Source organism: Phaseolus vulgaris, chromosome 6, assembly GCF_051622355.1.
Source record: "Phaseolus vulgaris cultivar YP4 chromosome 6, ASM5162235v1, whole genome shotgun sequence".
Taxonomy (NCBI): Eukaryota; Viridiplantae; Streptophyta; class Magnoliopsida; order Fabales; family Fabaceae; genus Phaseolus; species Phaseolus vulgaris.
The window spans coordinates 14,007,054-14,079,142 of record NC_143503.1 but is presented as its reverse complement, the minus strand read 5'-3'; the positions used below and the strand labels follow the sequence as shown (position 1 = coordinate 14,079,142).

The 72,089-nt window shown below is 43.1% G+C and overlaps 2 protein-coding genes across 2 annotated transcripts; one reads left to right on the top strand and one right to left on the bottom strand.

The window, feature by feature from the left end:
• The first annotated feature begins 34,166 nt into the window (after positions 1-34,166).
• Positions 34,167-53,794, top strand: LOC150027170 (uncharacterized). Its single transcript, XM_090303841.1, has 3 exons — positions 34,167-34,453; positions 36,554-36,881; positions 53,168-53,794. The coding sequence occupies exons 1-3, from the start codon at positions 34,167-34,169 to the stop codon at positions 53,792-53,794; spliced, it is 1,242 nt and encodes a 413-aa protein (XP_090159967.1).
• A 9,868-nt stretch (positions 53,795-63,662) lies between these two features.
• On the bottom strand, positions 63,663-64,316 carry LOC150027169 (putative E3 ubiquitin-protein ligase RHC2A). Its single transcript, XM_090303839.1, has one exon. It carries the CDS (start codon positions 64,314-64,316, stop codon positions 63,663-63,665), a length of 654 nt encoding a protein of 217 aa, XP_090159965.1.
• Positions 64,317-72,089: the final 7,773 nt, after the last annotated feature.

Here is a 72,089-nt window from a genome sequence, read left to right as displayed (position 1 = left end):
CCCTCATGATTAAGATTTGGCAGGGATTAGCAAGATATGGAGCCAATCTTTGACTTTGAAACTTCAAAAAGCCAAAGATTAAAATATTGAAGCCAAAAGGAATGCTTAAGAAGAAAGCTAATTTGTTGGGTTGTGCTGAGCGAAGCACTAGCCTCCTCAGAAATCCTTGAATCCCAATTCTAAAATCTATAAATAGGACATTGGGGTAACGTCCAAAGCATCAAGAGGCAATTAGGTATTAAGAGGATGTGAAAGAAAGTAAAAGGCCTCAGAACATTAAGAGGTACTAAGAGATTTAAGTTAGAAGGAATAAGTGAGATCCTTAAAGAGGCTTAGATAGAGAAATTATGTTGATTTAGGCTCAGAGAGTCTAAACTTCAAAATCCAATCAAGTCAAGAAGGCCAAAACCTTAGAAGAAGTGAGGAATAATCTCTGGACAAGAGAGTACAGAAGCCAAGCTGGCCACAACATTCAAGGATATGTGTTTGTTGTAAATTAGCTTCTTATCATGCATTGTACTTTAAGACTTTATTATGAGGTGTTAAATCTATTTTGTTGGGATTGGATGACACTGTGATATTTCTAGAGTTATATTGTTGTTTATAGATGCATGTTTCTCTTTTATATTAAATTTCCTTGGGTTTGGTAGGTGTTTGATGCTCAATGATGAGGAACGACCACTGATTATTCATACACTACTGTAAAAATGTCTTTATACAACTGTTTTTACAGCCATTAGATGGTGATTTTAGAGCCCTGGTTTATGCGAATATTATCTATAATTTTGAATTATAGAGACAACACAATCGTAGTCTATTTATACTGCTATATGCGACGATTCCTGATGTGAGTTGATTTTAAATTGGCACATTTTAAAGGTTTCACTTTTGTTTAAGCTTTTAGAATTAGCAGAAAATGACGAGAAGCTCAAAGAATATTGTCACTGGACACGAACTTAACCAAGTGGTTAAGTGTGAATGTTTTCTTCTAGAGAACAAAAGAGAAAAAACACAATAATAAAGTGAAAATGATGATTGCAAGAAATGGAAACAAAGCAAGATAACAAATATCCAAAGGATGATGGAATGGAAAATGAATATAAAGAACACAATTGAAAGGAATTATGGAAGGAATAATGGAAGGCATAATGGAAGAAAACAAACGAGAGAGATGAGAAAAGCTTATGGAGGAATGATGGTGGTCACGACACTTGGAATGAGAGATGATCCTGAACCACTCAAGAACACACATCACTCCTTGGCAAACACCACACCACTCCAAGAATGTTGATCTTGATCCCCTCAAGAACACACAACACTTCTTGGCAACACCAGTACAAAAATACAATTATTAAGAAGGGAATAGAATACACCTAGATGAATCACAAGATTAAAGATCAGAATACAAGACCTAATCATATTCCACACACTTGAGATGATCCAAAAGCTCTTTGAAAACTTCAAAACTCTCTTTGATTAATCTCTCTCACTTAGTTAATGCATAGGAGCATAAAACCACCTTTTTATCTTTCAATCAAAATGGTTAAAACAGTTACAACAAAAGCTCAAAAGTAGTTGGAATCATTTAAAACAGAAAAACCACTTAACAAAATTATGTTAAGGTTTTCAGCAAAACAATCGATTGATTTTTCGAAATAACCGATTGATTTTTATTTGACAGCATTAAAATCCACTAAGTGTCAAATAACCTGTAGTTTTGAAATTTCAACCTGTTGAAATTTGTTTGACAGCAAAGGCAAAGACAAAGCTTTTACAAATCATTTTAAAATCTACTAAGTGTCAAACAACCTGTTGTTTCAAAATTTCAACCTGTTAAAATTTGTTTGACAGCAAAGGAAAAGACAAAGCTTTTTCAAATCATTTTAAAATCTAGTAAGTGTCAAAACAACCTGTTGATTCGAAATTTTAACCTGTTGTAATTTCACTTCTTTTAGAAAATCCATCTTTTCAAAATGTTAAAGATTCAATTGAACTTAGATAAACTTAAGGAGTGAATTAACAAGTTTCAAACAACTAGACATACACACACAACAAAAGCAAGATCTTCAAGCTTTCCACTTGGATTTGTAGACATCAAAGCATCTTGTTCAACAGTCGCCACTTGAAGTATGCTCTCACAAGATAATACCCACAATTTAGAAGAAAACACTCACTAAACACTCAAGCAGAGTTTCTTTTCTATTCAAATTCAATATAAAAATACAAGAGGCAAATCATTCTATTTATAACAGAGAGTGCCTTAGAAAACAAGAGAGAGGGAGGGGGAAAAGTAGGCGGGCAGGTCAAGTCCCCTACGTCAATATGGCCCACCATTGGAAGGTTTCTAAAAGGTAGGGTAATGGAGTGTTAACCTAGGTGGCGCATGGAGAGAAAGTGAACTTCAACCAAGCCTAAATTACTAAGTACACTCTACTATAATGAAATTAAAAGTAATGAAAATAACTAGTGCTCAGATCCAATCATGTGGGCTCTGCTCCTGGTAATCCTCTGAGGAATGATAGGCTTAGATGCATTGGCTATGGACAACTCCTAACCTAGCCCTAGGTCTTATGTTACTCCTGGTCATCATTCTGAAGGGTTGGGCTAGCTTAGTGGTTGTTTTATCTCTTAAGGTTCCATCAATTCCTCTTAGAACCTTTGCCTATAGCATACGTAAGATACAAAAACAAATAAGGTCCAAAAAAGGGTATAGGTGACTGTTCTAAGAGGAACCATCGTCTATACCTTTGTCTGACCCCTTTTTCATTGAAATCGTCCAACCACAAACACCCACGGAATAAGAAGGATGAAGACCTAAAGTTTTGTAAGCATTTACTTGCACATATAGGCCTAATTGGCATTTTTTTTTTATCTTTTGTAGGTCCACTAAAGAAGACAATGTTATAATTTCAAGGCTAAAACAAGAGGGGGTGGGTGAATTGTGTATGCAAGATTTTCAAAAAATTTGAAGGTTTAATGAAAGTCACAAGCAGAATAAAAGATATAGAACAAGATCAACCAAAATCAAATATGTTTCTAACTTGATTCCAGAAAATCAATCGGTTGTTTCTTCGATTCAACCGATTGTTTTTATCAGCAATATATAAAAACCAAATTGAAACAGATTTAAATGAGATAAGGGGAAGAGAAATCAACACAAAAGGTTTATACTAGTTCACTCTTAACTAAGAGTTGCATTCAGTCCCCAGAAACCACTGTGTATTCCACTAAGTGATCAGCCACATATTACAAACCACATACACCAAAGAAGTGATATTGAACCTCTCAAGAACACACACTTCCTTTGGCAATTATAACACACCACATATCAGAACACCCTCTGACTCTATGCAAACTCTTTCAAAAGCTTCTGAGTGTAAAACAACCGGTTGAAACGATAAAACAACTGGTTGTTTTTTCACTTCTCTTTGAAAACATATCTTTTTAAAAGGTTTCAAGATTAAATGGCCTTGGATCAATTCTTAAAGAGAATTACAAATTCAAACAATACAAAATACTCAACAAAACAAGCAGCAACATGACTTCACACAATTCTTCAAGATTTGGAGTCATCAAAGTCTTTGTTCAACAAACAATTCTAGGATGAAGAAAGGAATAAAACATATCCAAGAAGACCTCCAAGCCTTCCTAACATCAGTTAGAACATTGGTCATAAGAACACAAGAAGATTGATTCTCAGCTGACTTCAAAGGAAGCAAGTCAACATCATTTTGGGGCCAATCTTTAGTTTCTTTAATTGTATAAAATAGTTTAATATTTCACGGGCCATGTATTAGGCCTGTTAACATAGGATAATTGAGCCTTGTATTTTAGGACAAATAGAGTAGGATTTTGGGCCATGTATTCGGGTTAGGGGTATAATAGGGTTAGAATATGATCAATGTCATAAGACATTTAGGGTTACATTTGGGATTCTTTAAGCCCAATGTAAACCCTATACATCCAAGAAAAGTTGCACACAAAAGAAGGACAAAATTAACATGTGTTACACATAGGAGAAGGCGTGTAGAGTGTGACTAGGCATGAAGAGTGTAACTAGCCACATGACACTTCCTCAATAGAGAAGATTTGCACTAGTGAAGAGGTAACACTTGTTAAACTCTTATTTGAGAGGATGACACTTGTCAACCTTTCATTTGAAAGGGTCAAGGCACATGAAAGCATGAGCTCCACTTAACACACTCTCATTGACTATTCTAAATCTAGGGTTGTAATTTGAATTTGAATTTTTGAATTTTGGCTCTCTTTTGGGCTAATCCTAACACTATAAATAAGTGTGTTAGTCTCTTGTAAAATTAGATTGGAATTGATTAGCGTTATACTGCCAAATTGTAGCCTAAACACTTGCCTAAGCTCTCTTTAGGATACTCTTCCTCTTAGTCTCTCCTAGAACATTTCATAGTGAATTGGCCTAACCTTTCACTATGCTATTTTCATCTCTCCACTATAAATTCTTGGTTCATTGTTTTACTTCCTCCACATTTCCTCAAGCTCCTCTCATCATCTTCCAAAGATAAGCAACAAAATACATAAGTATAGAGAATTTAGTCCATGTGAATTTTTTCTTCCTTTTAAACTTTGTATTTTTGATTCTTATGGCCTCAATTCGCTCAGTACATCTCATTAATGCACAATGATTAGGAAGTTCTTCAATGCTTGTTCTCTGGAACCAATCCACTTAGCCTATCTTTATACGCTGTGTGGATTGATCTTTTTTTATATTTTTGTTTATTTGTTGTTTTTTTTTCTCTAAGATTTCTTAGATTATTCTTCTTCTTTTATGCTCCTCTCCAGTCAAGGCTTTCTTTGTGGGGTTTTGCATGAATTTAGTTAAGGTTATTTTTCTATGTACTTTACACATTATGAATGCTTAACTTACTATGAATTTTACAACAATTTAACTCTTATCAGTTGTTTGATGAGTTTATAAAGCACTGTATAGTTGAGCTTTCTTGGTGCTTATGTATTCGCCCAACTAGTTATGCCTTTGGGATCGTATGATGATATCATTTTAGGTATCCATGAGTAATGGGATCACATGACGAGACCTTCTTATTGAGATCCTCTAATCAACCTTGTGAGATTGTCTTGTGCATTTATTCTCATATGAACTATTTATTTTGACAATATTATTTAAATGTTATCATGTAAACTCTTAGAGATTTGTCCAATCACTGAGACCAAGATAGGATCATTTGAAGGTCTTTAACTAGACTATCTAACAAATTTTTTCATTGTTGTAAGATCATCTAGTGAGTCTTTGTTCATCTTCTATTATTAAGATCACCTAATAATGCACATGAGTGAGATTTCTTATAAAACATAACACACCTTTTAATGTTTGTTATCAAAATGTTTAGACTTTTGTATCAAGAGACTGATAGATCGTCTAGCGTCTTAACAAAGTGAATAGATTGTAATCTTTTTTAAGTGTATAAAACCATGTTGTATTAATGTTGAGTAGAACTTGTAGAACCATTGTCTAAAAGCTTGTATAAGTCCAATATAAACTTCTTTAACTTACAAAATAGTCTTTGTTGTTTTGTAACATGAGAAATATTCATGTATACTTACTCAAATAACTCACAATCTAAGAATAGATTGTTGATATTTACCTACTATAGGTTCCAATTTTTTGTAACAACTATTTTAATAAGATCCGATCCTAACAGAAGTAAGTTTTTTTTTTCATAATTTTGTTCAATTATTTCTAAGTTCAATAAGTCATTTTTTAATCCGCTTATTACAGGCCAGGCCAAATTCTCTCAATGTAGGGAAAATTGACTCAACATTTTCATCTTGGCTTAGCCATTTTTAGCTCATCCCTAAAATTTGTCTTTGAGCTAATCTCTTTAGAACACGGGCAATGCTCTTAGCCAAGTTTTGCTTGTTGAGTGCTTTTTTCCAACCTCACTATATGGAGTGAATTCACCAATGCACGATCTTGAACAATATAACTTATTTGTACTCCTAGGCTAAGAAAATTGCTGCATAATTTGATTTTATTTAGTCTTAAATTTGCACGCACATTCGGATTACATCCCTATTCATGTTCGTTTTTGTCTACATTTGTCTACATTTAAGCAATAAAAAGAGGTTTTGATCATTAATTCATCCACGGATACTACTACATATATAATAATTAGTAACATAAAAAAAATTACTAAATCAAAGAAAATGTTACTAATATAATTTAATAACATTTTATGGAATGTAATGTATATTGAATGTTTCTAAAAGAATTTAGATATCAATAGAAACATTTATAAAAATGTTACTAAATACTTTTAATAACATTTACTTAATAAAAATATTACATTTTAAAAATGTTACTAAATTTGTTAGTAATGGTTTTTTAAGAAAAAATAACATTATAAAAATGTTATTAAAAATATTTGGTAACTTTTTTTTAATAAAGAGGTAACATTTAAAAATATTATTAAATTTTTTAATAATATTTTTAATAAAAAAGTAACATTATGAAAATATAATTAAAAATGTTTAGTAATTTTTTTAATAAAATTGTGACATTTTAAAAATATTACTAAATCTTTTTAATAATTTTTTTAATAAAAAAGTAACATCATAAAAATGTTACTAAATATGTTAAATACTTTTTTTTAATAAAGAGATGATATTTTAAAAATGTTATTAAATTTTTTTAGTAATATTTTTTAATAAAAAATAACATTATTAAAATGTTACTAAACCTTTTTATTTAAAAAGTAATATTTTAACATATTTTTCAAATACTTCAATAACTAAATTAAATTGATTATATTAATGGTGCAAACTAAACTATTAAAAAGATTATTATTATTTTTTTAAAAAAGTGCAATTGTTTTCATGTTGTCAGATATTCTAACTTCATTATTCCTAATCATAAAACTAGATTGGTGGATGATTCTTTTGGTAGCAATTTTTTTTTTATCAATAGACAAATGAATTAAAAGATACACTTTATGAATGTTCCAACCCATATACAAAGATTGGCTTATAAAAACAACAAGCAAGACCTAGACTCTTTGACACTTGTTTTAACAAAACAAAAAAGAGTCTTAAACAAAAGAGAGAACCTACACAACAAAAGGCTAAAACAACACCAAAGAATAAGGCCACAAACTAAAATAATTTATGCTTTACAAACAGCTACTAAACCTGAAAATACCAGTGCCTACTAGGCTTCTTAAAAAAGCATCAAAAGGCACCAAAACTGCAGCTAAAAAACAACGTCTATGCAGCACACAAGCACAAAAACCAGAACAGATACCTTTAGAACCAGCTGCAGCTTAACACACCACCCTCCCCGAAAGAGTTGCACCATCCAAAACTAGCATGAGAGATGACCAGAAGAGGCGAAGTGGGCAGAGATAGCGGAGCGGGGTATAATTATGATTTTGTTACCTTCTTCTTCTCGAACTTCTCACATGGTATGGGTGAAAGGGATATGGTCAATGTATTTCAAAAATGGGCAAGGGTGAAGGAGGTTTTTATCTCAAGTAAACTTAACAAATGGGGAAGGAGGTTCGGATTTGTGAGTTTCTACGACGTAAAAAACGTGGTGCGACTTGAAAGAGAGCTTGACCATATCTACATTGGAAATAGGAAGCTCCATGTGAATATTCTGAAGTATAGGAGGTATCAAGAGGGAACAAAAAGGGAAGAGCGGAGGGCGCAGGGAGTGAAGTATGAGGAGGAAAGGAACAAGTTCTCAAAGGAAACAGAGCACTATGGGAAACAAAGGAGCAAAGAGAAGTGGGTGGAGAAGAATAGGAGCAGATCCTATGTTGACGTTGTAGTAGGTGAACCTAAAAAGGAATGGAAGGGTTTGTCGTTCAGTACTCAACAATGTGCTCCCCTGTGGCTGGCCAAAAGTGTTGTCGGGAAATTAGGAGGTTCCATGGATTTTGAGAAGCTGGAAGAGGAAATAGTGAAGGGGGGAATGTCTATGGTTAGGGTGAGATATCTAGGTGACGACTTGGTCTTGGTATCCCAGTAGAAGGGGTGGTTATGGAGGATGTTAAGCGGTTAAATACAGGCTGGTTCAACAATGTCTTCACTAGCGTTAGGCCTTGGTCGGATGGAAGTGAAGCTAGCCATAGAGTGGTGTGGGTGAGGTGTTATGGGGTGCCTTTACAATTCTGGAACATGGATTGTTTCGCTAAGGTGATTGGAGAATTGTCCAAGTCAGCATCACTGGTGTTTGTTGATGCATCAACGTTATCCTAGGAGGTTGTGGAATACGCCAGACTGAAAGTACGCCTTGTGAATAATGGTAGCGCTAAAATGGCGAGGAAAGTGAAGATTAATAAGCTCATGTGTAATATCCTCATTGAAGAGGAGCTCTCTCGTTTTGAGGGAGGGGGGTACCGTGCTAATCCCTGTTGTGGTGACTCCTCTAAGAGTGTGTCATCCTCGGAAACTTACGTTGAAGAATCGGCTCTTTCTGTGAAGAGTGGTAGGTTGAAGATCTGGTTAAAAGAAGGTGAGGAGTGTCGCTCGGATGGGGATGACGGTGGAGGATCGGATGGGATGTAATGAACAAAATGGCTTTGACCTTGTCAACTTCACTGACCTAGTACAAAAAAAGGCTAGTTATAGTAACCTTGTTTTTTCAGAGACGGCTAAAGTAGTTGTAGATATTGAGTGCTCCATTAACCTTAAAGATGTATCTGACTTATCGAATCGGGCCAGTGGTTTGAAGGCCCATCTTGGTGAAGTAGGGCCCTGCGGCCTAGTCCAGGTGCATGAAGGATCTGAGGAATACATGGGCCAAGTTACTCCACCAACTTTTGGCGATAGGGGTGCAAAAGGAATTGTTAACCAAGAGAGAGGTAATTGCAGAGAAGGGTTGAAGGTGAGTGGGAGCAATGTAGGTCGTAAGGTATCGTCTTCAAACCGAACCGCAGGAAGCAAGATACAAAAAGGAATATTATTGATAATGGACCGGGTGGGTTATAATTTTGGTGTGCGAGGAGGCAGTGTTGATGATATAAGGAATAAGTTTATGATATAATAGGCTGGGAGAAAATTTCAGATAAAAATTCCTCCTTTATCTTGAACCTATCACAATACTGCTTAATAATTAGTTTCCTAATTGCTTCTCTAACATTTGTGCTCATTGGGAATGGAATGAAGCCAGCCATTGTCAACCTTGCGCTCACAAGCCACAATATTTACAATGTCCTTAGCCAAGAATTTCCTTTCAACATTCATCTTGTCCTGGCTCTCCCTTGGTAGAATTGCATCAAGTGTGTCAAGCATAGCAGAGTAGTAATTGTATGCTTCTACAAATCTTTGGAGAAAAGGGGAGGTGTTGGTGTTCTTGTTCATGTTCTGCTCCACAATTGTCACAAGTTTTGGATTGAAACACTTAACCATGCGAAGAAATTGGTCTCTCTCGTTCACTATGGATACAGTTTCATCACGCATGTGATAAAGTTGGAATGCAAAGTTCACCATAACTGCTTCACTCGAACGATAATGGAGCATTGATGGTGAGACCAAGGTTATCAAACTCGTGGGTTCACCCTTGAACCCACTCGAGTTTACGAGTTTGGTACTGTCTGGCAAGTTTCATCACGCATGTGATAAAGTTGGAATGCAAAGTTCACCATAACTGCTTCACTCGAACGATAATGGAGCATTGATGGTGAGACCAAGGTTATCAAACTCGCGGGTTCACCCTTGAACCCATTCGAGTTTACGAGTTTGGTACTGTCTGGCAAGTTACCATAAGGTAAACTTGTTTTTTGGTAGACTTATGGTAGATTCAGACTGACTCGGTGAACTCAGTGCAAATATCAACTTCGAGGTCGAGTCACCGAGTTTTGAAAAAAAAAATGTCCAAAACGATTTAGAGAGGTGTTTTCATAAATGTTAGGTTAGGATTTAGAGTTTCTTTACCTGATTCGCATTCTCGTTCACGTTCTCATCTTCATCACCACCTCACCTCGCAACGCCCCAAATTTTCGTCATCCTCACCTCGTTGCGTCGTGCACCGGCTCCCCTCGTCACGCCTCCTCACCTCGTAGCGCCACACACCGTGCCACGCGACAGGTATGTTGCTGCTATTGTGGGTTTCGTTGGGATCCTTTTTAAGGCATTTTCATATTCAAACATCATTTTGCCAGAACTACAAGAAATAGAAAAGATATTGGATGGAAGCATGAAACTGATGTTTCAAGGAACGAAAAAAAAGAGTAAAATGTAATTATTGCTCAAAGACATTTATTGAAGGCATTTTCAGATTCAAACATCATCTTGCCAAAACTACAAGAAATAGAAAAAATATTGGATGGAAGCGTGAAACTAATGTTTAGGGAACGAAAAAAAGGTAAAATGTAATCACTGCTAAAAAAACATTTAATGAAGGCATTTTCAGATTCAAACATCATCTTGCCAGAACTAGAATGACTCTGAACCTTTTGTATCAATACCATAAGAAATCAAAGTTTTAATGTTGAAAGTTGTATCAAAAGCTAAAGATGCCTCATTAAAAAAATAAAGTTCAATAGCCTTGGACAAATTGATGGTAATTGATGGTGAGGAAGAGAGTGACCAAAGTGCTAGCACTAGCAAAATATTTAACAGTAAATGTACTAATGGTGTTCAATTTACTCTAAATCAAATATACAAGAGAGGTGATAAAGAAAAAGTTGATGCTTAAATTGTTGAATTTTTCTATACAAGTGTCATCATCCCATTCAATGTTATTAGAAATCTAGATTTTGCAAAAATGTGTGACATGATTGATAGATATGGTGTTGGCTATAAATCCCCATCATATCATAATATCACATAGAAGCTTCTGAAACAAGCAATGCACAAAACTGATATACAACTTCAAAAGTATAAAGATGAATGGAAGAGAACAAGTTGTACCATTATGTCTGATCAATGGAACAACAAGAAAATACGTTCAATTTGTAATTTTGTGGTGAACAATATTAATGACTTCAAGAATATTGATTTGCAAAGCTTACCAGCCATCTAGGATATTCGGAAACAACAAGTAGGCCAGGTATCAACAGTGCACATGGTAAAATTCCTACAAGAGTAAAAACATAAAGAAGCTTAGTTTGAATTTTCTACAGAACATACAAAATATTTGTCTACTGTTTGCTATACAAATTGAGGTAAAGAGACTTAATAAATTAAGTATTTGTCTAATGTGTGCCAAAGAGATAACTAATCAAAAGATATGACTTAAGTAAAGCTTATAAAGCTTAGGCAAATGTAAAAGAAAATAATAACAAATTAAAAATTAAGATTATCAGCTAGAAACGAAGTCAGAAAACTCATAGAAGAATGATGGAGTTTACTGTTATATAAGCGGAAAAAAGACTTGTTGAGAAAAACTCTAGGCGCAAATGTTGCGAAATTGGAATGACAATTCCTCACAAGATAGCAAGAGAATCTCCTTCTTTCACTGACAGGGAAACACGAATTAGCTACTGTTGTGCAGCAGGGGCGCGCCACGGTTGTTTCGCAGTGCTTCACGGGCACCTATGGAGGAACAACAGTAACGGAGAATGGAAGTGTGGCACAAAGAAGAAGGGCGCACAAAAAGAAGAAAGAAATGCGAAAACAGTATGGCAAGAACGAGAATGTGAAAGAGGCACGCGGTGTTGCGCAGCAGGTGCATGCGATGGTGACACAACAGTGGCGGAAGCGGCACAAAGTAGGGCGCAATGCGGAAATGTAGGGAGAAGAAAAAAAACACGAAATGTAGGGCGCGAACGAGAAGTGCAAAATAGCTGAATATTAGTGTTTTAAGTCCTATTTCTTAGCCTTTGCGATTTGGTGTCAATGGATGCATAGTTTAAAAAGTATTTCTAATGGAATATTTTTAAATTTTTAAATTACTATATATATTAATAAAAAATTTAATAGAACAATAATTCTGGAAAATAAAAACAAATTCATTTTTTATTTAATTAGAAAAATAATCTTTTCGTAACATTTGAAAAAGATACTATATATTAGTTTAATAATCACGGCGTTAAAGTTACTTTTTTTGTTAGTAACATTTATATGAAAAAATATACTATAGTGGTGTAATGAGAAACACTAACCAAGTTTATATTTAAGCAGAAATTTTACCTTCATCAGTAAATTTGGGGTTTCTCGTGATTTTAACAAAGTGCGCGGTTTTTTTTTCTTTTGAAAGATCCAAAGTTGCTAACTGATTACCGGCAGTTTCTATTAAATCCTAGAAAATAATCACTTTCCAGCGGTTTTGAAACCACGTTATTCTCGACGGTTTTGAATCCCCTTTATTTTCGACGGTTTTGAATCCATGTTATTTCCGGCGGTTTGAAAACCCTCGTTACTTTTAGGAGGTGCATATATAAAAAACTAGGACACAAATAATAAAAATGTTGAACCAAAATAGCCTAATGGTTTTTTGAGACCCTGTGTTCTTCTTCTACCATCAATACACTACTACCCTTCAACTTTTTTGTATTTACTTTTCAGTGTTTCGTAATACTATAAAAGTATAATTTTTTCATAATAAAAATATAGACACTGAATTATTAATTTAAAAAATGTGTGTAATATGTGATTAACAAAATTTCATATTGATATCAATTAATTATATTGATATAAGAAATACATATTAGTTACTGATTCATTTATCTTATAACCACTGCATTTACATAATACATAAATTTGGGTATGTTATTATGTAGCAACTTCAGGACTCTAATTAAAGATTGAAAGTAACCTTTCTATTATTAAATATATTATTAATGTATTTCGATATAATTTCTAATCCAATTTTAATCAATGATAAAGAAAATCGGTTTCATTAACTCCATGACTAGGATTATTTTTTTTATAAAATATAATGTTTAAGAAATTATATTGTTTAAGTTAGTTGAAGATATAAAAGTTAGTTGAAATGGAAGAAATGATACAAACCAAAGACAAATTGCCTCCACCCAGATACAAGTCTCCAATAACATGGAAATACACTAATACACTAGCTGTATCAAAAACAAAAATACATAACTATCAGCAATTATTTGAGTTCTAATGCAGAACTGATTTCTAAAGCAGTTTCCATCAGTATACCTCAGAAGTAGAGTCACCTTTTACGGGCTTTGCTTCATCATTTTTATCAATAACTGCTCTTCTGCGAGTAGCTTCCTAGTTTGAGGTCATCTTGACTCCTTTTGCGCAAACTTTAATACAACTTTTCCCTTACCTTTAGAAAAGTTAGTGTTTTTATCTCGAAGTATTTCGTTTGAAGATGTGTCACCTATATTAACATATCATCTAGATCTAGTAGAATGACGAAAAATAATAGAATGACACAAAACTACTCCAATCACACTACAAGAAAAAAGGTTAAAAAATCGTCAAGAAACCAACAAAGTGTGATATAAAAGAAAATATGAAATTTACCTATACTTGTTACCCTTTTCAATTTATCCATACCCTAAAGATCACCATAGTGCAAACTGTTAATAGAACAAATATCGTAATTCAATCTAGTGGTCATGATCACCTGCTAAAAGTGGACATTCTTTGGCCTTCCGTTATTGTTCTTATCGATTGACTTTCTTGTCGGTTGACTTGGGTGGAAAGCTCTGCTCCTAACCTGTCTCTTCTAGATTTTGTTTTTTGTCTTCTTGTTGCACTGGAACATGGCTCTGTTGCAATAGAGGAGACTCTACTTGTTGATCACACTCTGACGATCAAGTCAGTGAGAGCATACAAAATAAGACAAGTATTCAGTTTCAGTATAGTATTCAAAAACAGTGTACCTTTACCTGGGTTCTCAAGCCCTTTTATAGCTTACTCGTTTAACAACACTCACGAGAATATAATCTCAACCGAAAGCATACGTAACAAAAAAACATTATGTTCGTGGGCACCTTCACTCACAGTGCTACAACAGAAGAGAATCTTATGCACCTTTATTCTCGGGTGTTCTCTACTTATTAACAACTTTATGCATATGTTTATTCATTTAACAACTACAAATATATTGACACATACACTTGTATATTAACTAACACACACACACATATATATATATATATATATAAAATTAACAACCAATATATGACAAAACTTATTATTCTCCATCGGGCTTACCAATATAATTGGGCCAAACTCATGACCCACCCTTTGGGCCCAACAACTGAGTTGACCTACCCACATGCTCAAGCCGAGGTCCCGAGATGCCGAACACTCCTGTCCGATACAATTATAAATTTGGTTATTCCTAAAAAGAAAAAAAAAAAAATATAACCGACAAGTTCATCCGATCACAAAATAATGCAAAAGAAAAAAAATTAATGTAAGAATAAAATATCAACTAATGCTTCACATTGCAAGTATGACAAACAAATCACAAATTGTATTTATATATAATACAATTCCTTTCTAAAGTAAAGATAAAGAAATAGCAAGAGAGAATGAATGAAGTTTTTTAAATAAGTTAATTAATACTATAAAATATGGTAGAAGAATTACCTAGAAATGACATTAGTTCTAAGCAAATAAGAACCACTAGTCATCCATTCTTAAAGTTCCTAGTCTCTTTGGTTTTTCAAGTTAGTTTTTACTTCATTTTTTTTACACCTACCATTAAACACCTTTACAACACATTAAAAGGTGCAAGTAGATGTACAAAGAAAATGTAAACTACACATTAGTCTAATTTGCAGTCTTAGAATGAGAGATTAATAATTTCTTTTAAGAAAAAAATAATCCACAATCACATGATGACTCACTAATATATTCTTAATATGTGTGAAACATTTTGGTTGTAAATCTAAAAGCCTTACCTTAATCAAAAGTTTTCCAATCTATGGTCACCACAACAGAGTTAGAATGTTGCATTGGTTGTTGCTTCTTAGGATTTCCCCGCCTCCTCTGAAAGTCATCATGATAATGCATCTAAATTGTGTTTTCATCATTTTTAAGGGGAATTAAATTTTGCCTTGTCATCCTAAACATATCAAGAGTTTCTAAACTCTCTTAACCTTCACATAATTTTTTTCTAGACATATAATGTTTTAGTGACAAATATTTTTTAATATCAATAGACATATATTTTCAGTTTTGAAGATCAAGAGTTAATACATGCTCTCTTATTTGTAGTTTCAGTTCACCTTCACCATAAATTTCATCAAATGCAATCAATGTTCTCACCAAATTTTCAATCAAATTCTCCACATCTAACTCTGCTATAATCTCACACGTGGAAGCATCATAAATTTCATCCAACGCAATCAATGTTCTCATCAAAATTTTAATGAAATTCTCCACATCTAACTTTGCTATGATCTCACCTGTGGAAGCACCAGTCTCCAAAGCTGCAACCTGTCCAATTTCAATTAATTAAAGACATTAATTAGTAGGAAAAATAGGTACTATAGTCCACACTACATAAATTAATAGTGAAATTGCCCGTATAAAATGAGAAACTAATACCTTCTTGGATAATTTGTCAACCTCCAACTTATTTTTGTCAATGATTTTGAAGTTTTTTCCTTCTTTATAATTTTTAACTTCTCAACTATCCTTCTTTCTATGTTCTCAATGTCCAAAAAAGCACCAACTTTGACAAAATATTAAAGACTCTATGAATGATGTTCTATTTTGTTCTTTGGGTAGTTAACAACGTTTATAAATTTGAAAACATGATGAAAATGTTGTAGGTACTTGTATAAGGGTTGGAACACCCCTAAAGTGTTTTTTTTTAATTAAATTTGTTTATTCTTTGCTAAAAAAAATGTAGGCTCAAATTCTTGTTGTAAAACTTTTTATTTTGTAGTATTATATGATATGCGCGCACATACACTATATTTACACTTAAAAAAAAATTATGAAATAGCACTACAAGAAAATCATGAAATAGAAACCAATTTTTAGAGATCAAAATAATTAGTTACAATAGTAACTAAATTAAAGACCATTTTATAAACTAAAAAAAATTGGTTTCTAAATTAGTTTCTATTTTAAATAGTTTCTAAATTGGTATCTAATTAGCAACCAAGGTTTTAGAGACCAAATTTAGAAACTAAATAATTGGTACATGTATTCCTAATCAACGAATTCTGAACAATCCAAATCAAATCCTTAAATATTTCAATTTTTAATACTTTCAAAATAGATTACATGTTTTACACATGAAAGAGAAGGTGAAAAAGATTACTTGATAATGATAACAGATAACCGAACAAAGCAAATGTATGAAAAATGCTCCTTGAGCTCCACAATAGTTAACAATTGGTTCCTAGACATAACCAAAAAGAGATAGAGAATACATTGCAGGAGCCATTAATTTACAGGCATGCATATGATAGCAGTGAGTAGAAGAAATGAAAATGAAGCGAATCAAACCTAATGCAAAAACCAGAAAAGTTTTCAAGATGGGAATCATAGTGATAGGTTTGTTTTTGTTTTTTTTTTTTTTTTTTTTTATCAGCAATAAATTAATAGAATAATTAGAGACACTTAAGGGGTGTCCCAACCCTTTTACAGAACCACTCTAAGGTTAAGCGAGCAACAATATAAACTACAGTTACAAATAATTCACTTAACACTAGAGGGGTTACAGGGGAAAGCTATGTGCTTCTTAGAACATCCTACACACCAACTAGCCAGCCCCACCTCTATTACTGGACAGGTTCCATACCCTCTTATTTCTTCCCTCTTCGTACGTGACATGGTCACTACTACAGTAATATAAAGCTTTCACTTACTCTCTAAATTAACACCTGCCAAGAAGGGAAATTATAGCAGCAACAACTACTAGACAAATAGTAGCAGTAGCACTTCAAAAAGTATCACCCTTTATCCCTTCAATTTGCTGCCAGGCATATACTTCCCACCATAACCAACCAACTCTCTGTAAAACATTGCACACCTTCATGATCTTACATCAGCCTCCGTCTTCCCAACATGGCCGCTCCTAATACAAGCCAATCACCCAACTCCATCTACTACAACAACAAACCATTCTTTTTCACTACTTCCCAAACCAGGTTCCTTGTTGAGACAACCTCATATTCGTACTTAATGCCATGAAACTCTTCATATTTGTCTCTCAACCCTTCCAATATCTCTATGATCTCATCAACAGTTGGTTCAGACACAACCACCGGTTGGAGACGCCTCTGCACTGCTGGATCCTTCGTTATGTACTTCTGGTACTCATGAACAATTGTTGCTCCAGCACTTGATCTCTGCTCTTAAAAGAACTGATTTCAAATCAATGAAGAGAATTATTTCCCCATCACTTTCTTTCACTTTTTCAATCACCTTTACCAGCCTCTGCTCAAAATCCCCGCGATATTTGGTTCCAGCTACAAGACGTCCCATTTATAGAGTAATCACCATTTTCTTTGGAATTTCAGTGGAACAGTTTCATCAACAATGCCCTGAGCAAGCCCTTCATCAGATGCGGTCTTCCCTACACCTAAATCACCTACAAGACAAGGGCTATTTTCCTCATTTGCCATAGTATATATTGAACCCTCTCTATTTCTTTACTCCTTCCTATAACTGGATCTAACTTTCCCTACTGCAGCACAACACTTTTGATTCACTTTCCACTCCAGCATCATACCAACTCCTTGAAGGCTCATTACTTTGATAAAACAACCAGCAGATCCGATGCATCATCATCAGAACAGGGACTGCACAGATGCATTACCGGCCTAAGCATAACTTCATCTCTACTTTATAGCAGCCCTTCAGCGTTTATCGCCCTGCACCCCTTCAAAATGGTTATGTTATACCTGCATAAACTTCAACAAACGTTAATTAACATAATTCTGGCAGCTACTACTTGTTGTCTTAAGTTTGTTCCGGCATAAACTTTCCTTCAAGATTGTCCCAACATAAGATTTAATTTTCTTAACATCATCACCAACAGTTAAGACATCTTTGGCACCAAACCGTTGGGTAAATCTTTCTTTAATTGGTAAGGGCAGCATCCTTAGTTCCATAAACGTATGCCATCAAAACACCATCCAGAAATCAGTCCAGCCAATAAACCTGCCAAACTACACCCGCTCTGCCATCCAAATCACTTCCATGGATTCACAGTGAAGTGGTCCCCATACGTGACACTGGCATAATTCAACACCAGCTGCAACCAAACTGGATCTGCACCAAACCATGCCACAGAATAACCAGTTCCAGAAACCAGCGTCAACATATGGGTCGAGCCTTGGCCTTCAACCTCTACCTCCAGCAGGTATGACTAGGTCCATATATTTCTACAGGCACTCCCTACACTCCTGCAGTCCACCACCTAGCAGAGAATCAGGCGTGACATTGGAGGTCATCTACTTCAGAATTTGCCTCCAAGAAACACGTTCACAAACCAGCAACCATCCAAGGATTATAATACTACAAATGTGTTAACCATACCTCACCATAATCCACCACCAGTCACCCCTTACCACTACCTTCTTCTCACTCCTTTTAGGGATCATTTCTCCGGCCTTGGACCTTCGGGTCTGCTAAGACAACCTCAAGAGACACTCATCATAAGCATCTGCACACACTAGACAATACACCACACCCACCAGTGATGCCTTGGGACATCTCCAGTACAACGGAAACAAATAACACCATCACCTCCATCAGCAACACAACAAGCTCAACCCCTATTAACATTCCCCCAACTACCACACCAAGCCCAGAAACTCCCACCTCCACTACAGATCATCGTCTTATACTACGTTCTTCCCCCACCTGGACTACTCGAGGGTTATACCTCCTTGGAACCGAATCAGCGGTAACATGACCAGGCTCACATTATAGCAGACTAAATTCAATTCCTTGCTCTTCCAAAGGTATCCTCACTTTCTGAAAGTCCACATTAAGCTCAAGGGGCCCTTCTTCCACACCTCTACTTTACTTATAACTACAGATGCAGGACCAAGGATTTAAAATCCAATCGGAGAATGAGTAGGGGAACTTGTGACCCTTGTGCTTCAACCACAACCACGATTTGAGTTGGGCTTTCTGCAGCACTTCTTCAGCATCACCTACTCCTTCTCTAAACACCACTTCATTTCTATGCTCCCACAGGCTCCAAATTATAGTTGTCCATACTCCTTTCCAGACCAAATTCTGTACTCGACTACCATTTACCAGATGGAAGCTCTCAAAGTGTACCGTAATGTCATTGTGTTGAGCAGACAGAATACCTATTCATTTATAGCACATGGACCACACCCGCCATGCATGTTTACATTCCAAGAAAAGATGTTGGCTGGACTCCTCCACGGATAGACATAGCGCACACATTGTAGAGTTCATTACAACCCCCCTACTTCTCAAACTCAGTCTTGTAGGGATTCTCCCCAGCAGTACCCTCCAGACCAAGAGCATAACATTAGGAAAAGTTTTCACCTTCCAGAGGAGGGTATACACCTCTTTCTTTGGAACCCTTTCAGGCTTTGACAAGCACTCATACGCTGCACTTACCGAAAACATGCCATCTTTACTGCTCTTCCACAGCAGGGTATCCTCCACATCCTTCCTAACTCTGACCCCGGAGATGAGGTTTCCAAGTTCATATTCCAAATCCGATTCCCATTCAAATCTACTTCTCCTCCAGTTTAGGGTCCACCTCCACTCCAAATCATCCCATACTCCTACCTCTTCCACCTTCTGACCTTGATTTAGAGAAAGAGAATACAACCTTGGATACAAAGTCTTCAACGTTGAATTACCAACCCACACATCCTCCCAAAATCTAACTTTATCACCACTTCCTAGATTCCATCCAACTTGTTCAAGGAACCACCCTTCACCTCCTCCTTCTTTACACACATTCACCAGATCTCTCCACCACCAAGATTGCAGTTTCACAGGTACATGACCAAAGCTTGCATCCAATCCATACTTTGAGTTTAACACTTCATTCCACCTCCCTTCATGACCAGAGATAGTCCTCCACTTCCACTTTGCCAACAACGCATAATTAAACTTTCTTATGTCTCTGATACCAAACCCTCCATCCTCTTTTTGTTTGCAAATATCTTTCCAACTAATCCAAGAGATAGATTTATTTCCCTTCCCCCAACCCCACAAGAATCTCCTTTGTATGCTAGTAATACTCTTGCATACCACCTCAGGTGCTTTAAACAGGGACAGGTAGTATAGTGGAACCGCCGACAGGACTGACTTGACCAGGCACAATCTTCCTGCCATACACAGAAATCTCCCTTTCCATATGCTAAGCCTGGATTTAAGCTTGCTCAACACAGGCTCCCAGAATTTCTTCTTTCTCAGATTACCCTCCACTTCTATACCCAAGTAGATAAAGGGTACCTCCATCTGAGAGCAATTTAGGGTCTTTGTATAACAATCCATATTGCTTTTCCTAACATTTACACCTGCCAACTTTGACTTATGGAAGTTGATCTTCAGCCCAGACGCTAGCACAAAACCCCTGAGAATGGCCTTCAGTATAAACACATTAGAGTAAGAGTCCTTGCATAAAAATAATGTGTCATCAGCGAACTGTAGTATATTTATCTCCACCTCTTTCCTTCCAATATTAAGGCCTTTGTAAAGATTAGCCTTCGCAGCTTGCCTTACTAACCCTGCAAGCCCTTCAGCTACCACTATAAAGAGAAAAGGAGCGAGGGGGTATCCCTGCCTAAGCCCCCGTGACGGACAAAATTCCTCCGTTGGACTTCCATTTACCAACACCGATACCGTTGCACTAGCTAGACATCCTTTGATCCACGTAATCCATTTACAATGGAAACCCAGCCTCTGGAGCATGTCAAACAGGAACTCCCATCGAACGGAATCGTAAGCTTTTTCAAAGTCCACCTTAAGGCACAGCCCACTCATTCGTCGCCTCCTAAGGTCTTCTAGCACCTCATTGGCCGTTAAAAAACTATCAAGAATCCCTCTGTCCTTAAGGAAAGCTGATTGGCACTCATCAATGACTACTGGTAATACTTTCTTCATCCGTTCTGCTAGCACCTTAGAGATGATTTTATACATTACACCCACCAAGGAGATTGGTCTATATTGTTCCAGATTAGACGGGTCTCTTACTTTTGGAACTAGAGCGACAAACGAGGCATTGCACCCCTTTGGAATACTCCCTGATCCATGAAAGAGGGACATCGCTTGTACTACCTCATCTTTAAGGGCTTCCCAACTCTCCTTAATAAAGTTCATGTTAAAGCCATCAGGTCCAAGACTCTTTGTCCCATCACAAAGCCAAACTATGTCCCTTATTTCTTCCTCTGTGAACGCCATAATCAGGCTCTCATTGTCCTCTTGTGATAAAGACTTGAACTCTACCTCATCGAGTCTTACCCCAAAGTCTTTCGTGGTTGTGAATCTAGAATAAAAAAGCTTCTTGGCTTCAGATCGCACAGTACAAGGTTCCTCACACCACTGACCCCCTACCTCCACCCCCTTAACTTCATTTCCGAGTCTTCTCCATATTAAGGATGAGTGGTAGAATCTAGTACAGGAGTCACCATACTTAAACCACCTTGCTCTAACCTTCTGACAAGTGAGGGACTCTATCTTTTTGTCATTTTCCTTCAATCGACTTACCAACGCAGCCCTTTTCAACCTATCACCTTCGTTCAGATCATTCAAGCAGTCCATACAATCCCATTCTTCAATTTCCTGGAAGATCTCCTTTTTGCGTGTGTAGACATTTCCAAACACTTCCTTGTTCCAAATCTTTAGGTCGCCCAGACTCTTCAACTTCTCCTTCATATTTACAATGGCATTCCCCTTCTTAGGGTAAGATAACCATTTTTCCTTTATCATCTCATTGAACCCCCTTTCCAGGAACCAAGCATCAATAGTACGAAACGGTTTTGGTCCCCAATCCTTCTCCACTGACTTCACCACTATAGCACAATGGTCAGAGACGCCCTGGTGGACAGTGCATCGGTGTGCAAGCTGCTCAGCTTTCTAGACGCCTTCTCGGGGTACAACCAAACTAAAATGCACCCCATGGACGAGGAGAAGACCGCCTTCATGACGGAAAGGTAATGCTATTGCTACAGGATAATGCCCTTCGGGTTGAAGAATGCAGGGGCCACGTACCAAAGGCTGATGGACAAGGTGCTCGCACCTATGCTCGGAAGGAATGTACAGGCATACGTCGACGACATGGTCGTGACGTCCCTGGAGAAAGACAAGCACGTCGCCGACTTGGAAGAGTTGTTCATCACGATAGCCAGGTACAAGCTGAAACTGAATCCTGAAAAGTATGTTTTTGGTGTAGAAGTAGGGAAATTTCTGGGGTTTCTCCTGTCGAAGAGGGGAATCGAGGCTAACCCCGAGAAGTGCGCCGCCATTTTGGCAATGAGGAGCCCCGCCACTGTGAAGAAGGTGCAGCAACTCACAAGGCGGATGGCCGCCCTGTCCCGATTTGTATCGGCAAGCGGAGAGAAGGGCCACCCATATTTCCAGTGTTTGAAGAGGAACAACAGGTTTGTATGGACGAAGGAGTGTGAGGAGGCCTTCGTAAAGCTCAAGGAATATTTGGCGAGCCCACCAGTTCTGTGCAAGCCCCAAGCCGCAACACCACTCAGGCTGTACTTTGCCATAACTGAGAGGGCAATCAGCGCAGTTCTCGTCCAGGATCAAGATCAGATCCAAAGGCCCATCTATTTTGTTAGCAAGGTGCTGCAAGACCTAGAGGTGAGGTACCAGGCCCTAGAAAAGGCAGCATTAGCGGTTGTATTCTCGGCGAGGAGACTGCGCCATTACTTCCACAGCTTTACGGTGTTGGTGATGACTGATTTGCCTATCCAGAAGGTTCTGAAGAAACCAGATGTGGCCGAAAAGATGGTGAAGTGGGCGGTTGAGCTGTCGGAATTCGACATCAAATATGAACCCCGGGGATCGATCAAGGGGCAAGTCTTCGCCGATTTTGTGGTCGAGCTGTCCTCCGAAATAGCACAGAACGCCAAGGACGACTTTCGTTGGGTACTCTTGGTTGATGGGTCGTCCAACCAGCTGGGCAGCGGGGCTGGGGTCATTTTGGAAGGGCCCAACGGCGTGTTGATAGAGCAATCACTGAGGTTTGATTTCAAGGGAAGCAACAATCAAGCAGAGTATGAGGCTTTGATCGCCGGAATCCTGTTGGCAAAGGAAATGGGGGCGAGGGTGCTGATGGCCAAGAGCGATTCGCTGTTGGTCACTGGACAGGTAACTGGCGAGTTCCAAGCCAAGGATCCGCAGATGGCAGCCTACCTGGAGTATGTGCAAGAGCTAAGGAGATCTTTCGCCTCGTTTGAAGTGGTGCACCTACCAATAGAGCAGAATGCCCGAGCTGACTTGCTAGCCAAGCTCGCCAGTTCGGGCAAGGGGAGCAGACAGAGGACTGTCATTCAAGAAACCTTGAAAGCGCCTCGAGCATTCGTGGCAGACCCCCAGGTTCTTCATGTTTGCACATCGACGGAAAGAACGGCGAGAAGCCACAGATCCCTAACGCAGGAAACTTTGAGGACGCCGAGGGTCAGAGCGCGCCCAGCGGAAGAGGTGAGATCTATGCAAGTTTGCGCTGTCCACGAGCTAGACACGTGGATAACGCCATACCAACGCTATTTAGCGGATGGCGTGCTCCCAGTTGACTCAACAGAGGCCAGAAAGATAAAGAAGAGCTCCAGCAAGTTTACCCTTATTGACGGCGAGCTGTACAGGTTTGGATTTACACACCCTCTTCTTGTATGTGTAGATGGAGAGAAGTGCACGAGGATTATGGCTGAGCTCCATGAGGGGATTTGCGGGAGCCACATTGGAGGTCGATCGCTGGCAACAAGGACTATCCGCGCAGGCTATTACTGGCCCACGATGAGGGAAGATTGCAAGAGATATGCCCAGCGTTGCAAGCAATGCCAGCAGCACGCCGACTGGCATAAGGCGCCCACGAAAGAGTTAAAATCAATCTACAGCCCTTGGCCGTTCAACACGTGGGGAATCGACATCCTGGGACCCTTCCCATTGGCAATCAGACAAATGAAGTACTTGGTTGTGGCGATCGAATACTTCACGAAATGGATTGAAGCGGAACCAGTGGCCTAGAACACCGCACACAAAATCCAGAGTTTCGTATGGAAGAATATTTTGTGTCGTTTTGGCGTGCCCAAATGTCTAGTATCAGACAATGGGACCCAGTTCGCAAGCCACCTGTTGAAGAAGCTGTGCGAGGACATCGGGACACAACAGATGTTTGCTTCCGTGGAACACCCGCAAACGAATGGGCAAGTGGAGTCCGCTAAACGGGTTCTGCTGAGAGGACTGAAGAGGAGGTTGGAAAAGGCCAAGGGGTCTTAGGCTGAGGAGGTTCCCCGCATAGTGTGAGCATACCATACTACTGAGCAATCGGGAACTCACGAAACCCTGTTTAGCTTAGTGTACGGGTGCGATGCGATGATTCCAGTTGAAATCCAGGAGAGCTCGCCGAGATTTCTGAATTTCGTGTCGGAAGACTCGAACGAAGAAAGGAGGATGAACTTGGATTTGCTGGATGAAGTCAGGGAGGAAGCGCGGGTGAAGGCCGAAGCAGTAAAGAGAACGGTCGAGCGCAAGTACAACTCCAAGATAAGGCCGAGACAATTCAGAGATGGCGACCTGGTGATGAGGAAGGCCCACCAGTACGAGATGGAAAACAAATTGTCACCCAAGTGGACAGGTCCATTCAGAATAACCGAAGCACTAGGGAATGGCGCCTACCGCTTGGAGACGCTGGAGGGAGGGGCGATTCCTCGCACTTGGAACGCCACCCACCTCAAGTTTTACTATAGTTAAGGCATTGTAAGTAGCAATAAACTCCCACAGTTTAAGATGTATCAGTTTAAACAATTTTTCAAGGGGGCACTCTTTTTTCCCTGAGAAGGGTTTTTAATGAGGCCACCCAATAAAGAAGGTTTGGAAGGTTATCGAAGTTTCCCAGTTATTAAGTTTGCATGTTGTTTGTTTTTCAAGATAGTGGGGTAAGATTAAAAATGGAAAATCCAAATCGCATGCATCCAGCACAAAACTTTCGAAACGTGAAGTCTTAAAAACCCCTCATCGCCACCCGGCGACCGAGGGTGCAAGTTCAAGTTTTAAGCCCTCATCGCCACTTAGCGATCGGAGGCACATGAACAAAGTTTTAAAGTCCTCACCGCCACTCGGCGATCGGAGGCACAAGTATTAAAATTTTACTGACCGCCACCAGGCGAGAAAGAGATTTGAAAGACCTCCTCGCCTTGAGCGAGTGTAGGCGAGAAAGAGATTTGGAAGACCTCCTCGCCTTGAGCGAGCGTAGGCGAGAAAAAGATTTAAAAGTCCTCCTCACTTCGAGCGAGCGCAGGCAAGAACAGATTAAAAGACCTCTTTGCGTGAGCAAATTGAGGCAAGATGAAAGCCCTCAGTGCATCCGGGGAGGAGGAGATGTAGCCCCTGGGCAAGTTGAGGCATCAGGGAAAGTCCTTCTCACCCTTGAGTGAGTTCAGGCAAGATGAAACTGTAAAGCCAGGGATGTTAACAATCTCAAGTACGGGAAATGAGGGTTGGAGAAAAAACTCTTTCCCCTTGAGAGAGGCACCAATATTGGCCTAGTAAGACCAGTTAAGTCAGAAGTTAAAAGGTGGTAGGAGAGGTTCGCAGAGGGCACCCCACCACCCAAATCATCGTTCTGAAACTCAGGGAGGTAGAGAAGGATCTGAAAGGCGCCTCTACCCCCCAGATGAGGGGACGGTGATGCGAGTTATTTTAGGGTAAAGGCTCGGGGAAGGCAGAGGGAGATCCGAAAGGCAGCTCTCCCCCCCCGATCAAGCAAAGAGGACATCGGGAGGTGGTCCCATAGGGAACATTCTCAGTTAAGGGGAAGGTGATGTCGCCAGGAGCCCATTGCGCGAAAATGAAACAGAAGAGGATTGTATGGCAAGGGCCCACGCCAGCAAAGTTTTAGGCGACGACGTAGAGATGCCTTTGGCCCTCTGTAGATTGGGCGAGAAAGAGTTCAGATATTAAGGTCGACCTAAGCCCTTTTTACCGGGTAAGTGATGTTGTGTTAAACATTATTGTTTCGAGTTAACCGTTTGTTTAAGTTAAGAAGGGTTGCAGAAAGTTAAGTACCGGTTGGTACAAGGCACGTTGAGTTGAGAAAAAACGATACAGCTAAACAAGTTAATTGCACGACAGATAAGTTAGAAGATTATATATATATATATATATATATATATATATATATATATATATATATATATATATATATATATATATATATATATATATATGCGTGCACATGAGTATCAAACAGTTCAAACAGAATGAAAATTATAGACCAAAGCTAAGTACAAGAGTTTTCAAGGCGATAAATCGATGGGGGGGACGATCTTGCCATCCACAACCTCATTGTACACGGAAAACTCCGAAAGGTCAAGATCGGGGAATTTACAAGCAAACTGCTCCAGAGCTGCTCCAAAGCCGGAAGTAAGAACTTGGGCAGCATCGAGCTGAAGCTCATCGACCTTCGTCTTCAACCCGCGGTTCTCTTCATCGAGCTCGTTGGCTTTCTTCTTGAGCCCGTTGTTTTCTTCACGAGCTCGAGCAAGCTCCGCAGCAGTTTCGGCTAGTTCCTGGGAGGCCTTATCCCGATCTTGCTCGACTCTTCCCAGAAGGGTCTCCCTCTCGATCGATCTCTTCTCTAGGTTGGCCACCTGTTGGGCATCGGCTTTTTTCTCCTCCAGCTTGGCGATTTTCTCCCTCAAGGGGACGAGCTTGCTCTCCAACTCGATGGTCTCCTGAAGCTTGTCGTGCAGTTTTCTACGCAATTCGTTCTTGTCATCGCGCACGCTTCGGAGCTCGTCTTTGAGAGCATTCTCGACCCGCGAGAACTCGATGCCTTGCAGCAGCATGTCGCACTTGATCTTCTCAGCTTCAGCCTTCGCGGTGCTTGCGACTTCTTGATGGATGCGACAGTCGAGTTCTAGCTTCTCCAAGTGGCCTTTCAGCCCTTCGGCCACGATGTGAGGGAGGCATTCGTCGGCCATAGCATGTAGGCGCACATTGAAGTCTTTAAAGGCCTCTTGGAGGGAGGCTGGTAGACCCGGTGCTGATGGAGGAGGCGGGGGTTGGTGCTCACCACCACCCTCGCAAGGTTGGATCACAGGGGGAGCTTCGAGGCGTGGTGGTGTGGCGGGCAGCTCCTCGGCGGCTTGGATGGAGGCTTGCGTATCAGCAAGTTGCTCGGGATCGGCCTCAGCAACTGAAGCGTTTGAAAGTGGAATCTCCCAAGCGGACTTGAATGGTGTGGAGGCGCTGGGGGGGTTCTCAACGAAGTTTGGAGCGGCTCTCTCAATTGCTGGGGGCTCTGCCACCGCCACCCTCTTCCTTTTGCAGATTAGTCCATCCTCAGTGGCTTCATCCGTCTCTTCGTCGGACACTACGCTAGGGGCCTTCCTCTTGGCCTTCTTGAGGGGCAGTTTCTTGCGTTGGGGGGTTGGAAGAGCGGCGGCTGCGGGTGGATCGCTGGCGAAGATTGGCCTTGAGCGGCGACGATCTCCGCAACAGAATTCAGAATTGTTTGGGAGCCCGCCGCCAGCTTGTGGCGCCTAGCTATGGCACGTAGTTCAGCCATCTTATCCTTTCCCAACATCATATCTGCATTAGTGGCCCATGATTAGTCCAGTGGTTAGCAATGCAAAGAAAGATAAGTAATGTAAGACAATACATGGGGAAAGCTAAAACTACAGACAAGTCGGAACAGCGTCGTCAAGGCAAAGGTCGGACGATACAAGCATAAGTTAAGGGAGCCCAAGGACGAACCTATGTGGACGTCTAGCTGGCTTTCAAGAAACTCATAAGAAATAATGGAGGAGGTGGGGAGAACCATGTTGCAGGAGGCGACTCTTTTCCAGAAATTGCACAGATCCTTGTCGAGCGCCCCCATCTTTTCTGGCCCCCTGGCCTTCCTGAAGTTTGACTCCTTCTTCCCCTTGTTCACCCAGTACAAGAGGAACCCGTCGAGAAGAGAAGGGTCTTGATTGCTGCAGCACACACGTACGAACTTTCCCTTCCAATCCTTGTAGGATTGCTGGAAGATAGAAAGAATGGACCTCCCGGCAATCCCATTGAGGCTGACCCATAGACGATCGCCCGGGTTCTTCGCCTCGAACAGGTACAGGAATACGTCCACAGAGGCCGGGAGCCCCAAGTGTGCGCAAATAATCTGGTAAGCTCGAACGAACGCCCAGCTGTTGGGATGGAGCTGGGCGGGAGCTATGTCGAGCTCGGTCAGGAGCTCCCTCTCAAAGCGCGTGAAGGGAAACCGGAGTTTGACCTTCTTGAACATGGTGGTGTATATGAAGCAGAAGGGGGTGTCGTCGCTCCCCTGATCATCGGTGCAGATTGGCTCACCGGGAGGACAAGGCCGCACGACCACTCTGTCATCATGCTCTTTACTGAAAGAGAGGTTCTCCTTGTCACCCTTCTTGAGGCAAAAGATGTCAAGGTCGGAGTTAACGGAGGAGGTCTCACCCAACAAGGTTGCGGAGGCCCACGGGTATAACCGCTCGTAATCTGGAAGGGGTTTTACCACCACGCTGGTTTGTGGTGGGTTTGGTTGCGGTTGGCTACAGTGAGAAGACGCGGGTCTCGCGACTCGGTCGGAGGGAGCGTTGGGACCCCTTCGGGGGTCGCGAGAAGAAGAGGGGTTGGCCCTACGGGTTTTCGCCGGAGGGTTGCGAGGAGATGGAGGAGGCTTTGGTGTGAGTTTTGGGCGAGTCATCGAGAAAGCTGCAAGAAGATGAAAAGGTATGAGTGTTCGTAAACAGAAGGACTCGACAGAAGAAGAGAAGAGGGGAAAACAAGGGGGGCTCGCAGAGAAAGGTCCAGAAACCCTAAACGCAGAGAAGAGAAAAACGAAGCAGAGAAACATCCCACAACGTATGCTCCAGACAAGTATTGGATGATGCAAACTGATTAAAATGCAACAAATATCAGTAGAAGTGATAAAAAAGTTACCTTTAGATGATCAGAAGAGTGATCAGAAGGATGGAAGTTGGAAGAATCGAAGTGTTCGCTGGAGCGTTTTGAGAGTTTGAAGAGAGGTAGAAGATAATGAAACAGTGAAATGGCGCGAAGTGTTTAAGAGTTTCGAAGAATGTCGAACGTTGCGAGAAGCGCAAACGACAGTGAACAATGGCCGTCGATGGGTCCACGTGTCGAACGATCGAAGGAGTTGGTGAAATGTCAAGTCAGTGAACAGTTTTAGCGCCAACGCGCAAAGCCACGTAAGCCGCGGATTTAAACCTCTTTAGTCTCCTCGCTGAACAAGTCGCAGCTCGAGACTGGGGGCTTGTGTACCGACCCGGTCATCGGGTGTGATGACGTGTCTTGCACGTGACTAGGTGGGGCGTGCTCAGCGGAACACGTGGGCAAGAGAAAGATGGATGGTTCAGAGGTGAGCGTAGTCGCCGATTCATGGAACTGGCGTTCTGCAGTGAACATGGTCGTTCGTCGCCGGGTTATCTGTCATCGACGCGTTGGGCGATTGGCGATCAAGTAGCTTAACATCGCCGCAGGAAGCACGTCGCCGAATTTCCCGACAGACTCATCTGAGTCCCCTGGAAATCCGGCGGGTAAGTCCAACGCTACGATTGTTGTGCCAGCGTAGGGCGTGAAGGGCGTGTGGGTTGAAGGGAACGTCTTGCCTATCCACGACGGGATTCCCAGGGTGGACATTCATTGAAAGCAAGGTTTCCTCAGCCAGAACATGCACGGTGTAGCAAAAGGGAAGGCACCACCAGCGACAAGCGATATCATAGAGATGGTGCAATTTGCTGCTCCCGATACTCGCCTTGACGGGTGGTGCTCTAGAGCGTGTCGTGTGCTAGTTTGTTCCTTGAGTAGAGGACTTAGCCGCGCAACTAGTTACTACACAGAAATGACGTTCAAGTTGCCCCAACCCAGATGACGACACGTGTAGGGTTGGATGCTATCAGTTACTCCAACCCAGGTGATGACACGTGTAGGGCTGGGAGCAATAAAGAAATGATGCTCGAGTTATCCTAGCTCAGATGATGACACGTGTAGGGCTGGGTACAACCTGCGACCCCAGCCTAGATGGTGACACGTGCAGGGTTGGATGCGAGCCACGCGTCCAAAAGTATAACGGCCTGGAGAGAGAAGAAACCTAGCTATAAAGGTAAACTTAACAGAATTTGCAGAGCATAACGGCCTGGGTTGTGTGCTTTTAGTACGATCCTACAAAGCATATTTTCTCTCAGTTTTTTGGGTGTTCCTGTCATTGACTTGAGCGTCGGAGCGCCACCGGTTGCAGAGGCGCCACCTTGTGTTTTTCAGGTTCTGAGAGAGGCTCTCCGTGGTGTGGACTTGAAGGGCACGTGGTGTCAAGCTGGTGAGGAAGATCGTGACGAGGCAACGCTCTTGCGCTAGGTCAACCGGCAGGATCAACTTCTAACAGCATTGAAGTCACCACAGAAGCACCATACCTTCTCTTGTGACGCCGATTTCACACTTGACAATTCCTCCCATAGGATCTTCTTATCGTTAATTGTGCAGGCAACATATACATTCACCATAACACAGCTACACTTGGTTTTCAGATGAATACCAAAGACAGCTATGAATCCTTTCCCCATCTTATGGCTGCTATAGCTAAAAGCATCAACATTCCACATAGACAACAGGCTTCCGCACCCATTTATCCCTTCATTATGTAACCATCCCACTCTATTATTTCCCCACACAGAAAAGCATTTTGCCTCAGTAATCTCCCTTAATTTTGTCTCTTGCAAACACACGAAATCTGCCCCTTCACAGGCAATTACATGACTCAAGTATCTTGATTTGATACTCCCCCCATACCTCTGATATTTAGATTAACGACTATCATGGGATGACATCCATATCCCCCAGCTTAGACTCCATCAAGACCATAGTATCACGTGCTTTCATTCGCCCATATTCCATTACCACCTCCTTCTCGTTCAATCGACAGAATAAGCCAGCTTTCCTACCATCTGCCCACAACTTTATAGGTTCCTCCCCACTACACAGCCTGGAATTACAGGTTCTTATATCTGTATCAGAAATTGAGATAGAAGGTGAAACCTCTCTGTTTTGCCCTAGCGACCCAGCTCGCAGGTGTTTTACGCTTAGTCTTGTCGACCTTCTCAGATGCGGACAAGAGACCCCCAATTCTACAAACCCTTTCTTCTTACGCCGCCTAGGTGGTGAGTTCGATATGCTCTTTACGGTTGCTACATCCACACCTTGGAACAGGGGGGACTTCACCCCTACGTTGCCATCGTCGACACTTAATTGAGCAAATTCATCGTTTTCGCGCATATCGTTCCCCTTCCTACCAACTGTATACCGTCGCAGCTCTTAACTAGGGAGATCGCTCCATCTTCGTGCTTATCACTCTCCATCAGCCCTTCTAAGACCTTCAAACCTTTCCTATCCACAACATGGCTCTTTGTACCCCCTGGCCCTTCATGCTCATTAGCATCTGAACATTTATGCCCTGCACCAATTTCTTCCCTCTGGACTACTTCGTTGTGACCATGTCCACTTAAACGGGCCTCAAGGTTGTGCATCCGGCCCATACCCTTTATAGACTCGTTCTCATATATAAAACACTCAACGTCTATTACTGCTTTTGCCGCCTCAGACTGACATATGTTACTAAAAGAGGCACCTCCACTGATTTGAACAGAAGATCTATCAGAAGGCCTTCCATCTTTTTCCTTTAGTCTCTGTCTACCTCCACTCATATCACACACCCTACCTTTCAATATACCAGCTTTTCCAGGTTCCAAAAGGGAAGAGGTTGACTTAGGCATGGACTGTTCACCGTCACCTTCCTCTTCACCTCCTACCTCCTCTCCGACTGGCCATTGTGCATCTCCAATACTGTTACTAACATGCTCCTCGCCACTCCCAACAGAGAGGACTGATTCTTCGACATACGTTTCTGAGGATGAGACGCTATCAGATGTATCTTCCCATTCCTTTTTTCCTTTACATCCCCAACCAGCACAACCCTAAGGTTCCTCCTCAACTAGGATACTACACAAAAGATCATTGATCTGCATTCTTCTCGCCCATCTGACACTCCCAACATTCTGGACTCTCACTTTCAACCTGACGTATTCCAAAACCTCCCATGAGAGTGAAGCTTCATCTACGGCGACCACTGTTGCCGACTTAGAGAGTTCTCCAATAACTTTATCAAAGCAGTCCCTGTTCAACGCTGGTAAAGGCAGCCCAAAACACCTTACCCAAATAATTCTATAGCTGACCCCACAGTTATGCGACCATGGACTGACACTTGAAAAAGAATTATCAAACCAACCTTTGTTCATCTTCATGATGTCCTCCATCGCCTCCCCTTCTCTTGGAGTGAGCAGCACCAGACTATCACCCAGAAATCTCGCCCTCACCATGGTCAAACCCCCTTTCACAAGTTCCTCTCCTACTTTTTCAAAGTCCACACCTTCTCTTAAATTTCCTACGAAGCTCTTCATCATCCACTGGGGCGTGCTTTGTTGTGTTTTGACCGATGGGCCCTTCCATTGCTCGTGACTTCCTCCTACGACATTGTTGGTTGGTTTGGGTGCTTCGGAGGGATCATAGGGAACGCAATCCTGAATGGCGTTTTTAATACATACATGTTAGGTTTCTCCCTTTTGGTTGACCGATTCGTCATTGGAAACTCTGTCCTAAAGGGAGAGAAGGAGATTGAGGTCATCGTCATGGCTTCTCATTGTAGCTAAAGCTCTACTTTTGCGTCATAGATCACAATACATTAAGAGAAGAGAACAGAGAAAGGGTTAAGGTTTTAGTGATTTTGATTTTTTTTTATCAGCAATGAATAAAATAATTAAAGGGGAAACTTTTGGGGTGTCCCAACCCTTGTAAAAAACCTACCATGTTACAAGCAAAACCATAACATTTTGATTTTGATACTGTTACATTTACATACTAGTTTCATGTATAAATCAACACATGAAAACATTGACCTAGAAGTTGATAACATAAATTAAACATAAGAAAAACATAATTTTGTATAAGAATCAGGGAACTAATAATTGAATAGGTTGTAAACATAAAATTTCTAAAACAACCTTCGAAAGAACTTCATCCTTTTAAGTCTTCTCCTTCAGTGACACCTTCTCCATTCACTTGCTTTCCAGCCTCTACTTAACCTAAAAAATAGAGGAAAGAAAATTGAAAAACAAAGATTAAGAATAAAAAGGAGGAGGAGAAAGAGAATGGTTTCTACATGATGATTGTGAAAATAAAAGGTGAATAAGAAAGAGAAATAAGAGAATGGGGCTACTGAATTTTAAAAGAACGAAAAATAATGCTTCAGTTGGAAAAAAATGAAGGCACCTAGGATTAACACTAGAGAGCATTGATTTGGAGAAGGAACACATTAGGTTAAAAAGAGGAGAAACTAAGAAAGAAGAAAGAACAAAAATTAAAATATTTTATTATTGATTCATTAAAAAATTGTTGAGGTTTAAAAAACTTCTACTAAGTGTATGTCTTCCTAAGAGTTTAGAAAACCTCTACTAAGTGTGTGCTTTACTAAAGATTATAATAACCTATATTAATAAACCCCTACTAAAATTATAAATTTTTGTAGTGTTACATGGAGTTGGAGAAGGTATTAGACATTGTCCACTTCTACTGTAGACTGAGAGCACAAAGAGTTCATACAATATCCACTATGAGTCCAAGAGCTTTTAACTATCTTTTTTTTAACTTAGTCAAGATACAAGTTTAGAAAATATAATAGTACAATGGTCTATTCATGCTTTATTAGGCATATTAGAATTCTTATGTTTAAAGTTCTCAACCAATTACCTTTAACTTTACATATAAGCTAAAAGCCTTCCAATAATCAAGAATAGCATAGGAACTTCTGAAGTTTGATATTGGCAGTATAGTAGAATCCATTATGCAATAAAAGGATCTAACCAAATCCTTTCTTATATCTTTTCCATAATAAACAATTTTCTTATGGCCACACAACTCAAACAAACCTAGGAATTAAAACATTCATGCACACAAACTAATAGCTTTGGAAATTCTTGACACTAAAATAAACCAATAATCTACTAAATTGAATAAACAAAAGCTCTACAATGAGGCAAGGTGCACAAGGAAGTTATGGAGGATCTGGTTCAAACCGTAATGATTTTACAACGTTCTTCTTTGCAAACATTCCATATAGGTACGTGAAATTAGACATGATCAAAATCTTTAGAAGATGGGTTAGGGTTAAGGAAGTGTTCATTTCAAGAAGGCTTAACAAATGGGGGAGAAGATTTGGGTTTGTTAGATTCTTTGAAGTCAGAAATGTGGGGAAGCTAGAGAGGGATTTAGACCAAATTTACATTGGCAATAAGAAGTTGCATGGAAATATCTTGAGGTATAGAATGATAGAGATAAAATAAGAGAGGATTTTACTAATGGAGGAAGAGGTCATTCACCAAACATTTGAAGTTCTTCCTTCTAGTCTTCTAAAAAATTTAAGAAGAATTAAAATAAAGAGGGGACCAAGCCTAACGCCAAAAGAAGACTACAAGCTTTCAAGAATGGGCTTCAATTAATATCTCCTATAAAAGGAGGGCTTGAGTCTTTCTAATACAAATTTGATATTTTGAGTACAGAAATTCTCCCAAATTGGTGAGTGATTGAGAGACTTGTGTCTTCTCTTACCCTAGTCTTATCTTGAGAGCAATCTTGGAACCTCAAGTGGCGACATCTACACTCATCTTGAAGCTTTGCATCCTTCAAGTGGCGTGTTCCTCTCCAAGGACTCCAACCACATAAGTTCTCTTCTCCTTTCCATCTCATTCATCCATTTCCATTCCCAAATAAACTCTTAAAACATGTCTTAGGCTTTTCTAATCTTTGTAATCGGTTATTTTGCTTGTTCTTGCACTTTTGTTCGATTCATTTGGTTCCTATCATGTTTTGTTCGGTTCATTTCAGTTCTTGACTGTTTTAATCGGTTCATTAGCTTTCTTTCATGTTTTTATTCGGTTCATTTGCTTTCTAGATATTTTTAATCGGTTCCTTTGCTTCTTTGTTCATTTTAATCGGTTCATTTGACATAAAATGGGTTTCCATATGAGTTTTGGCTTGGTTGCTTATGATTTGGTGAGTTCTTGAATGAAAGAACATTGATCCAATTCTAGAAAAGTGCCTAATCATATTCCAACTCAAGTTGAATCCATAACATGTCCTTGAAATATCTTTATCATGTTATTGGAATCATATCATGTGGTATCATGAGTCTTAGGTTTGTTCTTGTTTGTGTTTAAGTTGTTTTGGCACTTTTAATTCAAGAACTTTACATTCTTGTTGTTACCTTTCTGTTTTAGGTTTATTTTGGGTATTTCTTGCTGTTTTTCTTGTTGTTATTACATTGTGTTTGTGTCATTTTGATTTTTGAATCCTTATAAGTTTTGTCAAAGTCATGTTTCTCCAAAAATGTTATCAATTCTTTGTGGTCCTTTTGTTGTAATTTTTGTTTCTTGATTTTGTGTTTAGTATAGTTTTATGTGTTTGTTTCTTGATCCTTTGGTGCATTTTCTTTTTAGTATTGAGTTCATACTTGTGTAATAGACCTATACAAGTTCTTAAACATCATTTCTATTATGTCTTTGCTAGTTCTTAATTATGTTTTTCATTCCTGTTAGGTTTCCTCTGTTTTCTTGAATACGTGCTGACTGTTTTGATTTATTGCAATTGATTTGCTTACTGGAAATTTCTAAAATTCTGGATTTGAGTTCTTCAAAGTGTTATAAAAAAAATAGAAAAAAGAAGTACATCAAAATTCCAAGTACAAAAAAAATGATAAATGAAATACGTTCAGTGTGTAATTCTGCCGAAAAAAATACAGTAATCTGGCAGTGATTTTGCAAAATTTATCGCAATTAATTGGCTAACTGTTTTTGTGTAATTCCAGTGCCATTATTGAGATAAGATCTTGAACTTTCTGTGGTTACAATTTCATAGTCCAGTTCGCTTTATACAATTCCAGATAAATCTGTGAATTCACGCACAGTTTGCACAAAAATATTTTCCAGTAGTTTTGTTTTTGTTTTCTTCATCTATTCTAGTGCTTTTCTCTAGGTTTCTGTTGTGTGCCATCCTTTTCATTGAGTACCTTATTTCCTTGCTTGTCTTTTCATCACTATTCTTTGTGTTTGTCATAACTCTTGTATTCCTTTTGTGTAGCCTTTCTTGTTTACACCTTTTCTTGTTTGTCTTTGTTTGTTCTTTGGTGTTGTGGTGCTTTGGCTTTGAGGTTGAGTGCTTTTGCTTTGACATATTTCATTTGAGGTTGCTAAGGCCTCAAGGGCAGATTGGTTAAGGGAAGTATTCTTTCTTAAGAGTGACTTGAGTGATTTTTACCTTTTGGCACATTGTTCTAACTGTTTTTTTTTTGCTAACTTTGTTTTCTTAACATTGGTTGCTATTGTGTTTGCTGTTTTCCTTTTCTAATGGATACCTATTCAAGTGCTGAATCTTCAAAACCACACTCTACTCATAAGGCTTATGTTCTTAATGAGTTAAAAGAGGCAAAGAGGGCTCTTGCTCTCAAAGATGAAGCATTGCAAAGGTTGGAAGAACGAATGGCAAAAGTTGAATTGAAGCAAGAAAGATCTTCACATTCCATTCATGGAAGACATCATTCTTCTAGGCCTTCTTCCAAAGATTCTTCCAATGCTCACGGCCATGGAGAAGATTATAGGAGAAGGAGGCATCGCCATCATTCCCATGGAGAAAGCCATCACCGTGAACAAAGACATCACCAAGAAGCAAAGCCTCAACTTTCTCTTGTAAAAGTACCTAACTTTAACGGTGATAGTGGTCCTAATGTGTATTTAGATTGGGAGGCTAAATGTGAACAAATTTTTAAAGCCTATGAGGTTGAGGAGGACCAAAAGGTGAAAATAGCCGCCTTAGAATTTGTAGATTATGCCATGAAATGGTGGCATAGCCTTGTAACGGACGTTTGCTATAACAAGAGGCCTCTTGTGGTCTCTTGGAACAATTTGATAGAGTGTATGTGCCTTAGATTCGTGCCACCACACTTTAGGAAAGACCTAATGTTGAAGCTCTAACGGTTTCAACAAGGCACGCTAAGTGTGGATGCTTATTTTAAGGAGTTAGAAACGCTTTTACTTAAAGTACACATGAAAGAAAGTGAGGAAGCTATGATAGCTAGGTTTGTGAGTGGTCTAAGAAGGGATATTCAAGATATTGTTGAACTTCAAGAGTATTAATCTTTGGGATCTTTGGTTCACCTTGCAATGAAGGTTGAATCCCAACTTGCAAAGAAAAATGCTTTTAAAACTTCTCTCAATGATGGCTACTACAACAATTCTTGGAAAAATAAAAAAACTTTTTCAAACCTTCCTTCTAAAGATTCTTCTTTCACACCTAAAGAGTCTAAGCCTTCTACTTCTACTCATATATCACCAATCAAATCGTCTAGTAAGAAATGTTTTAAATATTTGGGATATGGTCACATAGCTTCTAATTGCCCTTCTAAAAGGAATATGTTTGTGCATAATGAGGTAGTAGTTAGTGAGCATGAATCCAATTCATCTAGGCATTCTTCACCTTCTAAGCCATCAAATGAGATTGAGAGCGAAAGTCCTTGTGAAGGTGACTTATTGATGATAAGGCGAATGTTGGGAACAATTCCAAAATCATTGAATGATACCCAAAGAGAAAATATTTTTCACACCCGCTGTCTCATCAACAACAAGTTATGTTCCTTGATTATTGATGGGGGTAGTTGCACTAATGTGGCTAGTACAAGAGTTGTGGAGAAGTTAGCCTTACCCACTATCTCTCATACCAAGCCTTATAAATTGCAATGGTTAAGTATCGAAGGTGAAATCATGGTTAACAAACAAGTCCTCATTAACTTTGCAATAGGCAAGTATAAAGATGAGGTTTTATGTGATGTTGTGCCTATGGAAGCAACTCATCTTCTTTTAGGAAGGCCTTGGCAATATGATAGACATGTTTTACATGATGGCCTATCCAATACAATGTCTTTTTCCTTCCAAGGGCGCAAGGTTATCTTAAAACCCCTCTCTCCCAAGGAGGTTCATGAAGACCAAATAAAAATGAAAACTAAAAGAGAAAATGAGAAAGCAAAAGAAGTAAGTACTAAACCGAGTCACACCACTTTATCCACTAAATCAATCATGTTGACTCGTGCTATGCCTCAAGTTGAACCTCAAAGGTATTCTTCTTCTTTATCTTTTTCATTACCTAAGGTTCCTATTTCAACACCAACTTGGTTAAAGAATGTTAGGGATGATTTTTTCATACCTCCTAATGGTTTTCACCATTTAAGAGGCCTTTTTCCAAAAAATATCATCATTCCTGTACCGCCCCGTATCCGGGCGTTGACAAAGTCAATGTCAAAGTGAACGTCTGCGGTCAAAGTCAACGTAAGGCGTCGCCTAGGTGAAGAGACGCCAAGTGCCAGCGTTGCTAAGAGGAAGCGTCGCCAAGGTCAAGGCGTCGCCTAGTTAAGGCATCGCCCAGATAAGGCGTCGCCCAACCAGGGCCTCGCCAAGGTCAAATATCACTAAGGCAAGGCAATCACAGTGTGGTTCCCCGATACCCAGGAAAGACCATGGAGGGAGCGACGCCGTGGGAAGGCCTCAAATCCCGAAAATCCGGGGTAGTAATAAAGAGAAGAGAAAGGTGGCTTCAAGGCCATAGTGATAGCGCCAGTGTAGGGCAGCCTGACTCGTGAAGTGCCCCTGCCGCCCCCGAGACGCCCTAGGGATAGATACGACTCAAGAGGAGGGTCACGCCCAGGGTAGCCAGGTGCAGGGTACGAGAGGAAGGCAGATACGCTCTCAAAGTGAGTGACTAGAAGTTTGGGGGCGTGAGTTGGCACCCGAAAAGTCACCTCTAGCGCAGATGCACTCCCAGGTAAGAGGACTCACTCGAAGAAATGCCCCCAGATGGGGTCACGACGTTGTGAGGCCCTCCACGTGTACAACAGCCAGGTCAGAATAGAAATACCATTTTGTCAGGTACAAGGTAATTAAAGTTATTTAATACAGTTTCTGTTTCGAACGTTTAAGGTACTATAAATGCTCCCAATCGATTTAAACGTCTTAAATGCGCTACGTTTTATAATTAAATGCGCTTTAAGGCGCTTTGAATGCGGGAGTAGCTTAAATAGCGCCTTGAATGTTGGAAACAGGGTTCGAACTTTTGGCAAATTTTCCAGAAACTCTCTAGTTGCTTGCTCGAGCCTTGAGGTTACGTACAAGGGACTGGGGAAAGATCTTTGCCAGAATGAGAAAGTATACACTAGACACAGTTTCCTTTTTACCACCTTCAGAGTGCCATATGCGGTGCTCCGATACGAAGGTGCATAGTTTTTGGTGTTTCTCGCGGGCTGACTTGAGCGTCGGAGTGCAAACGGCCGCTAGGGCGCCCCTTTGTCCTTCTTTGCAGGAATCCACAGGTAACCAGTGGGAAGGAGACCCTAGCTGACGGTTGAGGTCGCGCACGAAGACGTCCCAGGTCAACCGGACGGAATATTTGGCGCCCACCGTGGGGCTGATATAAAACATTGGTCCCATCGCAAGTTTGAAAGGATCTATCAGGTCACGATAACGATTGAGAAAATAGTGAAGAATGGCCACCATTAGACGAGGTACCGCACGCGCTGCGGGAGAAGAAATGTCCATGCAGCAAGTCCTGGAGATAATGAGGGGGCTGCAGGATGATATGGCGGAGTCGAAGATAGAACAAGAACGCATGCAGGCGGATCTCGACGCCTCGCATGTGAGGAACGAAGAGCTCCGTCGCGTTAATGAGGAGTTGCGCCGAGGTCTGAGGAACAACCAGGGGCAACGCGAGAACGAAGAGATGGAGCATCTCACCCCACCAAGAGAGTGATCCCCAACACCTTCGCAAGGCCCAAGGTGATTTTCACCGGGATGGAGGACCCCGAGGCGCATCTCACGGCGTTCCACACACAAATGGTGTTAGTAGGCGGCTCTGACGCCGCAAGATGTAAGCTCTTCATGAGCACTTTGACAGGAATGGCCATGGATTGGTTTATCAGCCTTCCTAGCGGCCATATCACCTCTTTTCAGCAGCTGTCCCAGTTGTTCAGAGAGCAATACCCGGTGAACAGGGCCCCGCCGCCGGTCTCCTACGATCTGTTTGATGTGAAGCAATATCAAGGGGAGAGTTTGAAGGAGTATATCAACCGTTTCGGGTCCCAAGTGGTGAAAGTGGGCACGTCGGAGGAGCCCATGATTGTGTATGCCTTCAGGAAAGGCGTGTGTCCCGGCCCTTTTTGCGAATCTATTATTCGCAATCGCCCAAGGACTTTTGCTGAAATACGGCGTCGGGCGGTGGAACATATCGCCTCTGAAGGAGAGGTGTGTGAGAAGCGCACCAGCATCGTACCCTCGCGCCCGAGAGCACAGACGCGGGCTCAACCTGTCAGGGTCAACGAGACCACGATGGGGAGAAAGAGGCCAGAGGGGAGACGCCCCTATGAGACCAGAAAACCCCAGCCCCGGGGTCCAGCAGGAGGGGATCGCCCAGTCAGAGAGAGGGCAAGGCCGGCGAGGTACAACTTTGTGGTGGAGTTGAAGGACCTGATCGCCGTGCCTAATATAGCTGAGAGGTTGAGGCGACCGGCGAAAACTGACAAGGTGTTAGGGCCACGGAAAGACTCTTGGTGCGAGTTCCATGAGGCCTTCGGTCATCACATTGACAACTGCCTCTCGTTGAGTTACCAGCTTGATGAGCTGGTGAGAAGCGAGTTTCTGAAGGATTATGTCGCAGAACCCGCCGCGACCGCCGCCCTGCCGGCGCCAACAGAGGAGCAAGCGCACGAGATGCCCGTTCTCGGCGAGGTTCACACCATTGCTGGAGGTTTTTCCGACGGAGGACCCACCGCATCCTAGCGAAAGAAATACGCGAGGGGGGTCAACTCGATCGAAGAAAGGATCTCGGGTGAGCCGTGGGAATCGGACCAAGTGTTCACGAGAGGGGATCTTCGAGACGTGGTGCCGCATGACAATGACCCCGTGGTCATCTCGGTTGTCACGGGTGGAAGAAAGGTGCACAGGGTTCTTGTCGACCAGGGAAGTTCAGCAGACGTCATGTTCTGGGTGCCTATATGGGTTTGTAGACAACCAGGTGGAAGTCCGAGGCTACCTGGAGTTGAGGACTACGTTCACGGATGGAGAGGCCTCGCGTACCGAAAGCATCCGGTACTTGGTCGTGAACGCCCACTCCGCCTACAACATTTTGTTGGGCAGACCGGCGTTGAATAGGCTGAACGCAGTAGCCTCCACACGCCATATGAAGATGAAGCTGCCGGACCTCAGCGGCAAGGTGATAGTTATCAAGTCGGATCAGGAGGAGGCGCGGAAGTGTAATGAAAACAGCCTGAAAACGAAGAAAAGCGTGTTCATGGTGTTTGAGCGTCCGCCCAGTGTGGACACATCGATGATTGAGGCGACGCCCGCCGGGACAACGCCGGACGAGGCCACACCCGTGAGGGCGACGCCCGAGGTAGATACACTCATGGAGGAGGGACCTGACGATACGGCGCCCGTGGAAGAGGCGGCGCCCATTTAGGATGATAGCAGGGACCAACCGGCGGCTAACGCCATGGAGAGGGAGATTAGCGGCAAAACGTTTAAGTTAGGGCGTTTGCTAAGCCGAGAAGATCAGGAGGGGGTGGCAGAGGTAATTTCACGCCACTTGGATGCCTTCGCATGGTCTGCCTCGGATATGCCTGGCATCGACCCGGATTTCCTATGTCCTCACCTCAGCATGGACGCCACGGTCCGCCCCGTGCGCCAAAGGAGGAGAAAGTTTAACGAGGAGAGGCAGCTGGTGGTAAAGGAGGAAACGCAGAAGCTGCTGAGTGCTGGCCACATCAGGGAGATTCAATACCCTGTGTGGTTAGCCAACGTTGTCCTGGTGAAGAAAGCGAATGGGAAGTGGAGGATGTGCGTGGACTTCACGGACTTAAATAAAGCGTGCCCGAAGGACTCGTACCCACTACCCAGCATCGACGCGTTGGTGGATAGTGCATCCGGCTGCAAGGTGCTAAGCTTCCTGGATGCATTCTCGGGATACAACCAGATCAAAATGCACCCGATAGATGAGAGCAAAACTGCATTCATGACAGAGACTTGCAGTTACTGTTACAAGGTGATGCCTTTTAGGCTGAAAAACGCGGGCGCCACCTACCAAAGGCTGATGGACAAGGTCCTAGCGCCCATGTTAGGAAGGAATGTATATGCCTACGTGGACGACATGGTAGTGGCGTCGCAGGATAGGGAACAGCACATGGCAGACCTAGAGGAGTTGTTCGTCACTATATCCAAATATCGCCTCAAACTAAACCCTGAGAAGTGTGTCTTCGGGGTAGAGGCCGGTAAGTTCCTAGGTTTCATGCTCACAGAGAGGGGGATAGAGGCGAACCCCGACAAATGCGCAGCAATTATCACCATGCGAAGCCCGACGTCGGTAAAGGAAGTGCAGCAGCTGATAGGGCGGATGGCGGCGCTCTCAAGGTTTGTTTCTGCCGGGGGAGAGAAGGGGCATCCATATTTCCAGTGCCTCAAGAGAAATAGTCGCTTTGCATGGACTGACGAGTGCGAAGCGGCTTTCATCAAGTTGAAAGAATACCTAGCGACGCCACTGGTCCTCTGCAAATCGGTAACGGGCGTGCCCCTCCGGTTATACTTTATGGTGACAGAGCGGGCTATCAGCTCTGTACTGGTCCAGGAGCAGGACCAGAGTCAAAAGCCCATATATTTCGTAAGCAAGGCACTACAAGGTGCGGAGACGAGATACCAGGCGCTGGAGAAGGCAGCGTTGGCAGTGGTGTTTTCAGCCAGGAGGCTCCGTCATTACTTCCACAGCTTTACGGTGGTGCAGAAGCCTGATGTAGCTGGGAGAATGGTGCACTGGGCGATGGAGCTGTCAAAATTCGACATCCAGTATGAGCCTAGAGGATCCATCAAAGGGCAAGTATATGCAGATTTTGTGGCGGAACTCTCGCCCGGAGGTGAACAAGAGGTGGAGGTGGGCTCACAGTGGTTGCTCTCGGTTGATGGCTCTTCCAACCAACAAGGGAGTGGTGCAGGAATAGTCTTGGAGGGACCCAATGGTGTGCTGATTGAGCAAGCTCTGCGCTTCGCCTTTAAGGCAAGTAATAATCAGGTTGAATACGAAGCTCTGATCGCAGGAATGCTCCTGGCCAAGGAGATGGGCGCGCAGAACCTCTTGGTGAAAAGCGATTCCCAGTTGATTACGGGGCAGGTGTCGGGTGAGTTCCAGGCGAAAGACCTACAGATGGCGGCGTATCTGAAATACGTCCAACTATTGAAGGGAGCATTCAACGCTCTTGAGCTGATACATGTCCCAAGGGAGCAGAATGCCAGAGCCGACCTGCTTGCCAAGCTGGCCAGCTCAGGCAAGGGGGGTAGACAAAAGACAGTGATCCAAGAGACGCTCAAAGTTCCGCGTAAGTTCGTGGAAGATAACAGGGTGGATGTCCTCCAGATTTGTACAGCAAGAGGGAGGCCAAGGAGTCATCGTTCTTTGACCCAAGATACGCTGAAGATGCCCCGCATCAGCACATACGCGGACACGCCCGAGGAAGGCAGGCAAATGCAGGTATGTGCCCTAGCCGAAGGAGACACCTGGATGACGCCGTACAGACGGTACCTGGCGGATGGGGCTCTCCCAGTGGAGCCTGAAGAGGGTAAGAAGGTTAAGAGAAATGCCGCAAGGTACACTCTGGTGGACGGAGTGTTGTTCAGGCACGGGTTCACTCACCCTATCTTAACGTGCGTAAGTGGCGACGAGTGTACCAGAATAATGGCGGAGCTCCACGAAGGCGTTTGTGGGAGCCACGTGGGGGCAAGGTCATTAGCCTCTAAGGTGGTACGCGCAGGTTTTTATTGGCCAACAGTAAAGGAAGATTGTGTGCAGCACGCCCAGCGTTGTAAGCAATGTCAAAAACACGCCGACTGGCACAAGGCGCCGCCAGAAAAGCTGCGATCCATATACAGCCCGTGGCCTTTCCATACCTGGGGGATTGACATCCTAGGACCATTCCCACTGGCGATAAGGCAGATGAAGTACTTGATCGTTGCCATCGAGTACTTCACCAAGTGGATAGAGGCGAAGCCCGTGGCCCAGATCACTACGCACAAGGTGCAACACTTTGTGTGGAAGAACATTGTGTGTCGCTTTGGCATACCTAGGCGGCTGATATCTGATAATGGAACCCAGTTTGCCAGTCAGCAGTTGAGAAGCCTGTGTGCTGAGTTAGGCATCAAGCAAGTGTTCGCATCGGTCGAACACCCCCAGACTAACGGGCAAGTAGAGTCAGCAAACAGAGTTTTGCTGAGGGGGCTAAAGAGGAGGCTAGATAAGGCCAAAGGGGCGTGGGTGGAGGAAGTACCAAGGATCGTATGGGCATACCATACCACGCCCCAATCTTCTACCATGGAGACGCCTTTCAGTTTGGTGTATGGGTCGGATGCGATGATCCCGGTAGAAATACACGAAAGCTCGCCACGTTTTCAAAACTTTGTGGTTGAGGAATCCAACGAAGAAAGGCGGGTGAACCTGGATCTACTAGACGAAGCCAGGGAGGAAGCCAGAATAAAAGCCCAAGCGGTAAAGAGAAGAGTAGAGCGACAATATAGCTCTAAGGTAAAGCCACGGCAGTTTCAGATTGGCGACCTAGTTATGAGGAAGGCTCATCCATACGAACTGGAGAATAAGCTGTCTCCCAAGTGGACCGGACCCTTCAGAATTACTGAGGCTAAGGGAAACGGTTCGTACCACCTAGAGACCTTGGAGGGGGGTCCCATCCCGCGCAGTTGGAATGCAGCCAACTTGAAGTTTTATTTTAGTTGATTTATGTAAGCAGCGATGTAACGGTCTTGTTAAAGGGGACGCTCTTTTTCCCTTTCCGGGGTTTTTTAATGAGGTCACCCAAATAAAGAAAAAAGAAACAAGTTTGAGAAAAACCTTGCCTTAGTTTTTAGTCTTTATCTTTTCCCCGTTTGAAGCGGCGATAAGCGTCGCCAAGAAAGAAGGCGTCGCCAAGAGAAGGCGTCGCCAAGAAAGAAGGCGTCGCAAAGAGAAGGCGTCGCCAAGAGAAAGCGTCGCCAAGGTAGAAGGCGTCGCCCAAGCGCAGGCGCCGCTAAGAAACATGACGGAGGAAAAACGCACCGTATATGAGGTGTGTGCAAAAGTAAAGCGGCGTTACGGAAACATGGTATAGTAGAATTAAATTTACAAGCAGTGTTCGAGATAAATGGGAGTAATGCGAATAGGGAAAACATTACAAGCCCTGTGCTCATACAAAAAACACAAACGAACCATTCTTCAGTGGCCGCCGGAGTCAGCACGGGAGGAAGACGAAGCCCTGCTCTCAGTCCGCAGATCCCGAGTAAGTCGTGACCTCCGCTCTTGGTTTATCTTCGAACCTGCACCAAGGGAGATGAACGTGTCAGAGACACCATGAAGCGAAACACACACAGTTAGAAAGCACCAAAGGCGGAAGTTTCTAGGGCAGTGACTCATACATATATACTTCTCTAGGGTTCCGGCGTTGAACTCCAAACTGATCAAGGTGGCGGAGTCAAAACCTCCCGCCTCAGCAAGGATCCGGCAAACCACCTGGTCATTCGGGGCTAGCTTCTTGAAGGGTTTGGATTTGAGAGCCCTCGTCTCCCTCACCCAGTACAGTGGAAAACCATCTAGGGCGGAGGGAACGAGATCAGAGCAACAGATTTTGAAGAACCTACCTTTCCACCCAGTGAAGGAGTTTTGGAAAGGGGTCAGGAGAACCCTGCCAGGAACGTTACTGAGGGTCACCCAGAGGTTATTCCTTTGCCTCTTCACCTCAAAGAAGTGAAGAAAGATATCAACCGAGGGTGCACAACCCAGAAACCCGAAAAGGACGTCAAAGGCCTTGACGAAAGCCCAGCTATTGGGATATAACTGGGCCGGAGCAGCATTGATCTCTGTCAGCAGTTCCTTCTCAAACCTGGAGAAGGGCAGGCGCACGCCGATGGTCTTGAAAACCACCTGATAGAAATAAAAGAAGGGGACCCCATCGTTGGCCCGTTCGTCTCCGCACACTGGCTCCCCTAAAGTGCAAGGGAGCACAGCAATATCGTCGTCGTGCCTCTTCGCGAAGGCATGGTGGTCATAGGAGCACGAATCCCCCTTGTGCTCCCTTATGGCCCTGGTGGAGAGTAAGCATGAGCACTCGTCAAGAAGCTCACTCGAGGCCCAAGTATACAGGTCCTTGGGGTTAACCCTGGGGAGAGGAACAGGGGAAGACATGCCTGGACAGTATCTGGGAGGTTTGGAGGAGAGTGACCTGCTGGAAACGCAGGGGTAAAACGCTGGTTAAAGAAGACACCGGAGGGACTCTTTGCGTGAAGAAAGATGGTGTAGGTAGGTTTCGAAGGCACATAAACGATGAGGGCAGGTTCAGGATTCTGAAGAACTAAATATTGCGGTTAGTGCGCCAAACGACGCAAATGGAAATATTGCAGTTAGAGCGCCAAACGACGCAAATGGGTACACCGTGCGATCAAACCACGTGGCAGGAGATGGGAGGATGACCCTGGCATCACTGGTTAACACTCAGAAAACGTCGTATCGATAGAATGCCCGAGGGTACGATGCGCCGTCGAGAATGGGCCAGAGGTTCAGGAAATGTCAGGACCAAGTCAAGTAGGGGAACGTCCCATCAGCCATACGAGAAACGCCACGTGGATGGCACGGGCGAGACCTGGAGCTTTTCACCACCCTTGGGCGTCGACCTGAGTCAAAGTCAAAGTCAATGTCAAGGTAAAGTCAACGGCTTAACCGCACCGGGCGTCGCCAGTGGAGGGCACAGGAGGCGTCGCCAGCGTGAGATGTTGCGGGCGTCGCCAGTACAAGTATCAGCGGTATCGCCTCCCCGATACCCACAGGTAGGAAAGACTGTGGAGGGAGATGGATCGAAGAAGTCAAAACTAGTCGCTAGCGGTGTCGCCTCCCCGATACCCACAGGTAGGAAAAACTGTGGAGGGAGATGAATCGAAAGGGCCAAAACTAGTCGCTAGCGGCGTCGCTTCCCCGATACCCACAGGTAGGAAAGACTGTAGAGGGAGACGAGATCGCCAAATGCTGAGTGAACCACTGGCAGGGATTGTTCCCCAACACCCATGGGAAGGAAAGGCCATGGAGGGAACGACCCCCCAGAGGGCTTTGAGCTTTCCCAGTGCTGGGCGTTTCTAGACACCCTGAGGACGATACGGTGCTACTGTAGCAGGCCTCTCCTTAGGCGTGGGCGCCGGGTACCAGGGATCAAAGGACAGGTCGCTTCGGTGTTTGAGACACCCCATGGACGATACGGCTCCGTTAGGCAAGCCTCTCCATGGGTGTGGGCGTCGACGCGTGACCTTGTCCCAAGTATTTAAGGCCCGGGGGAGGTTTCAACTTTTGCGTTGGGCAATGGTGAAGCCACCGACACCTTCACGAGGCAGAGGCCTCATAGATACGAAGGTGGAACGGTTTCCGAGAAGCACGATAGGAGCAAGGCACTCGGTATATGGGATCACCCAACGCAGCGAAAGAAAGGGGTAGAGTACAGGCAAAACAGTCGAAGCACATGAAGGCGAAAAAATGAGGGTAAAATCATACAGGCGGGAGCAATAGAGACCTCTTCCGGTGGTGGGGGTGGAGCGGATTCGGCCCCTTCGCCTGTTTCCTCTTGGACCATTGTGGGAGGAAGAGAAGTGGCACTTGGAGGGTTATCCCTAAAGGAATTCCCTCCCAGGGGCGATGCCGTTGGTAGGATGGGAACCCTCGCAGCCTTCCTCCTCTTGAAGGGTGCCACGCCATCAGAGTCCTCATCATCGGATATAATCTCCAAGACCCGTTTTTCTTTGTCAAGGGGGGTTGGAGCCGGAGATGAAGCCTCAGCCAGAGGGACGACGGCGATGGGTGGAGGATAGCCGGGTGTTTGAAGCGCCTCGGGGCTATGTGAGGATGGTGAAGATGAGCCTAGTGGGGCTTCGGTAGTGGTTGCTGGCAGTAAGGGCAAGGTTAATGAAGGATTTGGGTCAGCAGCAGGGGCGGAAGAGGCGCCAGCCTTGGCGGCACGAGCAGCCTTCATCGCTTTCGCCAAAACCATCCTTTTGGAAGCGTCCATCACTGATCCTACATTCAGACAAACCCAATAGCAGAAATTAAGGTCAAAGCAGTTAGGCAAACCCACAAGGCGCGCAGATGAATGAGACATAAGGCACTTAGCACAGAGGAAAGCAGGTGGAAGAGGCCAATGGAGCGAGCATGATGCAGTAAAATACAGATAACAGAAAACAATATGAGAGGAGTCTCCCTACCAAAGTAGGTGGTCAGGGAGTGGGCGTTGTATTCGCTCGCGATGAGCTTCAACGTGTCGAAGACAATCCCCAGGCCAGCCAAGGCCTTGCATACCTCCCTATCAGCAGGGGATAGCTCATCCAGGGCCTTGGCCCTTAGCAGCTTGGGGTGTTCCGTCCAGTACAGGGGAAAGCCGTCCAAGGCTGTGGGGTCTTGCTTGGCACAGCACACCCTGAAGAATTTTCCCTTCCAGCTTTTGTATGAGTTCTGGAAGAGAGAGAGAAGGATCCTACCTGCGATCCCGGAGAAGCTTACCCAAAAGTTTTTCCCCTGTTTCTTCACCTCGAAGAAATGTAAGAAGACATCCAAAGAGGGAAGGATGCCTAGATATCCGCAAAGAATTTGAAAACCCCTTACGAAAGCCCAACTGTTGGGGTGGAGCTGGGCGGGGGCTGTGTTGATCTCTGTGAGAAGTTCCCTCTCGAAGGGCGTGAACGGAAGGCACACCCCGATGCATTTAAACACCGTTTGGTACATGGAGAAGAAAGGATCCCCCTTCCTGGGTCTGTCATCTACGCAAACAGGTTTCCCAGGTCTGCCGGGACGAACAAAAATGTGTGCGTCATGGGTGCGGCAGAAAGCATTAAAATTGTACAAGTGAGGATCACCGCGATGATTCTCCAGGTCCTGAATGGTTGTCAGAGTGGTGCATTTGCTTAAAAGCTCGTTGGGGGCCCATGAATAAAAGGCTTTATAGTTGGTCTTGGGGGTCTTGGGGGGAGAACCAGACTTTGAGTTCGGGCGCTCCATGATGCGGATAAATAACTGTAGAAAGAGGAAAGGAAAAGGGTTTTAACAAGTGATGCCAAGACAGAAGAGGGGATAAAACCCTAGAAAAATGCCACCCACGCGAGAAAACCCAGAAAGAAGGAGAAGGGAACGGAGAAGAACGGAGGAACGGAAGAACACAGAAATGCAGAAACATAAACAGTCCCAGGCAGTTCAATACGCAGCGATGCAATGCAATGATGAGGAAGAGTAATGGAGGTGGAAAAACCATACCTTTCGTGTCGAGGTGTGGAGGGAAGGGAAGTGCGAAAGAGGGAGCAGTATCGTACAGGAAGGGCTCGAAGACGATGAACAGTGCAGAAAGGCAGAGAGAATGGATGAAACAGTGGTTTGAGCGCGGGGTTTTGGGTAACTTGAACGTTACATTTGCAACCCAAGAGGCGCTAATCGGGGACCGTGTGATCGTGCCGCGTGTAAAAGGATTAAGTGCTCGAGGGGAGCGCAAGGGACTCTAGAGGTTGGCCTGTGATGAGCCACGTGGCATGCGATTAAGCGTGGCCCCAAAAGGTGTTAGTTTCCCCGCTTCAGAGGATGTCCAATCAGCCATTAAGGGCACCCTTATGCTTCAGAGAGTGTCACGTCAATAATTCGAGAAGTGTTGAGTCAGCAGGGAATGACACGTCACCAGGGTGACACGTGGGCGGCGTGGGCGAGGCCTTAGTCCTTGCGCTGAAGACAAGTCTTCAGCTTAAGACTGGGGGGCTTGTGTACCGTCCCGTATCCGGGCGTTGACAAAGTCAAGGTCAAAGTGAACGCCTGCGGTCAAAGTCAACATAAGGCGTCACCTAGGTGAAGAGACGCCAAGTGCCAGCGTTGCCAAGAGGAAGCGTCGCCAAGGTTAAGGCATCGCCTAGTTAAGGCATTGCCCAGATAAGGCGTCGCCCAACCAGGGCCTCGCCAAGGTCAAATATCACTAAGGCAAGGCAATCACAGTGTGGTTCCCCGATACCCATGGGTAGGAAAGACCATGGAGGGAGCGACGCCGTGGGAAGGCCTCAAATCCCGATAATCCGGGGTAGTAATAAAGAGAAGAGAAAGGTGGCTTCAAGGCCATAGTGATAGCGCCAGTGTAGGGCAGCCTGACTCGTGAAGTGCCCCTGCCGCCCTAGAGATGCCCTTGGGATAGATACGACTCAAGAGGAGGGTCACGCCCAGGGTAGCCAGGTGCAGGGTACGAGAGGAAGGCAAATACGCTCTCAAAGTGAGTGACTAGATGTTTGGGGGCGTGAGTTGGCACCCGAAAAGTCACCTCTAGCGCAGATGCACTCCCAGGTAAGAGGACTCACACGAAGAAATGCCCCCAGATGGGGTCACGGCGTTGTGAGGCCCTCCACGTGTACAGCAGCCAGGTCAGAATAGAAACGCCATTTTGTCAGGTACAAGGTAATTAAAGTTATTTAATACAGTTTCCGTTTCGAACGTTTAAGGTACTATAAATGCTCCCAATCGGTTTAAACGTTTTTAATGCGCTACGTTTTATAATTAAATGCGCTTTAAGGCGCTTTGAATGCGGGAGTAGATTAAATAGCGCCTTGAATGTTGGAAACGGGGTTCGAACTTTTGGCAAATTTTCCAGAAACTCTCTAGTTGCTTGCTCGAGCCTTGAGGTTACGTACAAGGGACTGGGGAAAGATCTTTGCCAGAACGAGAAAATATACACTAGACACAGTTTCCTTTTTACCACCTTCAGAGTGCCATACGCGGTGCTCCGATACGGAGGTGCATAGTTTTTGGTGTTTCTCGCGGGCTGACTTGACCGTCGGAGTGCAAACGGCCGCTAGGGCGCCCCTTTGTCCCCTCATGTTTTCCTTTTTCCTATTCAACAGTTAATTGTAAAAGTAAACTGACTTTGTTATATGCAGGGATTCAGAATTCGTGGTCGAATTCTCTCCAACTCGAGGAGTATGATAGAGATCAAATGGAGGAAGAGGTCATTCACCCAAACATTTGAAGTTCTTCCTTCTAGTCTTCTCAAAAATTAAAGAAGAATTAAAATAAAGAGAGGAACAAGCCTAAAGCCAAAAGAAGACTACAAACTTTCAAGAATGGGCTTCAATTAATATCCCTCTTTATAGTTTCTTTTGTATAAATTTGTAAATAATATAGAATAGTGTTTAGGTAGGTGCTAAGAGGAAAACCTAAAGATACCTCTTGTGTAAAGCATCTTTTGATATTAGCTTTAGAAAAATCAAGAAAGGTATCCCTTCCTTCTCCACTTTAGGAACTAGAAGTGGAAGAGTTGCAAGGTAACCTTGGTTAGCTTTCTTTGTAAGCTTCTTGTACACTCATAACCGGTCCTTCTCCTATAAAAGGAGGGCTTGAGTCTTTCTAATACAGATTTGATATTTTGAGTACAGAAATTCTCCCAAATTGGTGAGTGATTGAGAGACTTGTGTCTTCTCTTACCCTAGTCTTATCTTGAGAGCAATCTTGGAACCTCAAGTGGCGGCATCTACACTCATCTTGAAGCTTTGCATCCTTCAAGTGGCGTGTTCCTCTCCAAGGACTCCAACCACATAAGTTCTCTTCTCCTTTCCATCTCATTCATCCATTTCCAATCCCAAATAAACTCTAAAAACATGTCTTAGGCTTTTCTAATCTTTGTAATCGGTTATTTTGCTTGTTCTTGCACTTTTGTTCGATTCATTTGGTTCCTATCATGTTTTGTCCGGTTCATTTCAGTTCTTGACTGTTTTAATCGGTTCATTAGCTTTCTTTCATGCTTTTATTCGGTTCATTTGCTTTCTAGATAGTTTTAATTGGATGTTCTTGCCGGTTGACCGAGATCGTCTTTACGCGTGGCTTGTCCTTGCGAGCTAGGGCACCTTCGTCTTGCTCCGTCTGTGAGTACCTGAAAGAAGTGAACAAAGGGGCCCCCTCGCGGCCGTTTGCACTCCGACGATCAAGTCAGCTAGCGAGAAACACCAAAGTGACTGGAAACTGTATGATAATCTCAATGACTGAAACTGTGTGGCTAAAACTGTGTTGCCCTAATTGCCTCGTGCTCACTGTGGGGTGCTGCGAAGACAACTAGGGTTTGTGCTTTGTGGGACTATCAGAATTAGGTTAAAACTCGTGTAACTGTAAAAGCGTACCTTACTAGGGTTCTTCGTGCCCTTTATATAGGTGAAAACTAGGGTTTACCTTTGCGCTGCGGCTATTATCTAGGGTTCCTTGGAGAAGGTCCTTGCGCCGCTATCCCTAGGATCTTAGCGTATCTGGCCCATGGACTTCCCTTATCTGGAGTGCAGTGAATAACCTTGCGGCCACTTGGGCTCTAACTTGAACGTTGTATCTCTCGCGCCATCATACTTCGTGGGTGCCCTAATTAATCACGTGTCATGCATGCACCCGTCCTTGGAGATCTTTAATGAGCGCGTGGGCATTGTCACGTGCCCCTTTGACTTGATCGTTTATTCTGTGTAGAGGGTCCCACAACGCCGCCACCTAACTTATGGTTATTCCATCGTGTGGGCCCTCTTCTCTGCGAAATGCTTCTGTCACGCGGGTTCACTCTTCGGGCGATGTCTTACTTGGGCGACCTCTCGCTTGGGGGACGTCTTGCTTAGGCGATGTCCTTCTATGTGTTGACTTTGACTTGGACTTTTGGTCGATCACCCCGGGACGGTACAGGTTCCTTTGCTTCTTTGTTCATTTTAATCGGTTCATTTGACATAAAATGGGTTTCCATATGAGTTTTGGCTTGGTGGTTGCTTATGATTTGGTGAGTTCTTGAATGAAAGAACATTGATCCAATTCTAGAAAAGTGCCTAATCATATTCCAACTCAAGTTGAATCCATAACATGTCCTTGAAATATCTCTATCATGTTATTGGAATCATATCACTAGAGGAGTGAGGTAGATTCTAAAAGGGTAGAGAGTGAGAACAGGGGGAAGCATACAAAAAAGGCAAGGAACCCCAGGTTGTTACAAGAGGAAGGTCGGGTTTTCCATGATCAGAAGAGAAAGGAGGTTTGGAAGGTGAAAATAGTAAGAAAATCATATGCAGACTTTGCCAAAGATGATTCCCAAAGTAGCTGGAAGGGGCCAATCATTAAAACAGAACAACAGGTTGCACCCTGGATGGTGACCAGTGTGATTGGGCAGTTTAGAGAGGAGATGGACTTTGAACAGCTGAGTGACTTATTTGTGAAAGGAGGCATGAGCATGGTTAGAATAAGGTACATGGGGGATAATCTCGTCCTTCTTACGTCGCGAGAAGGAGTAAACATGGAGGAGTTGGTCAATCTTAACAAGGAATGGTTCAAGAGCGTTTTTCTGAACATTGAACCGTGGACGGCAGAGCACGTTGCAAGCCACAAGGTTGTATGGGTGAGATGTTATGGGCTACCACTAACGTTCTGGAATAAGGATTGCTTCGCGAAAGTGGTAGGAGAGGTAGCGACTCTTGTATCATTAGATGACTCCAAGTTCGCCTGCTTAAAAATCGTAACGCTAAAATGGCTAAGAGCATGAGGATTAATGATCAAGAGCTGAGTATTTACATTGAAGAAGAACACCCCACAAGGTTCAGAGGTCAATGTATGTGCAACCGGAATTTCTTCGACTCCTCTGATAGTGTCTCTTCCTCTGAGACCTATGTAGAGGATACTGTTGTACGGGGGTTTAACAACGAGGAGATGGCTATTTATGGAGGAGAGGACCGCTGTGAAGAGGAGGGAAACGAGGCTCTGAGCGTGAATAGGACAAAAGTCCCCCCTTCTAAGGTCCCTGTTGTGGCAAGAGCTGGTGTACAAAGAAAAGAAACCCTATTTTTCACCAATGAGAAAACCAAGGGCCTGAAGGAGTTTGCGGAGGCTACTCTGACTCATCAGGCTGAAAAAGTTTGTTCCCCTTCATAAAATCATTCCTCTGTACATGCTGAGTTGGCAAAGTTAGTAATGGAAATAGAAAGTAGGAGTTCTTTGAGAGAGCCCAATGTGTCTTTAGGCCAACAACGACCGCAGTGTTAGAATATATGGCCTTAAACGAGACGGGGGGTGAATAGTTTAAGAAAGATTTTAGTAAACTTTTAAGCTTAGAATGAAAAATACTTCAAGAAAACCTTGATTAAGAATTCAGTTTTTCAAAACATAAAGCAAAAGCACAATACTGGAAAAACAATCAGTTGTTTTACCGAAACAATCGGTTGTTTATACCAGTTATTAATTGACAAAACTGAATTTAAAGAGATAGGGATAGAGAAATTGTACACAGTTGTTTATACTGGTTCATTCCAAACCCAGAGCTACATCCAGTCTTCTCAGAAACCCTGAGGAAATCCACTAAGCAATCACCACTTGATCACTTACACAATAACCAAGAGAATGACCTTGAACACCTCAAGAAACACACTCTCCTTGGTCAACACACCAACACTAAGATTGCTGATTTTGATCCCCTCAATAACACACAGCCAATCTCAGCAAACATAGAAACGAATGCTTGTTCAACAGATTACAAGGATTACACTTGTTACAGAAGAAAATCTGAAATCAATACAAGCAGAATCCTATTCCATACACTTTGATCAATCACAAACTCTTAGCAATCTCAGCTCTTTGAAAAACTCAAAAACTCTTAGGAAAAACTTTGTCAAAGATTATTAAATCTCAAATCTGTTTTTTTGAATATATTCAAAGATGTAGTTTGTTATCAAATCTTAACAAACTCTTAAATTGCATTAAAAGATTGGTCAAAGCATTAAATGATTGGAGCGTAAGCAGTTAACACATTTAAAGCTCAGTCAAACAGAAAACAGTTTTTCTGTTATGGTCCCAAAACAAACAATCGGTTGTTTCCTCGAATCAATCGATTGTTTTGGTACTTAACAGTTCAACCATTTAAAAACAGTTTTCAATCTTTTTCTCAAAACACCTAAGTATAAACAATCGGTTGTTTCGACAAAACAATCGGTTGTTTTAACTTAGTTTGAAAACATTTTACTTTCACAAAGATTGAGAATGCTAATACTTTAGATTTAATCAAATGGTGGATTACAACATATAAACTACCCCAGAACTAAGCTAAACCAGCACAACAACATCAAGCATAGCAGAGGCTTCAACATCCTTCAAAGGATTTGGATTCTTCAAAACTTGAACACCACTTGATTCAACACGCAGAAGGCCCACTCATGTACAGGGGAAACCTCTGGAGAGAGCCCAACACAAGAGCCTATTATGCCCACTGCTATAACGAAGGAAAACAAGGAAGAGGATGACAATGACAGTTATGTAGGAGGTTCGGCGACATCTAATTGCGAGATAAAAGGATGCGAAGATGGTAACCGGTTGAAGTACCCATTTTTTAACCACTCTATTGGGCTCTCAGAGGATTGTAGGAACCAAAGTGGGTTGAAATCGCAATACTCACCAACTGCAGCGGAGGGAGTAGTGGGGTATGCATATAACTCTCTCCCAAGGCGGGGTAAGAAGAAAAGGCTGAGTGAGTTGGGGGAACCAAGTACTCTGCCAAGACGGTCAGTTAGATTGAGTGAGAAAACGTCTCAGGCGAGGGAGATCCTGCTGCCCAGTGAAGGCCTACCGACAACATTAATCTCTGACGGAGATATCAACAATTGTAACGCTTGTGTTCGAATTTCTGGATCCTCGGAGGAGCCGACAGATTTATGGGTTCTTGGCAAACAGATTGGGCTAGCTTGTCGTGGGGTTGAGGAGGAGGTGGTCCAAGAATTCCAATGCATGGAAGATCGAGATTTGGAGTTCGAGAAGAATGTAGAGGTGGGTAACCTGAATGCTTTCTTTGCTGATTTTTAATTTAAATATAGGAGGCTTGGGGGGAGGAACAAAAGCAAGGTATTGGAGGAGGTGTATAGTTACAGAGGAAGCAGAATTTGTGTTCATACAGGAAACAAAAACAGTTGAAATAAAGGATACTAGGTGTTTTTCATTATGGGGAGATAATAATATTGGGTGGATTCACAATGGAGGGGATAATGGAAACGGAGGTTTGCTTTCTATGTGGCACAAAGAAGCTTTTAGCTACGAGAGTCACTCAACGGGGAAAGGTTATATTGCTACTGTGGGCCAACATGTTAAATCTGCCAAAAGGTGATGTGTGGTTAATGTGTACGTAGAGTGTTCATTGAAAGAAAAGAAAAGTCTTTGGGAGGATCTGTCTAAGTGTAAAGAAGTCTCTCAAATTGTTATGTGGTGCTTTTGTGGGGACTTTAATGCGATAAGAAGTAGAGTTGAAAGGAAATGGGCAAATAAGGGTGACTTTACCAGTGAGATAAAGGGGTTCAATGAGTTCATCAAATCAAACCTGCTATTGGAATTGCCCATTGTGGGGAAAAAGTTTACATGGTTCAAATCAAATGGTACGACGAAGAGTAGGGTTGATATAGTCCTTGTAACTGAAAAATGGTTGCATTGTTAGCCTATGTGTAAGCAATATGTTTAAAGGAGGGAAGTCTCAGACCACTGTGCCTTGATGATAAAGTGTTTGGACAAAGACTGGGGTCCCAAACCCTTTAGATCAATTGATGTCTGGCATTCGGAACGAGGCTTTGATAGGATGGTGGAGGTAAGGTGGAAGTCCTATGTGAACCAAGGAAGTGATATAAAAGGGCTCAAGGAAAAGTTTAAAATCCTCAAGGCTAAATTAAAAATATGGAACATGAATGTTTTTAGGAACCTGAATTCTATTAAGAGGTCTATTTTACAGGAAATTGAGAGCTTTAACTACCAACATTGTAATGGTCAAGCTTCGAAAAGTGAGAGGCAGCGAATGGATCTGGTAAGGAGACTTTGGGAGACTGACTCAAAGTTAGAATCTCTTCTCCGTCAGAAGGCTAGAACCAACTGGTTTAGATATGGAGATTCTTGTCTAGTTTTTTCCAGTCATCACTAAGGTGGAGGAGACTAAGGAACGAAGTGAAGAGGGTTAAAGTAGGGGGCATTTGGTGTGAAGAGCCTAGTATTGTTCGTTTAGAAGCAAAAAAGCTCTTTGAAGCTAGATTCAAAGCAACAAAAGACTTTGGGGTTAGACTTGATGGGGTTGAGTTTAAATCACTCTCTTCTAAGAAAAGCTTGAGGTTGATAGAAGGCTTCTCTGAGGAAGAAGTCAAGGACGCCGTGTGGCATTGCAAAAGATCAAAAAGCCCTAGCCCGGATGGTTATAACTTCAACTTTATTAAGAAAAGTTGGAACTTCTTAAAAGTTGATTTTGTAACAGCCTTGGAGGTCTTCCATAAGACGGGTTATATCCCCAAAGGGTGCAATGCTTCATTTATTGCACTGGTACCCAAAGTGAAGGACCCCTGTAAGCTTGATCAATTCAGACCCATCTCATTAGTGGGTGCCATATACAAAGTCATAGCTAAAGTGCTAGCTGGAAGACTAAAGAAAGTGCTACCTGCTATTATAGATGAAAGCCAATAATCATTTATAAGGGATAGGGGTCTGGCAGATAGCGTGCTTTTGGAAAATGAGGTGGTAGAAGATCTTAGGAGGAAAGGGAATAGAGGCTTGTGTTTGAAGGTAGACTTTGAAAAGGCGTATGACTCAGTTAGGTAGGACTATATGCACAACATGCTTGGAAGGTTGGGTTTCTATAGTACATAGATAAAGTGGATTAGAGGATGCATGGAATCAGCTACTGTATCAGTACTAGTGAATGAGAGTCCTACAGAGGAATTTAGGCCAGCAAAAAGGTTGATACAGGGAGACCCGCTAACACCCTTTCTCTATATTTTGGTGGCTGAAGGCTTGGCTGGACTAGAAAGGCAAGCTCTAAAAGCCAATCTTATGTATAGGGTCAAGATTGGAAGTAAGGAGGTTGAGGTCAATCTCCTTCAATTCGCAGATGATACACTCTTCTTCTGTGAGGATTCCCGGAGTAATGTGTTCATTATGAAGACTATCTTAAGGGGTTTTGAGCTAGCTTCAGGTTTGAAAATCAACTTTCACAAGTCAAAGCTAGCTGGAATCAATGTTCAGAATTATGATCTCAGCTGCTACTTAGAGATCCTGAATTGTGGACTAATGAGCAACCCGTTCAAATACTTGGGTCTAGAAGTAGGAGGCAACCCAAGGAAGAAATCGTTCTAGGAACCTGTGTTTGAACAAACTGAAAGCTAGACTGAGTATGTGGAAGGGGAGGTTCCTATCGTTGATAGGTAGAAGCTGTGTAATTAAGTCAATGCTCACAACAATACCACTCTTCTACCTGTTAGTGTTCAAAGCGCCGGAGTCGGTCTATAAAAGTATAAGAAGTATTCAAAGGAAATTCCTCTAGGGGTGGGGAATGGAAAAAAGACCAATAGCATGGGTAAGCTGGGGAAACTTGTTTAAACCGAAAGAAGAGGGAGGTTTGAGGTTCAAAAATATCAGAAAGTTTAACTTTGCTCTCCTAAACAAATGGAGATGGTGGTGTATTTCACAAGAAGTGGGGAAGTGGTAGGAGGTGCTTTTTTCAAAATATGGAGGTGAGCTGGATTGCCCTCATATTTCTGTGAAACACCAATCGTGGTGGTGGAGGGATAGAGTAAAGGTTTGTAGGGAGGGAGGAGGAGATAGGTGGTTTCAAGAAGAGGTACGATGGAAACTAGGGAGGGGAGACAAGGTTAGATTCTGGGAGGATGTGTGGGTAGGCGAGTCAAATCTTAAAATACTGTTTGAGAGGCTGTATTCTTTGTCACTTAATCAGGAGCAAAAGGTGGAAGATGTAGGTATGTGGGAGGGATTAGTATGGCGGTGGAATCTACAGTGAAGGCAAGACAAATTCGAGTGGAAATCTCAACTGGAAGCAAATCTTATGGAATGCATAGTAAGGGCCCCTGTGAAGAGGAATATCAATGACATCCAAGTATGGGGAGACTGGGAACTTGAGAAATATACGGTTAACTCAGCATATGAATGCCTAGCCAAGCAAACGAGAGGTACCCATCATGTTGCTTTTGAGATTCTTTGGAAAGCTAAAACATTCCCTAATGTGGTGACTACAACTTGGAGAGCTCTTATAGATAGAATTCCAACAAGGGTGGGGCTAAGTAGAAGAGGAGTGTTGATGCTCTCAACAATATGTGGGTTGTATCAAATTAAGGAGGAATCATGCCATCACTTATTTTTTGAATGCAAGTATGCACAACTTGTTTGGTCTCTATGTCTCAACTGGTTGGGTTTTATGCTTGTTCCACACAATGATCCAAAGACTCACTTGGTGAGCTTTCATTGTGTTCAGGCCAATTGCAAGCAAAATCTGGTTTGGAAAGGTATATGTGCAACCGTAGTAAGGTGTATTTGGGACCAGAGAAACTCTATCCTATTCAAGCAAGGAGTAGTAGATGCAGATGAGATCTTCCAGATGGCCCAACTTAAATCATGGTCATGGTTGAAACATAGGACAAACTCCTTTACCTACTCCTTTGCTGATTGGACTCTTAATCCAGGTATATGTATAAAGAGTATTAAATAATAGGGTGTGAGTGGCTGAGGGGAAGAAAAAGATGTGTTACTGTGAGCAATTTCGCATGCCAGTAGAAGGTGAAGAGGGGTCTTGGATGAAGGTTCGGTTATACAGGGGGCTGGTTAACTTTAGACAGAGCTGAAGTATCACGTTTCATATGGGAAAAGTAGCTCACAAAGTTAGACGCAGGTATGTATCAATTCATAAGTATTGATAGATTGGATGAGGATGTTGTAAAAGTTGCCAAAGATGACTTGGTTCTGGACTATATTTGATGGTGGGTTTGTGGCTGGTTGTAAGAGGCAAGGAAGTGAAGATAGAAATGTATAGCCCAAGGTCTAATCAGCAACGATATCAAGTGAAGGTTTCCCTCTGAGTTAGAGGATTGTGGGCTAAGTTATGAGCCAAAAGGAGCTGCTGTTATCTGGAGTTGGGTAAATTTGTGGCAGGAGGTGCTGATTGGCTGGGATCAGACTTGTAGACGCAGGGGAGGTTAATGTTTATAGAGGTTAATGGGCCTTAATCTGGAACTCTACAGAGGTTTTCTTTGACCAAGGGGTGAGGCCCTGTAAGTATAAACCACCCTATATGTCCTGGAGTAGGGAGTAGTTTGGTGATAGAGTATTGGGCCCCCAAGACAGCAAGCCCATCAGACAGAAGAAGAAGCCCGCATGGATGAAAGACTATGTTATTTAATAGAATATTAGTATTGTCATGTCTAATTTTGGCTATAGAGCTTTAGGGCCCAATGACTTGTATCAGCCCACATCATCTCCTATTTAGGTGATGAGAAACGTAAATAAAAGACATGAGAAAAGTTTCTTAACCCTAGAGTAGAATATTCAGAGTTAACATCTTTCTTAGCAAGCACAGTAGTTGTAACCTATCATTGGTGCTTTCATTGCTCTCCACCATGCCTCCCTCACGCCAACCTAAGGACCTTGAGGACATTCTCCTCACCATCCAAGAACGTCTTTCAGCCATACAAACACAAATGGAAACCACAGAAGCCAGGCAGACCAACATAGAGGCCAGCAACGAGTTCCTTCAAACCACACTCACCTCCTTGGTAAACCAGGTTTCCTCTAATTTCCCTCCTACTTTTTCCCCACACATGTCCACACAAGACCAGCCACATATTCCACCCACCATACGACCACCAAAACTACAATTAGCCTTCTTTGAAGGACCAGACCCCTTGGATTGGTTATTCCAAGCTGAACAGTATTTTACCTTCTACCAAATTCCCCCAGATCAAAGACTATCCATGGTTCCCTTTCACGTGAAAGGGGATGCCCTTAGCTGGTTTAAGTGGATGCATCAGAACAACCTTCTTGCAGATTGGCCCTCTTTTACCCGTGCCTTAGAACTATGTTTTGGCCTCTCTTCCTATACCAACCACCAAGCTGAACTATTCAAACTACACCAACATTCTTCGGTTTCAGAATACCAGGCACGCTTTGAAAAAATATGTAACTGTGTCCAAGGTTTGTCCCCAGAAACCATTCTGAATTGTTTCACTTCAAGCCTCCATCCCGAAATCCGAAGGGAACTTGCTATACTTAATCCCTATTCCATTTCCCTGGCTATTGGCCTTGCCAAACTCATCGAAGATAAAATCAGAGACTCTAAACCTAAACCCTTTCGTTCCCCAAACCTTACAAATGTGCAGCACCACACCACCAACAACTCACGTTACCCACACCTTCCTCCAACAACCACGACTACCCAAACCAATCTCAATCACCCTGCTGTACCCCATAACCTACCACCCACCCCTACCTTACCTATTAAACGTCTCACAGCGGCACAACTTCAGGAAAGGAGAGCATTAGGTTTATGCTATAACTGCGATGAAAAATTTTACCCAGGCCACAAATGTTCTAGTTCCAGATTTCTTTTACTCCTAGACAGCCCTGACTGCCCCTCGGCCTCCATGGAAGAAACCCTAGAACTCACACCAACAGATGACATGATCCATTTTCACCTTTCACCACATGCTCTAAACGGTACCCTCTCACCACAAACCCTTAAATTCACGGGTCTCATCAACAACCTCCCAGTCACAGTCCTAATAGACTCTGGTAGCTCCCACAATATTTTACAGCCTCGCATTGCCCATCACCTTCACCTACCCATCTCACCCAGTCCCCCATTTACCGTCATGGTTGGAAATGGAGCTTTTATCACGTGTCAGGGCATTTGTCCCTCAGTTAATATCGCTCTCCAAAACACTACCTTCACAATTCCTCTTTACCTCCTTCCCATAGAAGGAGCAGATGTCGTTTTAGGGATCGATTGGTTGCGCACTTTAGGCCCAATTACAGCTGATTTCTCTATCCCCCGCATAGCCTTCACCCATCTCAACCAACAAATCACTCTAAAGGCCAGCACACCCTCCACACCAACCCCAGCTACCTATCATCAGTTCTGCCAACTCCTTTCCACAAAAGCCATGGCATCCATCCATCTTTTATCCATTGACACACCATCAGATTCCACCCTCCCTCTAGAAATCAGCATACAAACACCATCATCTCCGTTATTCTCTCTGCCATTTTCAATACAATCCATCCTTCTTCAACATCAAACTATTTTTCAAATTCCTCGCGGTCTCCCACCTCCACGGCCCCATGATCACCACATACCACTCCTCCCTCACACATCACCCATTAATGTTAAACCATATCGCTACCCTCACTCACAAAAATCCACCATCTCTACCCTTATTCAAACAATGCTTCACGAAGGCATTATCAAACCAAGCACTAGCCCCTTCTCCTCCCCAGTTCTTTTGATTAAAAAAAAAGATGGTACGTGGCGTTTTTGTATAGAATATAGAGCCTTAAATGCAGCCACAATCCGTGACCGTTTCCCCATTCCCACCATTGATGAATTGCTAGATGAATTGGGTTCGGCTACTGTTTTCACTAAGATTGACTTATACTCTGGATACCACCAAATTCGCCTCACCCCCACAGATACTCACAAAACAGCTTTCAGAACAATGGATGGTCACTATGAATTCCTAGTGATGCCTTTCGGCTTGACAAATGCACCATCAACAATGGTCTATTCATGCTTTATTAGGCATATTAGAATTCTTATGTTTAAAGTTCTCAACCAATTACCTTTAACTTTACATATAAGCTAAAAGCCTTCCAATAACCAAGAACAACATAGGAACTTCTGATGAAGTTTGATATTGACAGTATAGTAGAATCCATTATGCAATAAAAGGATCTAACCAAAGCCTTTATTATATCTTTTCCATAAGAAACAAATTTCTTATGGCCACACAACTCAAACAAACCTAGGAATTAAAACATTCATGCACACAAACTAATAGCTTTGGAAATTCTTGATACTAAAATAAACCAATAATCCACTTAATTGAATAAACAAAAAATGTATTACAAAATCCTTCTAACATTCTCCTACAACACAAGACTATGGTAGTCAAACTTCAACTACTTAATTTAAACAAATATGACAGTAGAATGGTCTATTACTGCATTACGCATATTTAGGTGGTTAACATATATGAATCTTTTTATGGTACTAAACCAATACCTTTAACTTTCATAGAAGCTAAAACCCTTCCAACATAATATCCATATCCTTTAAACTGACCAAGAATAGAATTTGAGTTAGGAAATTCTCAAGTTTGATATGAGATCGTAGAATCCATTATGCAGTAAACTAGGAATTAAAACTTTCAGAATTTCTGCACACAAACTAATACCTTTGGAAATTCTTTGACACTAATATCAACCAATAATCCACTGAATTTAATAAACAAAAATGTATTACAAAATCTTGATAACTACTCTTGCTACAACTCAAGAATCACTAAAGAAACTCTATATGAATTTATCAAACATACTGAAATAGTTTCTGTGTAAGATTGCTGCTAGTTGTCAAGGGTTGGCAAAGAGTAACGACACAAGGGACAGACGCGACTAGTTTTGAGCCATGTGAGAATACAGTGTAGATGAAACTCATGATGGCATGGCATTGTGTAGCACTCGCAGTTGATATTCAACTCTTCTAAGCAGATGCAACAATCATCACTCCCTTCCACCACCGTACATTTCTTCAAGAAGGTCTTTGTTATGGTTTCATTCGACTGATTCATTCTATAAACCTCCCACGATTCTTCCCCAGATGCATCTTCCCCAGCTGCATCAAATCCAAAATCCAATATTATAATTGTCACAAATAAAGGGATGACTTGGTGTTGAGATTCCAAAGGGAGATAATCATCAATGCTACCAACTTCAAACAGTTCTTGAACTGAGGAAACTACCCCTTCTGTTATTTCATCAATGGATTCAATGGAGAAGCTTAAGCCTGACAAAAGTGACTGTAAGAAAGTTTGACCCTCTCGGAAGAAATCATTAGAGGAAATTGATAATGAAGAAAATAGATTTTGCAACCCTTCTGTATCTGTGTTAACTGAGTGATATTCAATTTTGATGTGGAAATTGAAAGTATCACCAGACACAATCGTTGTGTCTTGGTTATCCAACCTCAACACGTTATAGTAGTATCCTTGTGACGGCATTCTTTCTCAGTATGTTATGGAAAACGAAACAAAGTGTACTATTCTGCAAACTTTTCAGAAAGAAATTATTCTCTATATGAGGATGATAGAAAGATCCAATTCATATATATATATAGAATGATAAATATATATGATATTAATGAATTAATGCATTAAATCCTAGTCCAAGAATATCTTGATATTTATCTTGAGTATGATTAAATTGTGTATAATAAAGATATATTCTTATTATATTATAATGAATTAATTTAGGTATTATATATTTTAAAAGAGGATTTTCTTGGGTATGCAAAATGCACGTGGCATCATGATATTGGTATTTTTGTTCAATTAATAAGTAAATCGATTAGATTAATCAATTAATATTCAATCCTAGTTGTTCTTGATTTCATCAATTCAATACAATTAAGGATATATACAATAAGAATACATTTTGATTAAATGAACTATAATTAGAATTCTTGTTATCATCTTTATTTTTTATCGTTACAATAACGTTATGTTATAAATTTTAAAATAATCAGAAGAATTGTTAAATTGTTAAACTAAAAAATATATAATTAAAATAACATTAAAAAAACAGTATAATTATTATTTAAAATAAAAAATACATTGATATAGCTATAACTATGTAAAACAATATAAAAATATGAATATAAGAAAGATTATTAACTCATATCTTATATCCTGAGATACAGTTCTAATATGTGTTTGGTATACACTCTTATTCTTTTGATATACCTGAATGAATTAACTCATAAAATTTGTCATTTTCTATTAAAATATTGTACCCAATTATATAATATCATGATGAGTGGATCTGCCTAATTAGATTGTTATTTGAAGAGAGAAAGTCTCCCTACACTAGTATATACATGAAGTAAGTGATGTAAATACTCAGGAAGCACGTCGCCAGATCTTCCGACAAGCTCAGATCGGAGCTGGTGAAGACCCAAAGGTGTAAGTTCGAGTGTACAACTCCAGTGAGGCGATTGTTGCGCCAGCATCGGGCGTGAAGGGTGTTTGGGTTGAGGGGACAGCTCGCCTATCAGCGACGGGATTCCCAGAGTGGACATTCGTTGATGGCAAGGTTTCCTCAGCCAGAACACGCATGGCGCAACGGTAAGGAGGGTGCCATTAGAGACAAGTGATATCACAGAGATGGTGCACTTTGCTGCACTCGATACTCGCCTTGTCGGGTGGTGCTCTAGAGCATGTCGCGTGCTAGTTTACCCCTTGAGTTGAGGACTTAGCCGCGCGACTGGCTACTATGCAAAAGTGATGTTCAAGTTGCCCCAGCCCAGATGACGACACGTGTAGGGTTTGATTCTCTCAGTTACTCCAACCCAGGTGATGACACGTGTAGGGCTGGGAGAAATAAAAAAGTGACGCTCGAGTTATCCTAGCTCAGATGATGACACGTGTAGGGCTGGGTGCTACCTGCCATCCCAGCCCAGATGGCGACACGTGCAGGGCTGGATGCGAGCCACGCGTGCAAAAGCATAACGGCTTAGAGAGAGAAAAAACCTAGCTATAAAGGTAACCTTAACAGAATTTGCAGAGGTACGTTTTTCATTAAGGCTCATTCTGCTAGGGTTGTGTGCTTTTCAGTACGATCCTACAGAGCATATTTTCTCTCAGTTTTGGGTGTTCTTGTCACTGACTTGAGCGTCGGAGCGCCACCGGCCGCAGAGGCGCCACTGTGTGTTTTTCAGGTTCTTAGAGAGGCTATCTGTGGTGTGGACTTGGAGGGCACGTGGTGTCAAGCTGGTGAGGAAGATCGTGACGAGGCAACGCTCTTGCGCTAAGTCAACCGGCAGGATCATCTGGCGCCCACCGTCGGGCCGTATAAAAGGTGATTCCCAACCATAGTTCGTGTTTGTGGTGTTTTTGGTGTTTTCTGTTCGACTGCTCGCTATCGCAGTCGATTCCTGGAGTTTTCACCGTTTGTTTGGAGTTCTTTGAGTTGCTGAGTTTGCTGAGGAAGGATGAGGACAACACGCTCCAGTTCAGTTGCGCCATCAACAGACGAAGATGCTGTGTCTATGACACAAGTGATGGACATGATGAGGACGCTGCAGGAGAACGTGGCTGCATCGCGTTCTGAACAAGAAAGGATGCACGAGGCGCTGGTGGCCTCGCAAGCAAGGAACGAAGAGCTCAACAGGATCAACGAAGAGCTGCGCAAAGCCCTTCAAGAGCGGGAGGAGCGTGCGGCTGGGGACAGATCTGCACCCCCATCCCCACTGCGCAGCTTTCCGATGCCTTTTTCCCAAGAGATCATGGACTCGGTGGTCCCGGCTAACACTGTGGCAGTGAAAGCGTCTTTCACTGGGGTGGAGGACCCTGAAGCCCATCTCACGGCGCTTCATACTCAGATGATGCTCTCAGGGGGCTCAGACGCGGTGTACTGTAAGGTGTTCATGAGCACTTTGAGTGGAACGGCGTTGGACTGGTTCGTCAGTATACCTACTGGCCACATTACCACTTTTCAACAGTTTTCCAAGATGTTTGTTGAGCAGTATATAGTGAACAAGGCGCCACCTTTGGTGTCTTACGACCTGTTTGATATAAGGCAGTACCAAGGGGAGTCCCTGAAGGATTTCCTGAACAGATTCGGAGCTCAGATAGTCCGTTTGCCAGGAAAGAACGAAGAGATGTTCGTGCACGCCTTCAAAAAGGGCGTGTTACCTGGGCCTTTTAGTGAGTCGCTCATCAGGAGCCACCCCGCCACGTTTGCTGAAATCCGGCGACGTGTTGTGGCTCACATCGTCGCCGAGAGCGAGGTCACCGAGAAGAGGGGAAACATGGCCCCAACTAAACCGCGCGCCCAAGCAAGGGTACAACCGTAGAGGGTAATGGAGGCGGCGGCGGGAAAGAGGGATCAAAGGACGCGCCATCCCTACGACCCTAAGAAAAATAAGAGCAAGGGACCAGGGCACCCCAGGGAGAGTAATCGCCCCCCAAGGTATGAGTTTGTAATGGGTTTGGCTGATTTGATCGCCATCCCAAACATTGTTGCCAGGCTCAAACTGCCTGAGAAAACGACGGAGAAGGTTTTGGGGCCAAAGCCAGACACATGGTGCGAGTTCAACAAGAGTTTCGGCCACTCTATCAACTCGTGTTTGGCTTTGGGACACCAGCTCGCCGAGCTGGTCAAATGTGGTTTCTTAAAGGATTACTTGCTAGAGAAGCAAGCGGACCAAGCGTCAGGATCTCAATCGGCGGGCAGCGGAGGGCAGCAGCACGAGGTGCCCATTCACGGTGAGATCCACACCATAGCTGGCGGATTCTCCGGCGGGGGGTGCATTGCGTCGCAACGCAAGAGGTACGCGAGGTCGGTATTGTCAGTAGAAATCTTTGAGGATCACTCACCCGACGTGGACATCACGTTCACCAAGGGGGATCTTAGGGACGTGGTGCCTCACGACAACGACCCTATCGTGATCTCGCTTGTCACGGCGGGAAGGACTGTCCACCGGGTGCTGGTCGACCAAGGAAGTTCAGCAGACGTGATGTTTTGGACGACTTTTGAGAAGTTACAACTGTCCCCCGATCAACTAAGACCATATGGGGGCTGCTTGTACGGTTTTTCCGGAGACCAAGTGGAGGTGAGGGGGTATATCGAGTTGAGGACGACCTTCACTGACGGTTTGGCCTCACGAACGGAGAAGATCAGGTATCTTGTTGTAAACGCCTTGTCAGCGTACAACATACTGTTGGGAAGGCCAACGCTCAACAGAACAGGAGCTGTGCCTTCGACAAGGCACATGAAAGTCAAGCTGCCGTCTATGGAGGGCATGATCATCACTATTTGCTCCGACCAGAAGGAAGCGAAGAAGTGTTACGAAAACAGCCTTAAGAACAAGAGGTCTGTGTGCCACGTAACCACAACGCCTCCCCCTGGCGTGGAGCGAGAGCGCGAATCCCGGCGAGTTTCGAATACAGCGTTAGAGGTGGTCACCGAGGGCGATGTGCCGATGGGGAACGCAGAGGCGAGGTCAGAGAACTGGGAGGGAGAAAGAAACTGCTCGGAGACCGCCAGAGAAACCGGTATCGCGAGGGCCTTGATCGCCAGCGAAGGTCGTAGAGGAATGGCTCGAGAAGGAGATCAGCGGGAAGGTGTTTAAGTTGGGGAGAACCCTGGATAGCGAGATGCAAGACCAGATCGCCAAGGTGATAAGTAGACACTTGGATGCGTTTGCGTGGGCTGCTTCAGATATGCCGGGAATCGACCCCGATTTTTTGTGCCATCGTTTAGCGATGGACCCCCAAGTCAAGCCCATCCACCAAAGAAGAAGAAAGTTCAATGAGGAGAAGAGACAGGCGATCAAGGAAGAGACACATAAACTCCTTGCAGCGGGCCACATCAGGGAAATCCAATATCCAGAATGGCTCGCTAATGTTGTTATGGTCAAGAAGAGCAGCGGAAAATGGCGAATGTGCGTTGACTTTACAGACCTGAACAAGGCCTGCCCAAAGGACTCTTATCCTTTGCCAAGCATAGACGCCCTGGTAGACAGTGCATCAGGGTGCAAGCTGCTCAGTTTTCTGGATGCCTTCTCGGGGTACAACCAAATCAAAATGCACCCCATGGACGAAGAGAAGACCGCCTTCGTGACGGAAAGGTCATGTTATTGCTACAGGGTAATGCCCTTCGGGTTGAAGAATGCAGGGGCCACACACCAAAGGCTGATGGACAAGGTGCTCGCATCCATGCTCGGAAGGAATGTGCAGGCATACGTCGACGACATGGTCGTGACGTCCCTGGAGAACGACAAGCACGTCGCAGACTTGGAAGAGTTGTTCATCACGATAGCCAGGTACAAGCTAAAACTGAATCCTGAAAAGTGCGTTTTTGGTGTAGAAGCAGGGAAATTTCTGGGGTTTCTCCTGTCAGAGAGGGGAATCGAGGCTAACCCCGAGAAGTGCGCCGCCATTTTGGCAATGAGGAGCCCCGCCAATGTGAAGGAGGTGCAGCAACTCACGGGGCGGATAGCCGCCCTGTCCCGATTCGTATCGGCAAGCGGAGAGAAGGGCCACCCATACTTCCAATGTTTGAAAAGGAACAACAGGTTTGTTTGGACAACCAGCTGGGCAGCGGGGCTGGGGTCATTTTGGAAGGGCCCAACGGAGTGTTGATAGAGCAATCATTGAGGTTTGCTTTCAAAGCAAGCAACAATCAAACAGAGTATGAGGCTTTGATCGCCGAAATCCTGCTGGCGAAGGAAATGGGGGCGAAAGTGCTGATGGCCAAGAGCGATTCGTTGTTGGTCACCGGACAAGTAACTGGCGAGTTCCAAGCCAAGGACCCGCAGTGATGGATATCCACTAGGAGAGGATTTTATTAATGAAGGAAGAGGATTTTCACCTACACATTTGAAGTTCTTCCTTCTAGTCTTCTCACAAATTAAAAGAAGTCAAAGAGAAGATCAAGCCTAAAGATAAAGAAGTCTACAAACTCTCAACTAATAGGCTTCATATTAAATATCTCTCTTTATAGTTTCTTTTAAATTGTAAATAATATAGAATAATGTTTAGAAAGGTTCTTAGAGGGAAACATGAGACACCTCTTTTGTAAAAGCATCTTTAGGCTTTAGTTTAGCAAATTCTAGAAGCTTGGGGAGTGAGCTTAGTAAGGGGGTGTGATCTTAGGAGTTTTTTGGGTAGCTTAGGGAATAAGCTATGTAAATGACCAGCCCTTACTCCTATAAAAGGAGGGCTTAGGTCCTTCACAATTCAGATTGGAATTTTATAGTAGAGAGACTATACTCAATTTTGGAGAGAATTTGTGAGTTTTGAGTCTTCCTCTTCTTTGCCTTATCTTGTGAGCTATGGTGAGCTTCAAGTGGTGGCACTCCATCACTTATCTTGGGTCAAGGTTCCAAGTGGCGTGAATGGCTTCTTCCAATCCTCAAAATCCAACAAGCATCTTCCTATAAGTGTTCTTCTTCCCTTTTCTTCAATTTTCCATTCAGCAGTTTTTGATTCCTAGAGTTTTACTTCTTTTTCTACCGTTTAATTTTGTGTTTCCAGCATTGTGTTCTTAATTATGTTTGGTTCAGTAGCTAGCTTTTTAATTTCTGTCCAGTTTTAATTCTTGTTCTTCATTCTTTGTGTTTTGATTCAATTTGACAAAACATGGACTTCCATATGAGTCTTGGTTGGTGCTAAGTTTTGGTGAGTTCTTGAATTAGAGCATTGATCCAATTCTAATGTAAAGTGCCTTTCAAATCCAGCTCAAGTTGATCCTAAGAATGTCAAGAATCATGTGTTCTTGTAGTTACATTCACATCACGCAGATGGCAGCCTACTTGGAGTACGTGCAAGAGCTAAGAAGATCTTTCGCTTCATTTGAAGTGGTGCATGTGCCAAGAGAACAGAATGCCCGAGCTGACTTGCTGGCCAAGCTCGCCAGTTCGGGCAAGGGGGGCAGGCAGAGGACTGTCATTCAAGAAACCTTGAAAGCGCCTCGAGCATTCGTGGCAGACCACCAGGTTCTTCATGTTGGCAGATCAATGGAAAGAACGGCGAGAAGTCATAGATTCCTAACGCAGGAAACTCTGAGGATGCCGAGGGTCAGAGCGCGCCCGGCGGAAGAGGCGAGATCGATGCAAGTTTGCGCTATCCACAAACCAGACACGTGGATAACGCCATACCAACGCTATTTAGCGGATGGTGTGCTTCCAGTTGACTCAACTGAGGCCAGAAAGATAAAGAAGAGCTCCAGCAAGTTTACCCTTATTGACGGCGAGCTGTACAAGTTTGGATTTACACACCCTCTTCTTGTATGTGTACATGGAGAGAAGTGCACGAGGATTATGACTGAGCTCCATGAGGGGATTTGCGGGAGCCACATTGGAGGTCGATCGCTGGCAACAAGGACTATCCGTGCAGGCTACTACTGGCCCACGATGAGGGAAGATTGCAAGAGATACGCCCAGCGTTGCAAGCAATGCCAGCAGCACACCGACTGGCACAAGGCACCCCTAGAAGAGTTAAAATCAATCTACAGCCCTTGGCCGTTTCACACGTGGGGAATCGACATCCTGGGACCCTTCCCATTGGCAGTCAGACAAATGAAGTATTAGGTTGTGGCGATCGAATACTTCACGAAATGGATTGAAGCAGAACCAGTGGCCCAGATCACCGCACACAAAATCCAGAGTTTCGTATGGAAGAATATTGTGTGTCGTTTTGGCGTGCCCAAGCGTCTAGTATCAGACAATGGGACCCAGTTCGCAAGCCACCTGTTGAAGAAACTTTGCGAGGACATCGGGACACAACAAGTGTTTGCATCTGTGGAACACCAGCAAACGAATGGGCAAGTGGAGTCCGCTAATCGGGTTCTGCTCAGAGGATTGAAGAGGAGGTTGGAAAAGGCCAAGGGGTCTTGGGCTGAGGAGGTTCCCCGCATAGTGTGGGCATACCATACTACTGAGCAATCGGGAACCCACGAAACCCCGTTTAGCTTGGTGTACGGGTGCGACGCGATGATCCCAGTTGAAATCCAAGAGAGCTCGCTGAGGTTTCTGAACTTCGTGTCAGAAGACTCGAACGAAGAAAGGAAGATGAACTTGGATCTGCTGGATGAGGTCAGGGAGGAAGTGCGGGTGAAGGCCCAAGCAGTAAAGAGAACGGTTGAGCGCAAGTACAACTCCAAGATAAAGCCGAGGCAGTTCAGAGATGGCGACCTGGTGATGAGGAAGGCCCACCAGTACGAGATGGAAAACAAATTATCGCCCAAGTGGACAGGACCGTTTAGAATAACCG

Excerpts from the sequence above, each read along its gene's own strand:
- LOC150027170 (XM_090303841.1), top strand. The coding sequence starts at position 34,167 with ATGAGGCAAGGTGCACAAGGAAGTTATGGAGGATCTGGTTCAAACCGT. Across the intron at positions 34,454-36,553 it reads TTGCATGGAAATATCTTGAG|TGCTGAATCTTCAAAACCAC; the intron begins GTATAGAATGAT and ends TACCTATTCAAG. Across the intron at positions 36,882-53,167 it reads CTCAACTTTCTCTTGTAAAA|AGGAGTGAGGTAGATTCTAA; the intron begins GTACCTAACTTT and ends TCATATCACTAG.
- LOC150027169 (XM_090303839.1), bottom strand. The coding sequence starts at position 64,316 with ATGCCGTCACAAGGATACTACTATAACGTGTTGAGGTTGGATAACCAA.